The sequence below is a fragment of the Uloborus diversus genome, chromosome 4, assembly GCF_026930045.1.
Source record: "Uloborus diversus isolate 005 chromosome 4, Udiv.v.3.1, whole genome shotgun sequence".
NCBI lineage: Eukaryota > Metazoa > Arthropoda > Arachnida > Araneae > Uloboridae > Uloborus > Uloborus diversus.
In genome coordinates this window covers 128,061,624-128,133,712 of record NC_072734.1, presented here as the reverse complement: position 1 = coordinate 128,133,712, position 72,089 = coordinate 128,061,624, and the positions used below count along the sequence as shown (strand labels likewise).

At 32.3% G+C, this 72,089-nt stretch overlaps 1 protein-coding gene across 2 annotated transcripts; it reads right to left on the bottom strand.

Moving 5' to 3' along the window:
- Positions 1 to 20,683: 20,683 nt before the first annotated feature.
- On the bottom strand, positions 20,684 to 58,645 carry LOC129221387 (ribose-phosphate pyrophosphokinase 2). 2 transcript variants are annotated; one of them, XM_054855859.1, is made up of 7 exons: positions 58,417 to 58,645; positions 49,671 to 49,854; positions 47,799 to 47,897; positions 35,604 to 35,728; positions 33,000 to 33,173; positions 27,231 to 27,390; positions 20,684 to 23,467 (listed from the first exon to the last, which is right to left on the bottom strand). In XM_054855859.1, exons 1-7 carry the CDS (start codon positions 58,536 to 58,538, stop codon positions 23,375 to 23,377), a joined length of 957 nt encoding a protein of 318 aa, XP_054711834.1. In that variant the 5' UTR covers positions 58,539 to 58,645; the 3' UTR covers positions 20,684 to 23,374. The 2 variants fall into 2 exon arrangements, with proteins under 2 accessions (XP_054711834.1, XP_054711832.1); XM_054855857.1 differs by having other exon boundaries at positions 22,835 to 23,467; positions 49,656 to 49,854; positions 58,417 to 58,639.
- Positions 58,646 to 72,089: the final 13,444 nt, after the last annotated feature.

Below are 72,089 nucleotides of genomic sequence, written 5' to 3'. Positions count from 1 at the left end.
GTATATCTCCAATGCAAAGTAGGGTGTGTCATGGGATGACGTATCGCGGTCATAGAACGTATAAATAGGTTGATTGAAATATTTTCAGGGTATAACTTTGATATACACCCCCAAAAATTACGCGCCAAATCTGGCATTCCCTACGGACTTTTTAGGGTTGCTGTTCCTTATTTTGGTGTTGCCAATTTAGGTTTTTTCAGCTTTTAGGTTTTTGCTGTTGCCAAATTTAGTATTTTCATGTATTTTGAACCATTTTTTGAGTTTTTTTTAAAGTTTTGTGGCAAAAATTTTTGTGGCAACAAAGTTTTGTGTCAACAAAAACAAAAAAAGTCGCCAAATTTCCGATTTGGGGGGGTATATCAAAGTAGTTCCATTTTCAGTGCTCACTTTTTGTTTGTGTTTACTCCCCATTGGCATCTTGCCATTTTTTGTTGACCAATCAGGGATTGGTCTTTGAAGGTTTGGCAACCGCGCTAGGTTGTTGATTGAAGTTGCGGCGCGCTCGAGCCGTTGATGATGCAACGTTTTTGAATTCAAGCTGGGCTTGAGATAAGTTTGATTCAGTGTTAATTGTTGTTCAAGAATGTTCTAAATTACTCCAGTATATGGAGGGAAAAATGTCAACATTGCTGAAGAGGTTCGCAGGAGATGGAGTTCATTGCAATTAGGCCTAACACTTAAACTTGGCCAATACCTGGATTGATTTACCGGTGCTCCTGTGGTGGTGTGGGACTGTCATCAGTTTGAAATCATCGATGTCCTTCAGAGTGACCTTCATGATTGGATTTCCTAGACGTTCCTACCAGAGTTCCAGAAAGTTCCGGTGTGATTCCTGTGGATGCACAAGTTTGCTTTCCGGTATTTGAAGAGGTTCTTCTAGAACTAAGCAAGCCTATCGGCCGGTGCATGATGGAACAGTTTTCTTCGATTACACTTGGTCAAGAAGTCTTCAGCAATGTAAACATGCGCATTAGCGCAGGAAGGTGACATTTTACAATTTCTTCTAAAATGTTTTCGCGTTTTTTCTAAAAGTGTTTATTTAATAATTTAACTTTGAAATTTCTGTGATTATTGGGGGGTTTTGTACACTCTAAATTATTTTTGGTATTTAACAAATGTTTATTGTTGTATACTGTGATATTTTAATAAATGTTATTTATTTAAAATTACTTTGAGTATGTTTTATTTCTTACTGGCAGACTGCACGGCTTTTTGATGTTGGGGTTCTGTAAACCTTTTATTTAGTTCTATGAACTTAAGGTAAAGACACATTTCCCAACAAGTGGTAGCAGAGTGCGTGGTTTGGTCTGCCCGTGGGAAATAAAATATTTTTTGATAATGGATAAAAATTATAGAAATATAGAAAAGTTGGGATCCCATAATTGGGCCACCTGGTCCAGAGATATTAAGATGGTCCTTATTGAAAGAGACCTATGGGAAGTAACCCAAAAGAAATTAGAGGGGGAAAACATTCCTGCACTTGACCGGAAGAAATGTGGTCAAGCTTTGGCAATACTTTATTTAAACTTAGAAGGCGACGTAAAAAGGCTGATAGACGATATAGAAGACCCAAGCGAAGCTTGGAATACACTGAAAGGTAATTTTGAACCCCCATCTCTGGCCAGGATGGCGACATTGTGGGAGTCCTACTTTTCATGTAAACTAAATGAAAACGAATCAATTGGGTTATTCGCTGCCAGGTTGGGGGGAATCCATAAACAACTTGTTGATAATGGTTATGTAATGGAAGAAAAGATTCGGACTTTTCAATTGATTAGGTATCTGCCCTCCAACTTTGACAGTATTGTCCAGGCTATTTACCGGTGGGACGCAAGTATGTTTACCTTCTCCAAAGTAAAAGATGAGTTATTAGCCGAGGAGGGTAGAATCAAATATTTGACTAAAGAACCTGATACATCAAATTCGGCAATGAATGTTATTTCTAAACCCAACAGACACGGAGTGGCAAATGAAAGGAGTAAACCTTTTTTTAAAAACAAAATTTGTCATTATTGTAAGAAAAAGGGTCATATTGCCTCGCGGTGTTGGAGCAGGAATAAAGATAGTCAAAATAAAAATGTAAATAATAAATCTAAATCAGACGCTCAAGCTGCTGGCATGTTTTGTTCAGTGGAAGAATCTGACGAAATCTCGGCTAACTCTACTATTCCTAAATGTGAAAATTCCTGGCTTTTTGATTCAGGAAGTACGGCGCATTTTTGCCGGGACAAAAATTTGTTCACAGAATTAAAGCCTGTTCAAAATACCAAAATGGAGGTGGCAGTTGGTAATATTAAAAGTAAAGTAGAAGGAATAGGTAGGGTAATTTTCAAAATTGAGTCAGATAGGAAACTGATAACAATAACTTTAAATGATGTATTCTATGCTCCAACATTGCGCCGCAATTTACTTTCCGGATCATGTATTGACCGACAAGGTTTTAAAATAAGATGGTATCCGGGTAAAATTTGTGTCTTTAATAAAGAAAATGTTAAATTGTTTACTGCAGTATTAATTAATAAACTTTATTATGTTAAACCAAGTTTTTATGTAAATTGTGAAAATACCAATTATGTTGATACCCCTACTGTTAAGAATCACTTTGAAAGGGCCAATGCTGTGAATGTAGATATGGAGCTGTGGCATAAACGTTTTGCTCATACAAATATGGACACTATCAATTTAACAAGTAAGTTAGGAGCCACCCAAGGTCTTGAAATTAAAAGGGGGCCCAGATTTGAATGTGAACCTTGTAAATTGGGTAAAAAAAGAAAATGCTCTTTTAGGTCTGTTCCTGAGCGTCGGTCACAAGTTCCTCTTGATCTAATTCACATGGATCTGGCCTGTCCTTTTCAGACTGAATCCTTAGGGGGAAAAAGATACATTTATTGTTTAATTGATGATTTTTCTCGCAAATCTTTCGTATTTTTCTTAAAGAGTAAAGACGAGGCATTCAATGTTTTTTTTAATTTTCAGAAAAGAAATGAGAGGTTTCTTGATAGGAAAATTAAAGCTGTTCGTTCCGACAACGGGAGAGAATTCGTTAATGATAAATTTGAAAGTTATCTCACTAGCCAGGGGATAAAAATTGAGAGGACTAACACTTATACGCCTCAGCAAAATGGCGTTGTGGAGAGGTATAATCTCACGATTATGAATGGTGTTAGAGCAATGTTAAGAGATTCCGGGCTAGGAGAGGAATTTTGGGCAGAAGCAGCTATGTGCTTTAATTGCGTAAGAAACAGGACTGTAGTCGGAAATGAAAAGAAAACCCCTTTTGAGCTTTTTTGTGGGAATAAGCCTTCTGTTAGACATTTGAAAGTATTTGGCTGTTTAGCCTACATAGGATTACCAAAGTCTAAATTAAGGAAATTAGATATGAGAGCTAAAAAGGGGATAATGGTGGGATATGCCATTCGGACTCGAGGATACCGGATTTGGGATCCTAACACCAGAACTATAACAGAAACCATGAATGTTAACTTTAATGAGAATGTCAAATGGGGGGAATCGTTAAATAGATCCAAATCAGAAAGAAATTTTAATTTTATCAAACCTATAAGTGAAATTGAGCTGGATCAAAGAATTAAGGACAGTACTCAGGGAACTCCTTGTAATAAGGTTAAATGGATTAGGGAAGTGAAGAAGAGAAAAACGGGGAAGAAAAAAGATATCTATTATTACACAATTGCGGGGAATAAGAAAGTTCGATTGAGATCCCCAAAGGAAGTATTAAAATATTGTGATGACCACAAAATAGAATATGACCCCAAATTTTTTGACTTTTCTTCCAAAAATCCTGTAAGTGGGGAAGTTTCTAATGGGGATCAACCCCAGGAAGAAATTGTTACTTCTGATGAAAGTGAGGAAGAAGTCCCTGAGGCTAGTTTGGTTGAAGTATTAATTCCCAATTCCTATAAACAATGTTTATCCACCCCCGAGCTGAAGAACTGGAGACTTGCTATGGAAGATGAACTAGAAGTCATCAAACAGAGAGGTGTGTGGGAACTTGTACCTCCACCTAAGAATCAGCCCATTCTGGGGAACCGGTGGGTGTATGATTTGAAGAAAAATGATCGTGATGAGATTGTAAGATATAAGGCAAGACTTGTTGCAGGCGGAAATCGCCAGATCCCTGGCGAGTCCTATTCTGAGGTCTTCAGCCCGGTGGTGGAATTTTCTTTAGTAAGACTATTTTTCACAATTTTTGTATCTTTATTAAAATGGTGTCATTTTCAAATTGATATAAAGAATGCATATTTATATGCTGACCTGGAAGAAAATATTTTTATGAGGCAGCCAGAAGGTTTTATAAGTAAAATTCATCCTAACTATGTATGTAAACTTAAGAAATCCTTATATGGACTACACCAGTCCGGGAGAAATTGGTTTCATGAAATTGATGGTGTTCTCCAGCGATTCCAATTTAAAAGAATAATAGGATGTAATTGTGTTTACGTGAGGAACAGTGAAATTTTCCTGTTAATATATGTGGATGATATTTTGATTTTTGCCAAGAATAAAAATTTAGTTAAAAATGTAATTGATGAAATTAAAACTGTATATGATATTAAAGAACTGGGGAAAACAAGAAAATTGTTGGGAATTGAATTTATTGAGAATGATGGTAAAATTTTCATTCACCAGATTTCTTATATTTCCAAAATTTTAAACCTTTTTTCTGAGTATAATGTGCCTATATCTACCCTTCCAATTTCAAGAGGTACGGTTTTGTCCAAGGATGATTGTCCTAAGACTGAGTACGAAATCAAAGAGATGGAGAAACTCCCGTACCGGAATTTGCTAGGGTGCTTGGCATACATTGCCGGAAAAACTCGTCCTGATATTTCATATGCAGTTAATATATTTTCACAATTCCAGGCTAATCCTGGTAAGAAACACTGGGATTTTCTTTTAAGATTATTAGGCTATTTGAAATACACCTGTAACTATAAATTTAATTTAAGTGCTATTAACAGTATCAGAATTAGAGGTTTTTCAGATTCTGATTATGCTGCAAATCGTGAGGATAGAGTATCAATGGGGGGTTCAATAGTTTGTATTGATAAAGTTCCGATAAGTTGGAGAACCTTTAAACACAAATGTGTCTCATTATCAACCATGGAAGCCGAATACATCTCATTGGGAGAAACGGCTAAAGAAATAGTTTGGTTGAAAAGAATAATTGATGAGATCAACAACTTAGGAATTGAAGGTTTTCAACTAAAAGAAACTGTAATTTTTTGTGATAACATTGCAACTATTGATTTTTCGAAATCCCCAATTGAAAACTCGAGAACTAAACACATAGATGTCAGATATCATTTTCTGAGAAATTTAATTGAACAAAAATTGTTTTCTATTGAATATGTTAGGACGAATGTAAACATAGCTGACATTTTCACGAAGCCATTATCTAAATATAGTCTAAACTCCTTATGCAGAATTATTTTTAATTGGGGGGGAGGAATGTAAAAAATAACTTTTTTCAAATTGTAAGCTCATGTGTATGTTTATATTGTATATAGTATTTAAATTGTTTCATGTATGTAATTAATAAAAAGTCTCCAAGAGGGGGGAACATGTTGGGCTTAAAAGCCTTTATTCAGTATCTTGGAGCGCTTTTAATTTAATTACAAATGTTAAAGTATTTTTTTGAAACTTACCTCCGATATGTTTTTGCCACTCCGCGTCTTGTGTCCCAGCGGCGGATAACTGAAATTGATTCGGGCATGATCGTGCAACATCGGAATCATCCTATGACGTAACACCCGATGGTTGAGATGTTTTTGGCAACTTTGAGCCGAAAAAACGAATAGAAAGATTGTTAAATCACTCAATCAGGAATAGTTGAGATGTATATCTCCAATGCAAAGTAGGGTGTGTCATGGGATGACGTATCGCGGTCATAGAACGTATAAATAGGTTGATTGAAATATTTTCAGTGCTCACTTTTTGTTTGTGTTTACTCCCCATTGGCATCTTGCCATTTTTTGTTGACCAATCAGGGATTGGTCTTTGAAGGTTTGGCAACCGTGCTAGGTTGTTGATTGAAGTTGCGGCGCGCTCGAGCCGTTGATGATGCAACGTTTTTGAATTCAAGCTGGGCTTGAGATAAGTTTGATTCAGTGTTAATTGTTGTTCAAGAATGTTCTAAATTACTCCAGTATATGGAGGGAAAAATGTCAACATTGCTGAAGAGGTTCGCAGGAGATGGAGTTCATTGCAATTAGGCCTAACACTTAAACTTGGCCAATACCTGGATTGATTTACCGGTGCTCCTGTGGTGGTGTGGGACTGTCATCAGTTTGAAATCATCGATGTCCTTCAGAGTGACCTTCATGATTGGATTTCCTAGACGTTCCTACCAGAGTTCCAGAAAGTTCCGGTGTGATTCCTGTGGATGCACAAGTTTGCTTTCCGGTATTTGAAGAGGTTCTTCTAGAACTAAGCAAGCCTATCGGCCGGTGCATGATGGAACAGTTTTCTTCGATTACACTTGGTCAAGAAGTCTTCAGCAATGTAAACATGCGCATTAGCGCAGGAAGGTGACATTTTACAATTTCTTCTAAAATGTTTTCGCGTTTTTTCTAAAAGTGTTTATTTAATAATTTAACTTTGAAATTTCTGTGATTATTGGGGGGTTTTGTACACTCTAAATTATTTTTGGTATTTAACAAATGTTTATTGTTGTATACTGTGATATTTTAATAAATGTTATTTATTTAAAATTACTTTGAGTATGTTTTATTTCTTACTGGCAGACTGCACGGCTTTTTGATGTTGGGGTTCTGTAAACCTTTTATTTAGTTCTATGAACTTAAGGTAAAGACACATTTCCCAACAAAAACAAAGTTTAGCTTCAATAGTTGTTTTACAATTGCAAAACAAACAAATAATCGAAAAATTCGATTTTTGAAGAAATGAGACAAAACACTTTTCAAGACAATATGGAAGATCCTATTCTAAAAAAGGAGGGTAAAGAATGATATAGTAAGACTCTAATGTGTGCTTATATAAGTTATGTGTGCTGGCAAAACAGGGCAGTTATAAAAAAATTAAATGTGCCAACAGTTAACATCCCTATGCATAGGTAATGCAAACAATCCTTCTCCTACTTATCTATGCCATTCACATTGATGAATTTTCGGCCGTATTTCGTTTTTCGACTGGAAAGTTATCTACCGAGTTTGATTTTAAATAGATAATGTTTTTGAACAAAAGACTTTCAGTGCAAAACACTTCCCATGAGAATAAGAGAGATATCGTCAAAAGAAAAAACAGAATGATTTCAAAAGGGTAAAACTATTTACACGTTATCTTTATCATTAAAACATATCTTAAAAGTTATCTACAATTAATGTCTTCGTTTTTATAGTGTATTTGATGAGTACGATCATACTCCCGAACTGAAAAAAAGAAGGTAGTGATAGACGATTTTTTCCGCTCAGAATAGCAAAGATGTTGTGGGCAGTCCTTTCAAATGGCTGATTGCACAAAGCTGAGCAACAACAGCATGCTCCCATATATCAATTCTTGCACTAAAATGAGAGAAATCTAAAAAGAATGGGTGAGGCTGAATGGTTTAATGTAGTGATTGACTACACGAACCAATCTCGTAACTTATGTTGGTCTTCGACCAACTCCGCTCTGAGGCATACTTCTCCTCTGCCAACCTTTTGTTTACTTTTCGGTGCCTGCGATACGAATGGAATGAAGCTAACCTTTTGGTTGAAGACTAACAAAGATGGTGCACAGTTGCATTACATGCTGCTTTGAGGAACAGGTGGAACTAAATACTGTCGCAGGATATCGGCGGATGCCTCATTTCCATACAGAGTAACCAGCTCACATCTCAACAACTTCTGCTAAAACTTCGGAACTCACTTCAAAAAGGAAAGCTATGATGGCCTAGTCAACCTTATACCAGTTCGTTTGAAAATCAATGCACAATTTTGTTTTTCTTAGCCAGATATGGGAAGATGTGGTATCGCATCCACTAGCTCTGGGTGAAGCAAAAGTACGAATCCAAGAGTTATTCCACCTTTTATTGGTTGGAAAATAAATTATAAAGCTGAATACAAATCAACTGGACCTAGGCACTTTTCCGATAGTTGTTTGAGATAAAAACAGCAAAAAAAAAACTAGATTTACATCCTTTTTATCATTGATCACGATCTGTTAAGAGGTAAATTTTTTCGATGACTGTTTGAATAATGTTTCAATCAGTTTCTCTAGTTGTTTTCTTCAATGCCCTCAAGGCTAAGCCTAGTGAGCAACTCGTTATTGAGGTGTCATTTATTACACAATTTGGAAGAGCGTTTCCTCAGGAGCATTCTGATGTTGAGCAGTCGAAAGTAGTCATATTGCGCTAGCGTGCAGTCGTTCTGATGTATCTGAAGACTAAAAACGTCCCAGAGTCATTCCAGTTCTCCAGTAAAGTTTAACATGAACATAATTCATTTAACTCGCCGAAAAGCACACAGCGGAATTGTTTAATAAGTTACACTTAGGGATTAGTTCTTTCAGGCTCTCCTTTAGTTTTATTAGAAGCAGTTCATTCATTACACAAGTATGCTCAGGAACTGGGCAAAAATTTATTGATTCGAAAAGCCGTGAAGTTTCTTCCAGTGTACATAAAAATCCTTTGAATTCATTCCGTTTTTCACATCTCTTGTAAATAAAGGCGAGTATTTTTTTGCATAGAAATCAAGACTTACTAAGTAAAAAAATGGAAGCATTTTGGTTTATGTTTTAGGTGCATTCCTATTTTTCATACTTTCTGCTTGAATGATTTTTCAATAAGTATAAATCTTCGAAAATATTGCACCTAATGTGTACAGGGGGTACACTTTTCATTCTAGGTTTCCCGCTGAAGGTTTACGTTTCATATGATGAACCTGGACAGTTTCATTTGCTTTTGCAAAAAGAATGAATGAACTTTCTCATTTTAATTTTTTTTATTCTTTGTTTCTCTGCTCGTCGGTCTTCGGATAATTGAATCTCATTACAAATTCGTCTGACACCAAAATTATTCTCTATTCAAAATAAAATTTGGTAAGTAACTTTCCAGTCGAAAAATGAAATAATGCTGAAACTTTATCAATGTTAAAAGCATAGATAAGTAGGGGAAGGAATGTTTGCGGTACCTGCATAGGACTGTCAACTATTGGCCCATTTAATTTTTTTTTTATAACTGCTCTCGCCAGTACACATAACTTATGTAAGCAAACATTAGAGTCTTATTATATCATTCTTTGCCCCCTTTTTTTCGAATAGGATCGTCCATATTGTCTTGAAAAGTGTTTTGTCTCATTTCTTCTAAAATCGAATTTTCTGATTATTCGTCTGTTTTGTGATTGTGAAAGAACTATTGAAGCTACAGACTTTCTTTTTGGCTTAAATGAAAGCCAATTAAATTTTCTGTGACGGTATAGCCAGTTTTTTTTTTAATTAGAGTGAAAATTCATGTCCATATTTGGTGTGAAATGTGATCAAAGCAAATTTTTTTATTTTTCCCCAAAAATGGCCAATCTTTGAAGTACGATAGCTCCTAAACTATTGGTCGTACAGAACACCATTTGAGCTTAAATTGTTCAAAACGTAATGTGCTTTGAAATAGGTATGCACATTTACAGTCAAAAGTTGGATAGTTTGGGAGTTATAAAAGAAAAACTAAAAAAAGTCCGAAAATTTCGGAGTTTTTCGCTAATTATGCAGCGAGCACAGGTTTTTGAAAACTGCAAACTTAGATTTACACTACCCTAACTGACCCAAACAACCTATTAAAAAACTAGAACTACATTGTGCTTTGCGATTTTAGCCCTTTTTTTTTGTATAACTAGAGGACTCAACAAACGTTGTTCTGTTCAAACTTTGTAAATTGAAAAGTTGAAAAATTTCAGTGAACTATTATGTGTCTGAACCGTTTTGTTAAAAAAATTAAGTGAAAAGAAAATGTTTTAAGCTGCTTGATGTCAGAATGCGTATATTTATTACAACATGATTTATCTAATGTCCACTGAGCAGTTGTTTTATTAATTATTTTTTCTCCCGTACTTGATGGTTTGTTCCTTCAGCATTACTCAAAGGATAAAAATCTTTTTCAGATACTAAGTGTAAAAAACTAACTACCCATCAAGAACAAACAGGAAATCCAGCTGCAACATCCCCCTTATGAAAAAGAATAAAACAATCGAAAGAATATCTTTTCATAAAATTATAAAGGTAAAAACAGTTCTTTGAATAAATGAAAATCACTCACCCTCCCCCCCCCCCCCCATGTAAAATAAACACATTCTTCAACTTAAATGACTAAACACTCTTTAAAAACGAAAAATAATTCTTTGCAATTTGAAATATTTCGCCAAATAAACAAAAACAACAATAAATTACCTTAACGATAGCTTTAAAATAAAAAAATGATCACACAACTCGATTGTTTATAGCCAAAGTTGCCAAGCCACCAGGTTACTGTAACCCAGCCGATCCGTGAGCGAAGCTATTTCCGACCGATTAGAGGTCCTATCTTTTGAACGAAAACTTTTAAAACTTCATACACTCCTGTTAGTGAAAATTGCAACACAATGAGGGAAGCATCATAGTTGAATGAAATTTAATACACAGTTGAAAGGTAATGGTAAAAATAAATGATTACATTTTCAAACCAAACAAACAAAAAAAAGAGAAGTATTTTGTGTGGCCACTACGAGCTGCAATAAGAGCTGCTAGACAACTCGGCATTGAGTGAAACAAAGTTTGAATATCTGCCTGCAGAAGAATATTCCATATTGTTTGTATGTGCAACCAAAGTTCGTCTTTCGAAGCAACAGGACGAGGATCACGATCGAGATGCCGCCCAATGAAATCCCACACATGTTCAATCGGTGCCATGTCTGGGGAATATGCAGGCCAAGGAAGTTGTACCTGCTGCGAATCAAGGTAGGATTTGACAGTCCTGGTGACATGTGGACGGACATTATCCTGCTGGAATACAGCACCTGGCAATCGTTGCAGGAAAGGAATAGCTTGGGGCTGTAAAACTTCATTTGTGTATCGGGTACTGTTCAAATTGCCCACAATTCATAGCAATTGTTATCGTCCATGATATGCTATGGCACCCCAACCATACCTCCAGGTGTTCGTTAAGTGTGGCATTCGATAATGTACTCCGGAATGTGCCGTTCACTGGCATAGCACTTGACACGAAATCGGCCATCATGGTGCCACAAATTGAAGTGGGATTTGTCAGAAAAGACGACCTGCTGCCAATCAGCACGCCAGCTCCTATGCACATTGGCCCATAGTAGCCGCAGGCGGCGATGGTTTTGCGTGAGAGGCATCCTGTATAAAGGAATCCTTGCATGCAGTCCACACTGCAGCAGACGTCTCCGAATTGATAAAGCACACAATGAAACACCTGTAGCTGTTGACCACTGTGCTGCCATCTGTTTAGAAGAAGCTGTGCGGTCCGTCAGCGCCATACGCACCAGGTGTCTGTCATCGCTAGCTGACATCACATTTCGGGATCCACTCCCAGGTTTACAAGCTGCCCAACCCTCGTCTGTTCACTGCTTCCAAACACGCATGATTGTGTTGCTGTTACGCTGCACACGAGCCGCTACTGCAGGATAAGACAATCCAGCTTCACGAAGGGCGACAATTCTGCCTCGTTCAAACTCCGAAATTTGCTCAAATTTCGCTTTCTTTCGTCGAAGAGGCATAGTAAAGATCAATTAACGTTTACTCTAGCATATAACCACCGATAATCATACACACCTCGCTACAGCCGTCTATTTATATTCAGTTCGATCCGCCGTTCAGAGGCCGCTGCTCAGCATACACATGCGCAACTGGTCTGCAATTCTAATCATTTGCATATCATGCCCTACTTTACATTTCCTGCAATTTTCAGCTCACTCGCGTACGTCCTTCGTGGCGTTGCAATTTTCACAATCAGGATTGTATATTGCTTAGTTTCTTCTTTTCAAAAAAAGATAACGATCTGCCACTGCACTGATCTTTTGTGCACAGAACTACTCAGTTGTAATTCATCTGGACAAAAATAAATTTTGTTTCGTCTTTAAATTCCATCATCTTTTCCTTTAATAATGTACTGATTAGTTTCATAATCCCTAAAATATTCTTGACATTGGTGCCAAAACTCGGATGAATTTGAGCCAAAAAACCAATGTTGCTAAGTATGGTACTTTCTGATCATTTGGTTAGGAAAACCTAAAGCACCGATCCGGTCACATGGTTCTACTACGACGACAGAACACACATTTTGCGTGAACTTTCCAGTACCTACTATACTTTAAAATATATCATGGGACCTAAAATCGTTGCTTTTAAGAGAAATGAAGGATTCAATGAATGATTCACACTCTCTCTCTATGTTTTATCCATTCTCAATTGACATATCACAGTAGGAAATTTCATTACAAAAAAATAGAGCTGGCTTTCTTATTGTCCTTTGGCTACGAGTTAAATATTTATTTCAGTTCTCGCTCAACAATAGGTTTAAATAAATATTAATCATTTGGGAGATATAACCATCCAAAGCTTAAATTAATTAATTAACAAAATCATTTCCAATTCAATTCATCGTGCTTCTAAACCATTCTCTACACAACTTAATTACACATAAAAAAAATTTGACAAAAATCGCTCCAGCTGTTTAAAAGCCTTATGGTTACAAACGTCCGCACAGAAAAAATATATATATTAACTTACCGGCGGTTTTGCACGTCTTATCACGCCGTAGCAAGATCACGTCGCTAGCGTTTTACACGTATTTTTCTGACACTAAATTTTCATTGTCAAACGGTCCAAGGCGTAGAATCCTGCGTTTCCTTTCCCCTCTCCTGAGAGCGGCACCCCGGAGCGCAGGGGCCCACCTTCTGTATTCACACATGCAAACAATACCCTTTCATCAGGTTGGGGGTTTCAAGGTTCAGTGCATCCTTCTTATCAACGCAAAGATTTCTAAGCAAACCTCCTTGATATTTATTGTAAGCATCTGCTAAAAGCAAAACTTGATTCCAAGAATGAAATATCCACTTCTCTTTCTTCTAAGCTTAAAATTTACATTTAATTAATGATTGTGATGTAAATGGATGCAACATAATTTAATCGACGACAATGACATTCAATTACATTTCAAATAAATTAATAAATAAAAGCCGTGAGATTTTAAATTGAAAGAAAACAAACTAAGTATCCTTTTGGAAATAAATTTATAGCTACGGCTTTATTCGCTACTAACATATAATTTAGGAACTTTAAGTGTTATAAAATCACAATGCTGTAAAGAAAACCAAAGAGTACACGTAAAAGATCAATTTTCAACTTTTATGTGCACTTACGTCGCGTTTTACGCACATTTAGGCAGATGTTGTACTCAAAACACATTATAAAAAATATAAAAAAAGGGATATTTTTTCAAATTTATTTACTCTAACTGATTGGCCTTGGGTTTTGGTCGCAAATTTCAATCATTAATATCAGAAACATTTTAAATTCACCGATTCTGTCTCATACTTCAGCTTATAATTATTTTAATCACAAAGAAAAACAAACATTTATCTCTTAGCATACAATTTCAATTCTGTATAAGTAAAAAAAAAAACTAAATAAACAATATATAGTAAGAGCAAAAATTTTGCACAAAACCAGGCAGCTATTGTGTTAACATTTATACAAAAAAAAAAAAAAAAAAAAAAATCAGTTGTTAGCAAAGAACAATAATAATATTTTTTTTATTGTTATTAAAAATGGAAAAGTATATGAAAATGAATAGTTTTCAAAAAAAAAAAAAAAAAATCAAAAATTGAATCGTTTGTAGCTTTTTCTTTTCAATAAAAAATAAAGAGCCTCGGAATTTTTTTCATTGAGAGGGGGAAGAAATTCAGAAGAATGGGACCTGACTCTTAGTAAAGGAAATTTCTATGGAGTTGCTTAAGATCTACAGTATTTTGTAGGAAGATGGAACTGGGGAAATGGTTAAGTGAGAATTTATAACTATTCTTTTATGTAAAAAAAGGAATAATAATAAATAGAGAAAAATAAATAGAAGTTTAAACCGTTTTATAATTAAAATAAAACTTCAGCAGAGCTTAACTATTTGTACTTTATTAAGCAACAAATCCAGAATTTTCATTGATCTCAATTTGCCCAAAGTCTGATATTTATCTCAAATCACTATTTAATCTGTGCGTTTGCTTGATACAAGTCATATGATCTTTCAATTCTTTGGAACAACTTAAGCAAAAATAATTATAAAACCTTGATTTTTATAGAAAAATCATCATAATTCATGCCTCATACTAATTAATAAACCTTTTACGGGGATGAAAATTCGTAAAATTATTTTAACAACTTTTTTGCTGCGACTTTTTTTTTACCACTATAATTTAAAAGTATTTCGTTTTTTACTATTTTTTGCTTTAATTGTGTTTTTATAACTTTGATTTGATACCTAGCTCGGTCACTTAGGTCTTAACTACTAGCAGGGGCACTCCGAAATAAAATGAGGGGGGGGGGGGAGGTGGATTCTCAAATTTTCGAATGAAGTTCTACTTTTTCCAAATGATAAACATGAGCATGCACATTATATCATACTTACATAACATCTAATGAGAAGCAACATTATGCATCATTAAAAACAATTTTTAAAATTTGAAAGAAGAATCTCAATGTTGTAATAGTGTTTCCACATTTTTCAAATGAGAATTTTTTGGGGAGGTTACACTGTCCTTCTGAGACCTCTCATCGAGGCGCCCCATACTAGATCCCATGTGATTATCAGTGTTTCTTTAATAATAGCTTTGTTAAATACGCCATAATTCAGTGAATGTTGGATATAGTATTTGTTTTCCGATTTTCAAACGGGATCCTAGACAGTCCCGATTTTCATTCAAAAATCCAGTGTCCCGGCCAGTTTACTTCACGTCTCGGTAAAATATAAGTTTCATTACAGATGACCAAAAAATATAAAAATAATTAACCGTGAAGGATTATTTAAAATAATAAATTTTTCATTTCTGTACCTCGTAGCCAGACTGACGTAAGTCCAAAAATTTGAATTTTCTGTTTATTACTGCTAGGGTTCGCCGATATATATCCGATATTTGTTCTGAAAATATCATGATATTTTGATGTTTTCGATATTTATTTTTCCAACTACGGTATTTTCAGTATAAAAATTATATTAATCATAGTAATATAGCTCATTTATTATTAAAAATACCCAAAAAGTTATGCACTATAGTTTTATGATGTATTATTACACATTAATATAACAAAATAATGTATTTTTTTATTCATAAAATTATTAGTAATGTAACAATTTTAATGCATATTAAAAGTACCTAATTAAATGTTAACCATTGGTTGGAACAAAAGAAAATGTCTTATGACTGTGCCCCTGACTGTTGCATATTGTTTTTTTTCTGAATCATATAACTGTGTAAAAGTAGCTAACAGAAGACGAGTAGAACAGCTAACGCTATATTAACTCTATTAAAATTGACTAAAATGTAAAATGGAATATTAGATATGAATAATTAAAGAAACCTTAATTTTAAGTCTGTATATTATAATAATAAATAAAGAGTGATTTGAGGATGTATTTACTATTTTGAAGACATTAGTTTGCGTTGATTGAAAATATCGGATATTTTACATATTTTCGAAAATTGCACTCACATGACATATTTTTTTCTCTCCTGTAAAGTAGCGTATGTGAATCACGTTAGTTTAGCTCTGAGGTACAGATTTGTAATTTATGACCTGTAAAATTACTATCGGATTAGCTTGTAAGGAATTTTACAAAAAGATTTAAAACAAAAAAGACTTTCTAAAAAAGTCCTAGCCAATGCAATAAACAAGTAAATATTGTTCAAAATTCAATTCCTCATTTCTTGCTGAAGTAACTTCAAAAGATTAACGTTTACAAAATAAATTGTTTAAATGTATCTGCTTGCGTCATGTATCATTTATTATTCCTGGTTTAGGCTGATAATTAGTAATCATTTATCCATAGCATTGAGAATAAACTACCTTCTAAAACACTCTGAAAACCAGACACTTTGAAATACCCACGGTGGGGGGGGGGGGGGTCCTGGTTGAACATTTCGGAAATAAAGCAAGCCTAGGTATACCGCTATTACGATCACTTAGTCTCAAATATGGCGAGATTCGAAACATAAAAATGCACAAATAAAGAAAAAAATATACATATACAAACATAGTATGTAAAAAGTATGCATAGATGTATAAATTTGCCGTGATTTTTCCCCCAGCGTTAAAAGAGAAACAACGAATTGCTATTGCGCGGAAGGGGGGAGGGAATTCCTTTATTGCTTTTTATTATTACGTATCATTTCAGGTTATGCAAAACATTACAATCATAACTAAATGCATTTAGCTATTTCATATTGAAATAACTTGTTCCAAATATTGTTTTATAAATGTTGAATATGAGTAGTTAAATTCAATAATAAAATATGTGAATAGTAATTTAGAGCAGTAGTAGGAGATAGCAATTCCAGAGATTTAAAATCTAGATTATTACTTCATAAATATTACAGAAAGTTGTGATTAGTAAAACACGACTGGCTGAAAGGAATTCAACTCGTTTGCTACACGTGTTGAGGGGAGAAATGGGCAGGACGGACCTTGGCAGCATGTCTGGAGGAGTTCCACTCTTCCCTGCGACACGTGTTGAAAAGAAAGGGGTTGAGCTTTGACAGCACGTCCTGGTCAAAAGGGATTAAGTGCTTTTTATCTCCTTCCGAAAGGGGGAGGAAATTTCAAGATAAAAAGTATTGACCATTTCGAGCAGATAGCCATGTTCCCAAGGTGACATTTTCCAGGTGAAATTCCGCTCGTATGTCAAACCGCCAGTGAGTTAAGATATGACTGGACTACCAATATTTATTTTAAAACTGAATGTTTACATACACATATCGCTCCACCTTACCACACTAATTAATGAAAATCCTTTTATCTTTTGTAGTTTAAAACCAAACAGTATAAAATAGCATTAATTTGAAAACTGGTTAGTACGCTCCGGGAAAACCTGGAATTGTCAGGGAAAATGAAACAGCTAAAAATGTCAGGGAATTTTCCAAATTTGCCCCCAATTTTTCTTTTTTTTTTCCAATTTTTTCCCAGAGAATTTTGTTTCATGAGATCTAATCTTCCTTTTTATCTATTTTTCCTAAATTGTAAAAATTTTGAGGTAAAATGAAACTGACAATTAAAAAAGTGCCGACCCAAAAAAACTTTCGCAGCCGCCATTTTTGACTCTCAATAGTTCTCAAGAAAATAATTCCTCGGTGGAATAGGAATTATGCACAAACTCAACAGGGAAGAGGACAAGTTACTGCTTCGGAAGCACAAGCCTGAAAATTGGGGGTGGGGGATCTGGGAAAATCGTTTTTTTTTTAATCGGAAAGTATTTTAAGATACGTGTGAAACGTAGTCGCCATTTTTGGTCACTCACAAGATAGAAGTTGACACGATCCTTAAATGCCTAAGTTTTCAAAAGCAAAGCATAATTGGATGTTTTCTTTAATTGCAAATTAATGAAAGTATCACAAAATGTGCTGAAAATTGTTTTATTATTATTATTATTTTAAATAATTTTCTTGAGAAATGAAAAATTTTGTTCTTAAAACTTAATCTTATCTTCATTGCATTGGATGCAATTTGTGCCAAAAACTTTTCAACTGCATTGTAGTTCCATGAAGATTTATTATTTTTAAATTGCTTTTATGCTATAAATTCAAAAAATTACTTCTTTTTTTTTGGGGGGGGGGGGGCGCAGCCGCCATATTTAGTTATTCCCAAGATGGAAGTACACAAGACTTTTTAAGTGCCCAAGTTCCCGAAAACGGCATTGGATGTTTATTGCTATGCAAAGTATTGAAAACAACGCAAAATGTGCCTTTTTTTTTTCGAATAATTTATTATTATTTTCTTGAAAAATGCAAAAATTTATCTTCAGAACATTTTTTTAATTCTAATTAGACCCTTATCTGCTAAAAACTGACTATTTCGTCTTAACTGTAGTTTTTTAAGGATTATTAATTATTTATAACTACTTTTATGCTACAAATTCAAAAATCTACTTATTATCTTAAGTTTTTATTTAGTCGCCATATTTGGTCGTTTGCATGATGGAAGTAGACGTAAACTTCCAAAAACAGAATTGGATGTTTATCTCTATGTAAACTATTGAAAGTAACATAAAATGTGCAACAAGTTATGAATTTTTAAAAATTAATTATTTTCTAGAAAAGAAAAATTTTAATGGAAGCATTCTTTAATAAGCGAAAGAAAAAAAAAGAATTATTGACATTGGCCTATAATTGGCGGATGTTGATTTTTGTTATTATGCATTTTCTGGTATGGCGAACGATGCAACAAGTTAATCATATTTATACTGAAAAATAGCTTTGTATTTTGCTCAATATGTTTTGTGTTACATACTAATATTGTGAATCAAAAGACCAAAAGCAGATGCTAAAAGTTTGCTGCACGACTACAGCAAAAGGCTAATATTACGCATGACACATGACATCGAAAAAAACGCTAAAATAAGTTGAAAGCACTTTGTTTTCAACAATTAGTAAACCAATTAAAACAATTTTGAACAAAGTGTTTAAAAAAACTTAAAATTTGGGAAAGAAAAAAAAATTCAAGATTTTTTTTTTAATCTAAGGAGAAAAGTTTCAGTTCTTCCACATTGCTACTTTAAACAATTTTAATTATTTTGAAAATATTGCTATTTAAACTAAATTTTGGATGAAGCGAGTAACCTGGAATTTTCTAAAAAAACAACCTGGAAAAGTCAGGGAATTTTTTTTAAACCACAAGTGTATGAACCCTGATATAAGTTTTTACCATTTTTCACACAGAAATGTCCTACATTGGCAATGATTGTATGGTTATGGAAGGATATTTAAATTATTATTTATTTATTTACTTGCTTTACCTAACAAGTTCTTAAATTTGAATACCTTGGCAGAAACCAAGATTAATTGAGGCAGTGAGAAGCAAAGGGAAAGCAAATTTTGGATAGTACAAATAATAAGGGAACCTCTCCTTTGCTTTGGTCCAGAGATGATGTTAGATCTGGTGGGTACTGTTAAACAGCACGATTAAAAAAAAAATCAATGAAATCCTACCGTAAAATGGTCCTACTACGGGCCACTTTTAGATGTTTTCAATGAAAATTCCGCATACATCTTTGATTTAGAAATGTGAGGACTTTAGGAATGTTTTTCGAATGAAACGTTTGAAAAAAATCTAAGTTGGAAAGAAGAGGAAGGGGAATTTTTCCCCCCGGGCCCATAGTTGTACCCTTATGGGGTACAACTATGAGCTACCTCATTATAACCTAGAAAACACATTGAAAACTTGATCTGCCCTATTGTTGTCTGAGACTACACGTTGTCCTATGATTGAAACTATGAAGAAGTTTTTTAGTCCATCATTTACCTTTTTTTTTTCAACTTTTTAAGACTTAATCATCACTTGTCTTCTGAAGTGATTCATAAAGTTCAACATGGTGAATATAGGTAATGTTCTATATTATCTGCCTTGGTTTTGACATAGAAACATTTGAAAACTAGAAAAATCTCACCAACTAAACGCTAGGTACCTATACCCAAACCTAAGGCTGATAGCTAAGAGGTGGGGTGTGTGCTCAGAAAAGGTACCTATACTTAGGTCTCAGACAATATGTAGATCTGACAAATTTTAAATAAGATCAAAAAAAAATTTTGAAAACTGAAATGCGAAATCACATTTCTTATTCCAAATCTCATCAAAATAAATTATTTTTTAAAATTATCTCAGTTTTTATTTGGTCCGGATTTCAGTCAGCGCCTTCTTCAAAAATTCCTATGAGTACGGCGATAGGGCGACCCCCAAAGTTTCTTCTGTTTTTTCTTGCCATTATTTACAATAAATAACACAAAATATGATGAAAGCATCCTCACAGAGAATAAAATGAAGCTCCAAGATACCAAAAGTCGTGAAAAATAGGTGTCCCATTGTTGTACCCCAACATTCCCATTTTCGATAAATGTTGAGAGCTTATGAAAACTATGAAACATTTTAAGTCAACAAGTGGCTTAATTCATAACTGACAAATTGGTAAAGCAAATCTGAACTTACCAGATTTTGAAAAACAGTTGAAGTGGTCTGCCCAAAGGAGACTTTTGGCTCTTCCATGAGTGAGTCGAATCAGGCACTAAGAACGACTAAGTTATCTAAGGTATACAAAAACAATGGCAATCTCTGATAAAGCGTCTTAAACTAATTAAATAGTTATACTACCTGGTGATTTTTTTTGGGGATCGTAAGTTGAAAAAAGAGGCCACTAGGAGAGCAAAATCATCACCACGGCAACAGTGGCCCATTGTTGCCCCCTTGGCACAAAGTTGTACCTTTTTACGGTACCTAGGATCTGAACTTAAAATGTGTTTTATAAGAAACTAAAAATTCCACTTTACATCCATTTGCTCCTCACTGCCTCAATTATTCATGCAATTTGCTGATTATTTTAAACACAGCTTTTATTTTATTTTTGGCAGGAATATTCCTTTAAAAAAAATTCTACTGAATGCAATTAATGTTTGTGTTGAGAATTACAACAAAAGAGTGTTAAAAAATGCAAAAGTTCATTTTTTATTTCAAATGTCAAGTATTTACATGATATACATTTTATAAGGAGTTGATAAAACTGCTGTAAAACATACCATTATTTAAAGATGCATTATCATACCAAGTTTTTCTGATTTTATATAAATCTTGTTATGTGACTATAAAACATATCAAACCATCAGGTTTTAATACCTGCTTTACAGACATTCCACTTGTCAATTTTACTTTTGAAAGAGAAAAATAAATTAGATTGTGTATGAACAAGACCTGATTTGCAGGCAGAGTATCTTTTTAGTACAGGCTAACTAGGCCCAGGTCAGGGGCCCCCAAATTTTTGCTCATTTAAAATCTAACTTATCTGAATGTACAAAAAGTGGTTGTTTCAACCATAAAATATTTTTTACAACTATTTAAGACTAAATAGAAATGTTATTTAAATAAAACTTCTTTTTTTAGTATTTTTTTTTCTGTTGTTTAGAATTGTATGAAAATACTGGGGGTCCAAAAATTTTACCCCGTTACTTTTTAATCCGGTCCTGTGTGTGAACATTGTAAAACGTGTTACATTCAAGTAAACTATTTAGTTCCATGTAAAGCTTAAACAAATCAGGGAATACTTTTAAGATAAAATTTGCTAAGAAACATCAATTGATTTTTGATGTTTACTAATAGAATTTGGGTTCAAAATTTTCTGCAAATGTGAGATGATTAAGTAGATAAATATGAGTATAATTTTTTTGTATGTGCATTGATATAAAATCAAAACGCAAATATCGGAATTTTTGGTAGTATTCTTCGGAGTGAAACGAGAATTAACTAATTTCTTCACAGCAAACCCAACATATTCTATATTTTTTTTTGTTGCAAAACAAAATAAAATACATTAAATTCACTTCTGTGAAATATACTGAACGTATTAATAAAAACATTTGGGGATTTGATATGTTTGTTACTGATGAAAAAAAAGCATAATTATGCAGAAAATAAAACTAAATGGTGTGCAAACATAAATTTTGATCTAGTAAAAGCTCATATATTGAAAGTGCAAAACACTAATGATCTGTCAATAATTTATAGTAACTCATAATGCATTAATTTATTTGATTTATTGTAGGACAAATTATAACATTCTAAGTGTAATTGAAAATTACCATTCATGATTAATTAGCAAACTTTGATTTTGTTTACAGAACCAATAATGTCAGCAAGTAGTGGAAATCCAATATTAAGCTAATCAAGAAAGAAAAGAAAAGAAAAAAAAAAAAAAGAAGTTTCTAAAATTAAAGAATGGTTCTTTGTTTAAAACTATTAATCAGACAAAAAAAAAAAAAAAAATTGAAATAGTGTTCAAGATTTTACAGTGTTTTCAAATAATGTGAAGTAAAAAAAAAAAGCATACAGAATATAAACTCTTAAAATCTAACTGTAAAATATAGCTCTATTATGACTTACATTATTTCCTATATAAATGAAATAATTATGAAGTTTCAGCACACAGTTTTCAGACACAATAATCAGCATATTCCGCACATTTCATTTGAATGTATCCAAAGTATTTCCAACTTCTATGGAACAAATGTTTTTCTTTTTTTTTTTCAGTGCCATACTTTTCATTTTCAATATTAATATGGCACATCACTAAGAATAGGTCCCAATGGTTCACAATTGTGTATTCTACGGATAGCTTCACTATAAAATTGAGAAACGTCCCCAAGCACTACAATTGAGGACAAAGAAAACATTTTTTTTATAAAAGAAGTTTTAAAAAATTATCAAAAAGGAGCCACATATAAAACATTGATAGTTAAATACTTTTAAAACAAAGATAACACAACTTCAAGGAGAATTATCACATAAAATCAGTTTGTTCTTGTGTAACTATTATCAAGAAGATTATATATATATATATATATGTATATAAAGTTAGGTTACAAAGCTTGCTAAATAATTATTTGTATTTAATTGTGTGTATCACTATTTTTGATTAATATACAGGTATTATTTTAAACAAAACAGAAATCAAATCACTTTTAACATTAATGCTTGAAAAACGAATAATTATATAATACAAAATTAAATTATTACAACCGGCTTTGTAAAAAATATAAAATTATATCTTAATTCTTAAAAAGTAGATAGGATTAAAATTGAAAATGGTCTCAGTTTCAAAAAAGCTTAGATTTAGCAGCATATCTGAAACAGATTTTTGAAGATTGGGAAAAACTTTTTCTTTAAAAAAATATTTCTATACAATCTATTTACTAACTGGAAACATAAATAAAGAAAAGGAAAAAAAAAACTGTTTTTAATAACTTCTTTTAAAAAATATTAACAAAAAAGAATTATTTATTTGAAAACAAAATCTACTTTTAATGTTTATTTAACGTTTTGTGTAGAAAAGCCAAGTTTATTAAGACAGTATAGATACATTTCCCCCCCTTTTGTGAACCCTGTATTAAAATATATATTATGCAAGAGGGAGAAAATCAACTCTAAAAATAGCCATGCTTCCCACTGGTGCATGCAGTTATTACATGCATGTTCTAGAGCTAAGAAAACACTCTCATCTTGACAAAATATAGATCATTGCAAATTTACACATCATAGAAAAGATATCTAGTAAATTTATGGCACATGTTGCAACATGCGAAGTGGAATGGAGAGCCTTGGTTAGTAGGGATGGAATGCCAAGTGTCTACATGGGGACGTTACTGAAGAGGTACGAGACAGATTCTCCGTTGTGAGTGCGGCGAATGGCTTCTGCCAGGATCATCGAGACATCGATGCACTGAAAAAAACACAAGATACCAGGATAGCACTAAGAATGAAATGCACTCCAAGATGCAGGAGCGAGAAAAATAAAACAAAAAAGTAAAAAGAAAAACAGGCAACCAAAAAGGCTAAAAATTCAAAACTTATTCAAAAAATATCAACTAGCATGCTATAAATTGCAAATAAAACCTTTTTTTCTCCTCTCTAGATTAAATAATCGAAATACTTCACAATTATTCATTTTGCAACATTCAACAACTCCTTTGCATTGATGTATCCAGCAATTTTGTATGAAAACTCTCACAATGGTTTAGTTTTAAATGTTCCAGAAGTGGTCATAATTACAGTCAAAGTAATGAGTAGAGTCAGGAAAGGCTGATATAGCCTAAACTCAAAGGCAAGAGTTTGGAGAAGTAGGTTTAAAAAACAATGGGGAAAAAACCTCTAAGTTGTGGGGAAAACCTAATAAGTTACCTCACAGTTGAATCAATATGGAAGGTACCGGTAGTTAAACTAAAATGTTGAACAAATTTATAAAATTGACATTCTTTTGTGAAAATAGATATTTCTTTTGTGAAATGAGCTGATTTTTATCAGTGAAAAAAAACTGAAGGCAGTAAAAATTACTGGTTACTTTCATCTATAAACTATACTTAGACAGGTATGGGTGAAGTAAGAAAAACAACGTTAAAAAAACACAATAAATTTAAAACAAATATGTTAACAAAAATTAAATCGATTTTTCAGTGCCAAAAAAGGATAATATGTAGTACAACTTTTGTTCCCCATTTTGGTGTGAGTCCCCCATCAGTTTCCTAATGCATGTAATTACAAATATACAGATAATTGGTGTTGTTATTACTAGTAAGCAAAAATAATTCCGTTTGATTATTTCAATTTATTTTTCACGCATCAAACTATTCAAAAAATTAAGTATGAGTATGTAAGCCACTACAGAAGCAAATAAAGATGGGAATAGCGCTATTAAAAATATCAATACAAAAAGAAAGATATATTTACATTCAAAATTTGGTTTCTAGTTAATACTAAGCTAAGTTTTGCGTGGGAATAGTAATGCAATTTTCCCATTTGATTACTATTTGTCTATCATTTACACTGTAATTGTTGAATAGTTACAGAAGCCATTTTTCTTTGGCTAATGTGATAAAAACATCAGAAAATAGTTGTTTTCCTTCATTGAAACAGCACATTTTAAGTGATACTGGCATACGCTTTCATAATTTCACCATCACAACACTCAAATTTATTTATTTATTTTATATAAACATTTTTAAAAACTGCATTTATTTATAACAGGGTGGCGACAGGAACTGTGAAAAAAAGTTCCCTGACTTTTCCCTGATTAAGTTCACCAAATTTCCCTGATTTACGTTACCAATAATAATTTTTTTCTTTCTTTGCTCTACTTGAAATCCATTGTATGTTTGTATAAAATGCAGTATTTTAAACGTTTTAAGTTTTGTAAAGTTATTGAACTAAAGATATATTTTAAAAAGATGCTACTTTTCTTAATAAAATGTTTAAAAAAACATATCAAGTCAATTTTTTTGGGTAAAAAACCCTACAAAACAGGATATTAAATTTTTCTACACGGAAAGATTAGAGATAATTAAAAAAAAAAAAAACTTTACTTCCAGAAACCACTTAGCATCAGAATTAAACTATTAAAATTACTCTTAAAAACATATGTGTATTTATGATAGAACTAAAGAGTAATTGAAATTATTTTGAACTAAGTTTTCAAACAGTATAATAATTGTTGCAAGAATAACAAGTAATAGTGAAAGAATAGAAGTAATGTAGTTATTCTTATATAACTAATTGAAATATTTATGCAAAACAGATGAAACCATTTGACGTGCATTCATAGGGAGTTTTTCTCTAATCAAGAACATAGGTTTTAATGAATGAATACAGCATTTTAACAATAAAAAAATTAAGATATTTTCTTAAGTACACAAGTTAACTCTATTTCAAATGATTTCAGTATGTAACGAAAAAAATCTTAGATTGCTTTTGTAATAAACAACTTTGAAATGCAAGAAAAAAAGAAGAAAAAAGCAATTAGTTAATTTTAAAATATATAAAAGAATACAACTTGGTTATAAAATTAAAGAATTACTTAAGTTTGAAGAAAAGAAAACCTTTATAATCTGCGGTGACAACAAATAGTATAACGGCAAAAACAAAGTTTTTTTTATTGAAAGTTCAATTTTAGCAATTAAATGAAAAACGCAAAGAAGTAATAACTTTTAAGCTTTTATAGTATTAATTCAAAAACCAAAGATTTCTTCTTGAAATCGTGATCACAGTAGGCTAATTACTTCGAGACAATTGAATAAAGGCAAAGGAGCTAAGGCATTAATGAAGGCTTCCTCTTTGCCTGTATGGTTGTTTATTTTATGTAGCATTGAAAGCGTAAAGGGAAGTTTCAAGCTAGGTAAAATAAACAACCTAACAGACACAGAAGCAATCTTAGGAAGTTCATACTGTAGTTAATAAGTAAGATTCAATACTTTAGACCTTGAGGAAAAAAGATGCACAAATATGCGGCAGTGTATAATCGCACCTCATTTTTATTTTACTTTTTTTTTTGAACAGATAATTGGCGGAAAGTGCGTAGGGAGTTAGAGCACTTAATTTTTTAAAGCAAAAAAAAATTTTTTTTTCTTCTTAAAATCAATTTTCCCTGATTTTTTGTAATTTTTTCAAAATTCCCTGATATTTCCCTGACTTTTCCCTGATTAATAAAGTTCCCTGACTTTTCCCTGATCTCCCTGATTTCCCTGATCTGTCGCCACCCTGTATAAATTTATTCATAAATTTATAATTAATAATTTTTAGTTTAGTCCCTACTTGTTAGCAGAAAATTATTATTCTTTGAGCAAAACATTATACCTATTTTATGACACAACAATTAATAGATTTTCAAATTAAATTTGCTTAGCTAAAAAGGTATTTTAAAGTAGTGCCTACTTTTCAAATCAAAATTTCTAATTAGAAAAACTTTTTTTTTATCCTTAGAAAAGTTAAGCAGTACTTCTTAGTTAAATTCAGTGATGTTGGTAAAATTTCTCATAATTGTTTTTGTAAAGCTAAGGATCAATAGTATTGCAAATAATCAGAAATTTAAATATTTCACGTATTTCTTCTTTCAGAATTCCCACATTGTTTTTTAATTACACCTAGAAATTGTTTTCACACAAATGATAAAAAACCAATAAACAGTTAAATAACAGAGATTTTAGAAATATGAATATTAGAATTAAATAAAATATTCTTGAAATTTACAGCAGGGAATATAATATAATTGTGTAACAATGACAAACAATATAGCAGTAATTGGAAAAAGAGAAGAATAAAAACTTAAAAAATAACCAGCTTATTGAAAATAGCATGCACAATAATTAAGAGCAGACCCATAAAATTCAAATATACAACCAGGTGAAAATTGTGCAAAACTTTGATATGCCATGTGTGTGATAAATAAAATACAACCAATAATGAGTAATCAATGTTCCAAAAAAATATTATGAAACAGTGAGCATTAAATAAGCACATTATTTTGCCATTAAATTAAACTAAAACTGCCCAAATGGATCATGCACATAAATGGTTGCTCATGGGAGAGCTCTAAAGGAATCAGTAAAAATATTCAAAGTAAATCTTTTAAAATGATTTTTTTTTCAGTAAGCCTTTAATATGAGCTTTAATTTACAAATATAAAGCAGAAATGACAGGAGCCAAAGCACACTAACCTGTATTTTGGGACACTCTTTCATATGTTGTTCTTGGGGAATAGTATTGGTGACCACAACTGCTTCAAAGCAGGCATTGTTTATTCGAGATATTGCAGGGCCAGAAAAAATACCATGAGTTAATATAGCATATACCTTGCATGCACCAGCTTCCATCAGTCTATAAAGTTAGACAAAAGTATACATTCACATTAGTTTTGAGAATTGCAAAACTAAACTACATAAAAAGTGAAAAAATGAAACTCAAACATTGAAGCAGATGTATGCAATACACCAGACAGCCCGGTCAGCACATCCAGAGACTGCAATTTCATTCTTATTAGAGCTCATCAGTCTGGATTACTGAATAACCGAGTTGGAGGCAGTATCATCAATTGAAACTAAGAGTACCTACAAGCTGATAGATAAACTGCTAAATAACCATGCTTTGCCTTCAATTCAAAAGTGAAAATCTCATTGAAGCTTAGAGCGCTACCAAACTAGCAGATAAAGTAAACTTATCTCACTAGGGAGTACCATAGTACAGTCCCGGTAGCAGAATCTGCGAGACATGCGTCGCAGATTTTTCAGCGGCCTGCAGACAATTTTACATAAGAACAAAAAGAAAGAAAGAATAAATAAGTTGACCGGAAAGTCGATGGATGCTTTCTGCATATCAGCTAGAAACATAGTCGCCATATTTGATCATTCACAAGATCAAAGTAGATAAGATGCTTAAGTGCCTAAGTTTTCAAAAACGAAGCAGTATTGGATGTTTTATTTAACAGCAAACTAATGAAAATAACCTAAAATGTGCAGCAAATTGTTTTTTTTTTCACGAGCATAAGCAATCACGATTGCTTATTGCTTTCATTTGACTGTCCTTGACATTACGGTTCCTTTTTCAGCTTGGACCAGGGCTGCAGCACCACCGTCCACCGGCGGCGGCGCGGCTGGTCCTGAGCACTGTCCCCCGGAATCCACTTTTGCTGGGCGGGTGGCGTCCATGTCCTACACACGCATGCTCATATACACTCCCCTACGTGCGCACGCCTTTACACACATACACACGCCTACATGCACACACATAACCACCCAGGAGGAGGGACATGCTTGGGGGGGGGGGGGGAGCCGTTTCTAGAAACAATAACTCTAATCAGTAGGGTCTTGTCGCAACTCGTGATTGCGAAAAACATAATTTGAACTCAAAGTTTTGGAATTCAAATTAGAATTTTTTTTTTTTCAATTTTTATTTTTTAAAGTAATTTTCTTGAGAAATGAAAAGTTTTAGATTTTAAATATCACCTTATCCTCATTGCTTTGGACGCAAAAGCGCTAAAAACTTTTCAACTAAAGTGTAATCTCATGAAGATTTTTATTTTCAAATTATTTTTTTCCAACAAATTCAAAAATTTATATCTTAATTTTCGGCGTAGTCGCCATGTTTGGTCATTCCCAAGATGTTGGTACTCAAGACTTGGTAAGTGCCTACATTTTCATAAGCATAATTGGATGTTTATTGCAATGCAAACTGCTGAAAATTATGCAAAATGCGCCATTTTTTCGGATAATTCTTAATTATTGTTTTAAAAAATGAAAAATTTTATCTTCAGAATGTTATCTTATCTTCATTGCTTTAGCGGCTAATGTGCTAAAAACTGACTATTGGATCTAAGTTGTAATTTTTTAAGGATTTCGAATTTTTTTCTACTTGTATGTTACAAATTCAAAAATGTATTTAGAATCATGTATTTTTCGCGTTGACGCCATGTTTGGTCATTTGCAAGATGGATATAAACGAGACTATTACTTTCTTAAGTTTCCAGAAACAGAATTTGATGTTTACCTCAATACAAACTATTGAAGATTACATATAATTAACAGTAAATCATGTTTCTTTTTAAATGATTTTCATAAAAAAAATGTGAATTATTACCTGCACAATTGTATTTGCTTTGGAAATTTTGCTACAAACTGAAACATTCATCTAAAATGCAGTTTCCTGCCAACTTCTCATTTACTAATTTTTTTATTGATTCATTTTCTGGAAAAAAAATTCAAAAAACCTATTTTAACTTAAATTTTCCACATTTAAATAAATATGTATATTGAATAATTGCTTTTCATAGTGCGCAGAGTTTTATTTATTTAAATGAAAATAGTGAAAACTGCCCCCCCCCCCATTTTTTTTTATACTTTGGCGACAGTGGTGACCACTAAGTTTTTCAGGTCTAGCGGCCACTGGCCAGTTGGAAAATTTCTGAGTCTTGACCCTTACTTGTGTATTTTATGAAAACTTCAAATGATTAAAATTGATAATAATGATGCAGGTTATTTTCAACTGCCCAAAATAGTGTCGCAGACTGGCTAGAAAGTTTCTGCTACTGGGAGTACAGTTCAGATTGTGCATTGAAGGCAAAGCTTGGGTATTTAGCAGTAAGTTTCCACCCATAGGTTAGGGCTAAGGCCAGCACTGCATGCAATATACCAGACAGCCTAGTCATCACATCCAGAGACTGCAGTTTCATTCTTATTAGAACTTATCAGTCTGGATTAGTGCAAAACCGAGCTGAAGGTAGAAACTATTAATCCAAACTGATGAGATCTAATAAGAACAAAACTGCAGTCTCTGGATGGGGATAACCGGGCTGTCTGCTATATTGCATGTAGTTCTGCCTTAGCCCTGGCTTAGCGGCAGTAACTTACTGCTAAACTGAAGCAAATATTTTCTAATTTAACAAGATGTGCAAGAATATTTTCTCAATTAAATTGATGGGTTGTGATTGTATGGAAAAATAGTGCAATTGTGAAGAGAATCAAATGCAGAAACATAAACCTGGTCACTTTAAAAGTATTTAGAATCTTAATGTTTTTCAATCTATCTAATTAATTAGCTTGGATAACATGTGATTGAGTTTAGTCAGAGATACAAGAGCCACTTTGATTTTAGTTGCATAAAAAATGTGGTTGCTCTAATCACATTATGATGAAAATCAACTGCATATAAATGTGTTTTTTATGCCAGATTTTTCCATCCAAACATGTGTGTTTTGATCATTCAAATTTCAACAAACATTTTAAAAATTGAAAAGTAGATCAAATAAGGCAAATTTAATTTTAACAGAATTTTCATGAAAAATCATCTTGTTCAGTAGGACTGGGGTTCTCAAACTTCTTTGATTCGTGACAAATGATGAATTAGAATTACCCCCCCCCCCCCCCTTGATGAATTAGAATTTCGATCTTCGAACCTTAGTCTATGTCTATTATTTAGGTAAGTGTGCTAAATTAGGCTACGTTAAGGTTCAAAACCTACAATCTTTCTCCTTTATGATTGAATTGCTTCAGTTTTTGCCTTTTTGCATATTTATCAGACACAAAAAAAACAAACTAAGAACGAAATAAAACCAAGTGAGTATTTAAGTTTCAATAGTTATTCTTTGCAGTTTTAGCAAAGAAAAGCAAGTTAGTCTTATTGGGAACTTAGGCCCTAATAAGAAAGACTCCGGACAAAAATAACTTCATGCAAAGTTGAAGACAATAATGCCAGAAAGTGATATCAAAATAAAACAAATTGAAGAGCCTGAAAAGTCAATATATTAAAACACATTTGATAATCTCAAAAACATTAACGAAAATTCCAAGGAAAGAAGAAAGATCAACTGTAATAAGCGAATAATCAATAGCTGATTATTCGCTATTTTCTGCTTTTCGTCACTCATGAGCACAGCTCCTGCATATCATGTGCTGTGCAGCATATGCAGCACATGATCATATCCCCACTTGATATCCCGTATCATATTATAAGAACATCGGATTGATAATAAGGATAACAATGGCCTTAACGATTTACAATATACTTTTTCTTGGTATGCAGCAATATTTATCTTTGCGTGAGTTTGTCAACTACATAAATTAGTCTACAATAACAATAAACAACTTTTTTTTTGTAATAGTAACCTACAGCAAACCATGTAGAAGCAAAACTTGCAGCAAAATGAGATCAGGAAGTTTTTACATCACTCTTCTTCAATAACTTTTGCTACACTTTTGCCTGGTAATTAAAAACTGCTTGCAGATAATGCTTCATCATGGTTGGGCTTTGATGGAGATGATATCACAATCCAGGGTATTTCACAAAATGCTACATTAAAAGGGGGTGAGGAAGGCCCTTATAGGTTTTTTTGACCTCATTTGGCTAACTCACCTAACATATACTATATTGATAATACAGACAATTCATGGTACCCCCGTTTGAGAAGCCCTGCATTATGAAAAAATAAAATACTAGCTGTACCCGCACGGTGATGCCTGAGCAAAAAATTTAAAGGAAGTTCTCTGAACAAATGAAAATTCCTCCACCCCCCTGAGATGTAAAATAACCATTCTTTAACCAAAATAAGTACACACCCTTTAAACGAAAGTTTTAAAAAACTTTGTAATTTCAAATACTTTGCCAAAAAATAAAACAGCTACTAAATTACATTTACAGTAACTCTAAAATAGAAAAATGATCCACCAACTATATTCTTTATCGCCAAACTCACAAGGGACCACACTGCTGTAACTCAGCTAATTAGAAAGCAAAGCAGATTTCTTTTTTTTTTTTTAATTTAATACATTTTGCCAAACAATTTTTAAATTTTATTAACAGTAGCATTCAAATGTAAAATATTCCCAAGAGCCTTTTGTTTATTGCCAAACTCATCAAGCGACCATGATATCGTAACCCAGTCAATTAGCACGAGAAGTGAACGTTAAACAATAATCCCCTCCCTCTTATCTTTCCCAAAGAAAAAAGAACATAATTAAAAAAAAAACACATTATATCTAGAGTAAAAGTAAAATCTTACTTCCCCATAGAAAAAAGAATTTAACTCAAATAAGTAGCACAATTTATATGAAATGATCATTCTGCGCACAATAGAAGAAAAAAGTTTCTAATTCAAATTCACATTCACGTGACAAATACAGCAAAGCAAAAAAAAAAAAAAAAAAAATTAAAATACACATATTTGATTTAACCTAAAAAAAAAAAAAAACAGTTAAATGTCCATAAACAAAAACGCTTGGAAAAAAGTAATATTTCAAGCAAAAAAATAAAAAAACATAGTAGCAAGAACAAGCTTTTCTAAATGCCAAAAAAAATAAAAAAAAAAAGTAAAGAACATATGCAGAAAAATATTTTTGGAGAAAAAGGGAAAAAAATCATGTGAGATGTTCGAAAATTGTTTTAAAATTTGTGGTCAGCATGGAAAAAAAAGGGGGGGGGGAGAAAAAAATCATATCTTTTATTGAATTAAAATGCACAAGAAACAAAACAAAAAGCGTCTCCGAGCTTTTTTTTTCTGAACACACACAATCTCTATGAATCCAATTTTTGCACTGGGTGCTTAACATAAAACAATGTGATAACATCAATTGAAAGAAATGGAACAAACTTCTTCTTGCACAGAAAGGCTCTTTATAAGGACATATAATGTAAAGTGGTGGGGAGATTTTCATGCCCCCTCCCCCCCCCCCCCCCAATAAGATGAATTACCTGAAATTTCAGCTCAAAAAAAAAAAAAAAAAAACTAATCCAAAATTTAGAAAAAGGGCTTCCCAAGTGCAGAGTACGCTAAAATTTTGCACTAAGTTTCAAGGTTGTAGGTGCTATGGAGTCTCCTGAGCATCATGCACAAAGAAAAAAAAAACATCGACTCCAAGTTATATAAATATGCATACTTATCAACATTACATATATACATTATTCAAAAAACAAAACATTCAGAGAACAAGGATACATACTTCTCAGCAGCATGGCAGATGGTTCCACAAGTGTCAGCCATGTCATCCACCAATATTGCAACTCTGTCTTTCACATCCCCCACCAAAACCATGGAAGCGACTTCATTGGCTTTCTTCCTCTCTTTGTGGATCAGGGCGAATTCTACATTCAAACGATCAGCTATTGATGTAACTCTAAAAAGTACAATGTTTGACATAAATTGATTTCTTCTCATTCTAACAAACTAATGAAAACAAATATGCAATTTTCAATGTAATTGAATACATAATCTAAGACAGTGAATAAACTTCTTTAAGTGAAGGACGCTACTTGCATAAACATGTTTAACAAGTGGAAGGCTGCATGGCATGCAACTGAATTTATTTGAAATTTATGAGTTCGAAGCATTATACATTTTTTATTAATCAACTTATTAAATAAAATTACATCAAATTTAATGATAAATATACAAACACATTAATGATGCTATAAAAACTTGGAACGAAATTGCAAACGATATGAAACAGCAAAAAAAAAAAAAAAAAACATTTAAACAATTTTTTTTATAAATCAATAAGATAGCTAAGACTGAATCTTAGCTATTTATACATTGGGCTCACCATAGCATGTTGCTATTCTAAATACTGGTCATTTTTTCAGGATAATGACAAAACTGGGCAAATAATCTGGCAAAAAATTCAAAGTATGACTTTTTGAAATTTAAAACAAATTAACTAGTTACCTAATTTCACATCAAGAGAGAAAAGCTTATATTTACTTTTACGCTTTTTCAATATTGCTGATTTGTATACTTGAATTTAAGAGCAAAGCAAGTATAGCAGAAAAAAAAAAGCTTTTCAAAATGCCCACAAATATATGCACACTTAAGTTCAACCTTGAAATTAATTTGCTAAATTCATTAATAACTAGCTGCATTGGCGAACTTTACACAGACTATCTTGAAAATAAAAGTTTTGCCAAGTGACGCATGCTCAACAATCATATTGACTTCTCTTTCAATATACAATGTACAGCACATCAAGAAAGAACAGCTTATATTTACATTTAAGCTTTTTCAATACTGCTGATTTGTATGCTTGAATTTAAAAGCATTTTTAAGCAAGTATAGCAGAAAAAAAAAAAAAGCTTTTCAAAATGCCCACAAATATATTTTTGCTTAAGTTCAACTTTGAAATTAATTTGCTAAATTTATTAATAACTAGCAGCATTGGCGGGCTTTGCACAGTCTATCTCGAAAATAAAAGTTATGCCAAGTGATGCATGCTCAATAATCAAGCTTCAATTAGAGAAAAAAAAACTGTAAAGTTTCACATCAAAATAATCTTTCTTAAAGAAAGAAAACAGCAATTCAAAAACTCTGAAATAAATTAAACACAACCCTCTTGATTACCTTCTGCTGGCAGTAGAAAAAAATAAAGATGAAAAAGGGGGATTTTTTTTACCTCAAAACAAAAACAAGATTTTATTTAGTCACAGTTGAGAAAAAACGATGGCAAACTTCTGAATGGTTTTCTTGCTAATTTAAAATACAATCACGCGAATGATAATTTTTCTGATGTGAAATTTGGTTCCATTAGGCTTAAAAATGCTTTTAAATTCCCCCCCCCCCCCCGGTGATTTTACAGCAGGGTCTGTGATTTATTTAATTTTATTTTTAATCAAAAAATTTGGATTTTTTTCATCTTAAATCGAATTTTTTTGATTTAAATCAGTTTTTAAATTTTTTTTTTAAAAATGTTCAAAATGTGTAGATATTAATTACTTTACATTTATAAACATAATATATTTCATACAACAGTTAAATCAATTCAGCTTACTTTTAAAATTAAGACAAGTTCTCTAACTATTCAATAATATTTCAAGATTTATAAACATGTTATAATGCTTAGATAAGATGTGATTTTGTTTTATGCTTTGCTTAAAGATAAGGTTTCCATTATTATGTACATTTTTATTGTAAAATAATACGTTGAACAATGACTTTTCTGAACTATATTAGTCATGGTGTATAAGAAAAACTTCAAGTTTTTATTTTGTTCTAAACTGTAATTTTGGTGTAAAAGCAATATTGCAAAAAGTGAAAATCTCAGAAATCACAGAAAGATGGATCTACGTAGTTTTGCCGGTTGAAATTAAGATAGTATAAAATGCAGTGTAGTTAAATTTAGAGCAATACATTCCAAAAATAAAAAATATTTAAAAATAAAATCTCAACTGATTTTGAATACTGATTTTGTTAAAAAAATCACTTGATTCACATCAATTGATTTAAATCAAGCTAATTTAAATCAACAAACCCTGTTTTACAGCCTTGTTTTTTTTTTTTTTCTTGTTTTTTTTTAATTATTTGGGGTAGAAAGAGCCATTTAATTCCATTTTCGGGCCCCGAAAATTAAAACAGTTAGGTACTTTTTTGGTGTTTGAAATGTTATGTCTATATTCCTTCTTGGGTGTCCAAGTACCTCCCTGCCAAATTTGGTCCAGATCTGACGAAAAACTATGGATTTGTATTGGAACATACACATACACATATAAATAAATGTACACATATATTCTGTTTTATTTATATAGATTAATTTTTTCCATGCGTTGTTTCCAATTACCTTTTTGCTCCACCAGCATCTGGGGAAACAATGCAACTATTGCGCCACTCTGGTATGTTCTCACGAATCCATTTCAAAACAGCTGGCTCAGCATACAAGTTATCTACAGGGATATCAAAAAATCCCTAGAAAAAAAATTTAAACAGTTAGAGGGGGTACAAATCACAAAAACTTGTTGAGCATATTATTTATTTATTTATTTATTAAAAAGTATTGCACACTACACAGAGAATCCAGTTACACTGGCAACAATAATGTAAAAATAGCAATTAAAACAAATTATACATTAAAAATATTAAAACATAAAAACTTAAAAATTTAAAATGACAAGTTAAAAATTCCTAAATCATGACAATAAATGTTAAAAAGTTTGTAAAATTTAAAAAGACAAAAATTATTAACATAGTTCCGTCTGATAAAAAAAAAAAAATTTAAAAGAAGAACGACTCCTAAGAGTCCTACTTGTGACAGCAAGTTGTATCAAATTGACGATATCTGAGCAGTCAATTAAATTATGTAGAACCTTATAGAAAAAAAGAAGACACAAAAGTTCATGGCGTGATTTAAGAGTGAGAACATTATAAATATTACATAAATGAGAGTAAGAATAAATCTTGATTATTAGTTCTGTAATATAAGTAATAAACAAATTTAGATTGAATCTGCTCAAGAGTTTTAGCTTTATTGTTGTAATAGGGATACCAAAAAAGCCTGCAGTACAAGAGTTTGGAGCACACAAGACAAAAAAAAAAGCATTTTAAGTTGCTCATTAGAAAAATCTTTAGTCTTGCGTTTAAAAAAACCCAGAACCTTATATGCCCTTGAAACATTGTTGTTAATATGTTGCATAAAAAGAAGCTTAGTATTAAAAGTGATGCCCAAATCAGTAGCAAAGTCAGAAAGGGATAAACACTGTTTGTCAATTTTATAAAGATGCAAGAATGGCTCAGATCTATGAATGTAACTCAAAACACTGCATTTACTATTATTTAAATAAAGCCTGTTTACCATGCACCACCGGCAAAGCCCAATTTCCCAATAGGGAGAGTAGGCAGCTGCCTAAGGTGGCAAATTTTTTAGGGACAGTAAATTTTGCTTCAATCTCATTTTTTAAATTATCATTCTTGAAAATAAAACATCAGTTCTTTCTCATTTTCCCCCAAAACAGCAACATAACTGATCCTAACTTCTCAGCGGACTTGACCGTAATTGTCAAAATCACAGAAAATGCGGGGGGGTGACAGACTTCCAGTAATAGGTAATCAGTTTCAGTTTAGCTTGCGGCAGGGACGGAAAACATCTTCTACAGAAAACATGCACTTTGATCTATACCTTCCAAGAATTTTTTTCCCTTAACTCAAAGGAGGTCCTTAAAGAGCGCATCAAGAAGAGAGTCTCAGGTAAAACAGACATAACATCTGATTTCTCTTAAAAAGATAATGTGCAGCACGGCTGAGTGACCATTATCTCCTGCGTTTAAAAAGAGCATTTTATTCCTTTATACCTGTAGGAATGTTCGTCACGAAACATTACTTGAATGTAAAAGAATTGGAAAGTAATTTGGGATTATTACTTCTGCTCAGTAGGTTAGTTAAAACCTACCCCTTTCGGAAAAGCTTAAATACTGTTTTTTTTCATTTGTAGAAACCACTTATTTGCAGAACAAATCAAAATATCTTTTTAATTTTTAATATGTATTTTTTATTTAAAACACCACAATTTGATAGTTTTAGTACATGTATTTGAATATTGAAAAAAAAGTAAGTGAACAGAATGATTTTGAAATTACCGTGTTTTTTATTGCTCAGTTAATTTTGTGCGGTTACTTTGTAAACGAAAAAAATGAACTAAATTCTGTTTTTGTCAATTTAAATGCTGTTGTCACTGTCTTATGAAAGGGTTTAAAATCAAATGGAAAATTTCAGATACCCAAATATTAAAAGGCAGAATATAATTGTAATAAATAGTTTTAGAAATCGTCAGGCTTTCGAAACGAACTAAAAAGAATTTAAAAAAAAAAAAAAAACTCTCTAAGCCTTGTGTAGATTTAAAGCCCCATAGAGATTCAGATTGCCTGAAAAGTTTGTGATTGCAAATTTTAAAAGCATCAAAATACTTGCAATATTTAAAAGGAAAATATGGAGTGCATGCACTACATGACTATAAGAAGTATAAAAGAGTACATACACATATATATTTTCATGAAAATAAAGCTATCGGCGATTTCTCGTTTTGAATATTTTGTGTATTTACTATTAACAGAATGAAAGTTTGACTATGATATATACAGTTGAAATATTTCGAGGTCTTAAATTTTCTCTATTACATCTTGCTCATGAAAATTAAAGCCCAGTAAAAATAAGTGCTTTTCAGTATTTCAATTGACCTTGGATAAATCACTTAAGTGGAGGGGCAGCAGATTTCAAATCTGCGTAGGGGTGGCATGAAGCTAAATTCGGCCCTGACCCCTAGTGCAGCTTATCCAAATCAATCTGTAAAAGGGTAGCGTCAGAGATAGTGCGAATGTTTCAAAATAGTTTAAGATCAGGGAACAAAAGATAGTCACAATATTGAAAAATTTTACAAATATCATCTTTACTAATAATAAAACAGAAAGTCCCTCTGTCTGGAGGTCTGTGATGTGCATATCGCTTAGACCGTTCGGCCAATTTTTATGAAATTTTGCACAAAGTTAGTTTGTAGCATGGGTGTGTGCATCTCGAAGCAATTTTTTGAAAATTCGATTTTATTCTTTGCCTATTTCAATTTTAAGAACATTTTCCGGAGCAAAATTATGATAAGATGGACGAGTAAATTCCGAAATTATCATGACGTGGAATGGGAGAGCGAATGAACCTAGCCAATTGGGGAGAAATTTGTCATATATTATTTGTAAATATACAGGCAAACCAAATGACCTTTTAATTTTCAACCACGGGCAAAGCCGTGCGGGCACCACTAGTTCATGAATAAAATAAAAAGCAACAGCCCTAAATTAGAACCTTGCGGCACACCAGAAGTATTAGAAAAATCATTAGAAATAGCACCATTGAAATGAACATATATCATACAACCACTTAAATGAACTAGTCTGTGGGACTGATGTGAAAGCCACTGTAATTCAATTTCACCAAAAGAATACCGAAATTATAATATTAAATTTCATATTTCTTCCCTTCTTTGAACAAAGTTACAGAAATATTGCAATAACAAAAAAAAAAAAAAAAAAGCATGCAAATTACAACTTTAATTTCCATTTTATTCAATCTTGAAATGGTGTTGACTATAGTTGGGACAAACCCAACCTGGTTGTGTCGTAATGCTCTGATTGAGATCTGCCTAGCTTCACAATGCCACCAAGTAGTTGCCCCATCTACAGTTCTTTTTGGTATGTCATAACAAGTAGTTTTGCCTACAAAAGTATAGAGACATGAAATATCTATATTTTTTAAAATCCCTGCATTAAGTATCACAAGTTTTCTTTTGATGTTTGTATGTGTATGCATATGAGACAGACTGTATGTATATATCCCTCATAAATCAGAAACAGTGAACCAGGATTTGTCGCAATATTGTATTTAGAGTATGTTTGGGTGCAGGCCCCACTACAGGGGTAGGGGAACTAGGTGGCCACCTAGGGCGGCAGCTTTTGAGGGCTGAAAATGTCAAAGTTGTTTTTTAAGTATGAATATTTGTTTCAGCGCCATAAGATTTACTGCTTCAATGCTGAAAAAGAGAATGTACCAGTGCTTGGATGGATATGTAAAACATTGTTCATAATTTAACTAGAAATTCAATTTAATTTTAGAGGCGGCAAAATTGTGTGATTTAAAAATTTTTTGAAAATCTTAATATGTTTCAGTGTCATAAGATTCACTACTTTAATGCTAAAGAAGATAATTTAAAGTGGGAACCAGTGCTTTTATTTGCAAAACCCAGTTTGGTATTTAACTAGAATTTAATTTTAAGCACTTTACTATTTTTATTTATTAACATATTATTATTTTATGTCATTATTATCATTTAATAGGGGGGGGGGCTTCACTTGCCAATACCGCCTAGGGTGGCAGAACTGCTAGAGCCAGCCCTGTATGAGTGCCTCCACTTTTGGTTCAATTCAGTGCTCAAAAAGTCTTGATATTTTTTTATTGTGACAAATCAATGCTCATTTCGCTACAGATTGAGTAATGTCATGAATCGGCAAACCATTTGGTAATACAGACAAACCTCCATATATTGAACTTCCACATATCGAAATTTTCTATATATCGAAATCCCAGCAAATTTCTATGTTCATTACATAGAAAAATTGCTTCTATCTATCAAAAAAATCTCTATATATCGAATTTTTTTTCGAGACATTCGTACATTTTTTATCCATTTTAGACTGTTTGTCTCATGAAAAATAAAGGTTAGGAGATAAAATTATGTTTATTTAATGTTGCTACGAAACTCATAAGGAATCTGGGAAAGAGGAGTGTAGAAAAGTCGTTTTGTTCTGGAGTTCTTAAATTCCCTCAAGTTTATTTCAAATCTTAGTTGTAACTAGTAGCATTGTAAAATCAGTTTCAAGTTCTCCCTTTTGTCTGTTGATTATCATTCCTAGTCTTTTTAGCTGCAGTAAAAATCATTCAAGTTAAGTAGATTGACTTTTTACTTCTCTTTCGATTACATTCTCAAAATGAAAATCCCTAATGTTGCGGATCAAGCGTCAAGAATGAAGATGTATGAAGGCGCAAAAATGTAATTTCTGTTTTATTTTTATTATTAACTTTTATTTAATCTGATGCTCGTATTAATTAGAAATTGGGTTTCATGCACCTAAATTAACTTTAATTTTAATGTTTTAGGAGACTTTTAGGATAAAATAAGATCGCTTCTATAGATCAAATTTTTTTCCGACAATTTGCTACTTCGATATACGGAGGTCAGACTGTATATTAGGGTGGAACGAAAAAAATAAAGTTTTTATTTTCGAATCGTAATAGTGCGGAAAAGTTGCGATTGGTGAAGACTTACAAAACAAAACAAAGATTTTTAAAATCGGATAATATCTTCCGATCCCGCAACGAGCCTGAATATTTGAAAAAATGGAAAATTTCGTGTTTTCTTAGTGATTTTTCAAAAATTTTGTTTTATGTTTCTTTTTAAGTTTCTAATATGGAAAAGTTACAATTGGTGAAACCTTCAGAAAAAAAAAAAAAATGAAATCGAATAATACCTTCTGATCCAGAACCAAGCCTAAAAAATCGAAAAAGATGAGAATTTCCGGATTTTTCCGAATTTTTAACATTTTTTGATCAATGTACTTTTTCAGGCTACAGAACGGAGAAGTTACGTTTAGTAAAGACTTCAAAGCGAAAAAAAAATATCTTTTTGAAATAAAACAATATCTTCCGATCGCGCAACGAACCTACATGTTTGAAAAAATGTAAACTTTAAGCCCTTTTTCAGCTTTTTTTTTTCTTTTAGTTTAACGATCCTCATAAGTTCGGTATGAAATACTAATGGAAGAACGTTTGTTTATAAAACAAATATGATATTTTAGTACTAGAGCCTTCCTGTAAATTGTTCACATGGCCCTTTAATCCCGCGATACTCATACTTGTTTATGCCGCTTAGTACAGTGTATGCATCTAATACGCCCCATTAGCGAAATAAAGAACCGCAAAAATTTCACAGACGGTGCCATTCATGTTTACAGAACAACTCAAACCTGTCGATACTTACCTGACAATCTAAAACAAGTAATTTACCCTGTCATTGAAAGAAACTCTTTCTTTGCGCATCCCGAAAAATTATTAATGGCAATGGTGTTTGGTGAAAGGAGGCACATAAGAGAACTTTAAAAACGTCTTAAAAGCCAGAGAATCTGTTTCTAAAGGCAAAAGAATTAGAAACTTTGTCATTCCATCTCTAAATTTCGAAGCAGAAGGTTACACAGAGATTATTAATTGGAACACGACAAAGATATCTTCTCCACCTTTTCTTCGAAAAGTTCCTAACAAAGACATTGAAAATCTTATTGCAACAGGCACTATACCCGACTGGGATATGAAACTATTCCCCTGCCATACGCAAGCTGTCGAAAGATGTGTGAAGCTAGTGACGGAGGCTTCACTCAAAGTGTGTGGATCTAAATCAAGAGATGGCTACTTAAGAGCAACATTGAAATCCAGATCAATTATGCCAGAATTTTCCAAAAAATCTGATTATAAATTAACTTCAACAACTAATACTTAAAACAATAAGACTTGTATACTGGATTGTAAATTTGGTAAATATTTTATAACGTTTTATTATTTGAAAATGTTTCATTGTTGTAAAGAATGGTAGTTTTGCATAGTCAAGAAATAAATTAACGTTTATGTGTAATATAGGGTTTTTAAAAAGGCTTTTCCCTGTAACACCGGGGAAAAAAACAACAAGAACAATTTTATTTTTAATCACTAAGAAAAGATGAAATTCTCCCTTTTTTTACTTTTCATGCTTGTTCCTGGATCAGAAGGTATTATTTGATTTCAATATGTTTTTTTAAATTTATGAAGGCTTCCCCAATCGTAACTTTTCCGTCTTAGAGTATTAAAAAGAAACGTTGGAGAAAATTTTTTAAAAAATCTCTAAGAACACATGAAATTTTCCATTTTTTTCAAATTTTTAGGCTCGTTGCGGGATCGGAAGATATTATCCGATTTTAAAAAAATTTGTTTTGTTTTGTAAGTCTTCACCAATCGCAACTTTTCTGCACTATTACAATTCGAAAATAAAAACTTTGTTTTTTTCGTTCCACCCTACTGTATATGGTTAAGCTTTTTGCTATCCACTTGGCATCAAAAAAGAAAGAAAAAAAAAGATGCAAAATCAGGTGTCAGTTTGGCAATACCGGCAATATGCAGTGGGATTTAAACAAAGAATCAGCATTAAAATTGTTGATATTTGTAATGCCTCTGCAATGATATTTGTAATCTCAGTTAAAGACCCTTTTTCTGCACTGGTTTCAAACCAATGCAGATTAGATGCATAAGATTATAAAAGGTTTTTCAGTGCACTTGTTTCCTTAACCCGTTCTATTTTGTTTTTACAATTTCACATCTTAGATGCCCAAAGCACGAAATTTCTTTAAATTCAAAAGTGTCATTCTCTGCATTTAAGATAGTTTTAAAGGTGCAAGAAAAAGTAATAAAAATATACATTTGAGAAGTTTTACTTTTTACACACATATATAAGCACACATACCCAATTTTTTGAATTATTAAAATAAATTAATTAGGTAAGGCTGTTGCATGCTTCCCACAGAAACTCGATGGCAGGCATGGAAGTGCTTGTGATCTCCCAAAAATATTCACTATTCAGAGAATTTTGTTTGACAACTTGGCCAATTTTCCCCACATATATTTGATGCCTTTTGTCTTTAGATACATATAATAGGCTTGTTTTTATTTTATCATTTGATAAAGGTCAAGATTTACGGTCGCCTCAGTTTTCAAAATTTGGCGACCCCAAAAAATCTCTACAGTCGCCAACTTTTTTGGGGGGTTATTTTTATTTTAGATCCCAAGAAAAGAATTCCACACCACAGATGCCTCAGTACAATAAGGATTCACCGATAGAGACCATACTCCGACTGAATGTTGTTTACTCCGACTGAATGTTGTTTATTTTACGTTGCTTGAATGTTCCTCTTACGCGATTCAGGCAATGTAAAATAAGCAAAAATACAGTGAATTAGGAAGCGATTTGCACAAGATCAGAGCGTTTGCTCCTTTGTCTTGACTCTGTTTTTCAAGTAATTAGCGTACTATAATCATGATTTCAAGAAGAAATCATTATATTTTAGATAAATTTTGATTATGCCTTCAAAGTAATTACCTTTTCACGTTTTTAGTTTAGTTGCTCAAATGGTATATTAAATTCAAACTTTATTTTTTTACATCGTATTATACACTTGGGATTATACGAAGCTTTTTTTTCTTCAGGCCCATTTTAGAACCTGCAGATTATAGGCCGCCCGCCGATAATACACAGGAAAATATGGTTATTAAATTACAGAGTTCGTACGCTCCAGGAAAACCTGGAATTGTCTGGAAAAAATCAGTAAAATCTCAAATTTTGCCCCCAAAAAAATTTTTTCCAGGGAATTTTGAACCTTGAGTTCTAATCTTCGTTTTTATCGATGTTTCCTGAAAAAAAAAGTAAAAAGTTTTGAGGCGAAATGACGCTGGCAATAAAATAAAAAAGGCGAACAAAAAAAAAACTTCCGCGGACGCCATTTTTGCCCCTCAATAGTTCCAAAGAAAAAATTTCCTAGGGTGAACAGGAATTGTGCACACATTTAACGGGAGAAGAACATTTTCCTTCTTCTAAAGCACAAGCCTGCGGACGGTAGGGTCAATTGATAAAATCGTTTTTTAATCGAAAAGTCTTTTCAGCTACGAATGAAACGTAGTCGCCATGTTCGGTCATTCATAAGATGGAAGTAGACACGATGCTTAAATGCCTAAGATTCCAAAAACAAAGCAGAATTGGATGTTTTCTTTAACTGTAAACTAATGAAAACAATGCAAAATGTGCTGCAAGTTGTTGTTTTTTATTTTTATATTTTATTTTAAATATGTAATTTTCTTGAGAAATGAAAATTTTTGTTCTTAAAACTTAATCTTATCCTCATTGCCTTGGACGCAAATGTGCTAAAAACTTTTCAACTGAAGTGTAGTTTCATGAAGATTTATTATTTTTAAATTGTTTTCATGCTACAAATTCAAAAAATTATTTCTTAATTTTTGTCGTAGCTGCCATATTTGGTCATTCCAAAGATGGCAGTACACAAAACCTTTTAAGTGCCTAAGTTTCCGAAAATAGCATTGGATATTTATTGCAATGCAAACTATTGATAACAACGCAAAATATGCCCTTTTTTCTGGGCAATTCGTAATTATTTTCTGGAAAAATGCAAAATTTTATCTCCAGAATTTTTTTTTATTCTAATTGATTTAGATGCTTATGTGCTAAAAACTGACTATTTTGTCTTATAATTGTAGTTTTTTAAGGATAAATTATTATTTGTAACTACTTTTATGCTACAAATTCAAAAATCTACTCATTATCTTAAATTTTTTACTTAGTCACCATATTTGGTCATTTGCGAGATGGAAATAGACAAAAATTTACAAAAACATAATTAGATGTTTATCTCAATGTCTATTGAAAGCAATGTTTATTGAAAGTAAATGTGCGAAAAAGAAAATTTTTAATTTTAATGCAAGCATCCTTTATATGCAAAAGGAAAAAAAAAACTGATTATTGGCATTGGCTTATGATTGACGGATGTTGACTTTTGATAGAATGCATTGTATGGTATGCCCATCGATGCAACAAGTTAATCATATTTATACTGAAAAATAGCTTTGTACATTGCTCAATATGTTTTGTGTTACATACTAATAGGAAAATAAAAAGAATCGTAAACCAAAAGCGGAGAAAGATTGCTGCTGATTACAGCAAAACGCTAATATGCATGACATGTGGCATCAGAGAAACGTTAAAATAAGTTGAAAGTACATTGTTTTTAACAAAAAGTTAACAAATGAAAACAATTTTTAACGAAATGTTTTTTTTTTTTTTTACAAGTGGAAAAATTTCAGTTCTTACACATTGCTACTTTGAACAATTTTGACTATTTTGAAAATATTGTTACTTAAATTTAATTTTGAGTGAAGCGAGTAACCTGGAATTTTCTAAAAAAATAACCTGGAAAAGTAAGGGAATTTTTTTAAACCAAAAGTGTATGAACCCTGTACTTTTTTCAAATTCTTTTTCTAAAACAGTTTTATGTTTTGCTTTAAATCTTGTTCTGAAAGTATGAAAATATTATGCAAATTTTGGCTCTTTAAAAAAACACACCATATGTATGTTTTTTTACATAAATCCTCGAAGGTCGTTCCGATCCTATTTGGTTCCCAATTAACTCAAACAGTCTTTATTCTGAAAATCGTCAAAATAGGAAAAAAAATTAATTAATTTAAAACTTAAAAAGGCAACTTGTTTTTGACTGCACAAAGCCCCCTGCACCCCGTTTTATCATTCCTTTGCCATAGTCAAAGTTCCATGTTTTCCCATAAATCCTGTATTTCATTATAAATCCAACATCATTAAAAAAAGAAATAAAAAAATATATTTATATAAACTATATCTTATATTTCTGCTGTGATGTGGACAGTAATACTCGCGATCGATTAGGAATACGTTCCATTGAAAATCGTTTAAACAACGGGGGCTAGTTTCTATTTATTCGAATAACAGTTGTAATTTTTTAATCTTCAATTGCATCACATTAAAATATAAGCCAAATAGCCAGTCCTTTGATTGTTTTCCCTTCATAGTCATCCTAACATGGCGACGCTGCGTATTGAACGCAGTCGCCATGTTTGGTCATACTCTTAGTTCAAATAATGCAAAATGATTTTTTTTTTTTGGAAATATATTCTTGGTAAATGCCAAATTGTATATTACTGGAGGAGGTCTGTAGTTAAATATTTTTATGGCAATTTTTTTTTCACTGTGGGACCATGGTACTGTGTACACTACTTTATTTTTGGCTTAATGATTTTTTTTTCTTATGAAACTTCAAAATGGGTGGAATGAACCATTTGCTTCACGAGCTCCCAACCTTCACCCTATGCCTCTTATGTTTCCATGATTAATATAATTTATATTTCTTGTTAGCATTCCTTTAGCATCACTTTCATAATATTTGTTTCAAAAAATACAAGTCGAAATCCCCCCTTCCCCCACCCCCATTCTTGTACTACAGCGCTGTTTTTGAAACCCGGTAAAACTGGTGGCCACCAAGCTTTTTGAGCCTAGTGGCAATTGGCCACTTGAAAATTTTCTGAACCTTGAGGTCTATCATTTGAGAATTCAGAAATTTATTCAGCAAATTGAAAATTTCCCTCCCAAATTCTGAAGTTTGAGGGTGGCCCTGAGTGGCCATGTCAGCTTTTGAAAATTTTTAACTGCAAATTTCAGAAAATTCGTTATGTACTTCACACAGTTTCACATTCCAAATTTTATTATTATTATTTTTATTTTTTTTTGTCAGGGTGGCCCCACAAAGAGAAAAAAAATCCTTTTCCCTGTCTAACTAAAATTTTCCCTGCTTTCTCTTATGACCCATCCTTTCTTCCCTTAAGGCCATATTTCTACTCCTTGATACAGTCAGACCCTGATTTAACAAACCTCTATTTAATGAATTTTGCGATTTAGCCAATTTTTCTCCCCCCCCCCCCGACTAAAATGAAAAATTAAAAATAAACCCCAAAATAATAAATTATTTTAAGACTTTTTTTTTTGTTTTGTTAATTTGAGCTAAGAAATATTGGATTGTTTTCATCACGTTAAATCCATATTGCCTGAAGCAGAAAAAGACTTTTCTTGGAATCAGCAATTTTTGAAGGGCAAGGGGGCAACCAACGAATAGCGATTCTGATGCAAAAAGTGATAGTGAAACTCCCATTAAAATTGTTACTTTTTCAAATGCTTTACATGGTCTGGAAACTAAAAACATATCTCATGCAGCAGGTTGTAAATGACACAGTATTTTCTTCTCTCCATATTGTCAAAAGAAAACTATTTTGAGTCAAGTATTGAGGAGATTGTCAAACATCTATAACTCAGTAGTTTAAGATTTCTAACAAGCTAGTGTGTAATAAGTTGCGGAATGCTGAATAAAAAGTGTACCCTTCTTAATTATGGATATTTTTGAGCAGTTGTTTGTTAGGGGTTTTAGATAAGGAAAGTGCATTTTTAAAGAAAATTTTCACATCCTGATATTACAAATAACCCCAATTTAACATATAAAAGTTTCGGTCCCGGTAAATTCGTTAAATAAGGGTCTGACTGTAGTTGGATACTTTGGATCTTTTACACTTCTAGGACTTTATTGTCGAAAGGACATTCCATCACAACAACATTTATATTTTTTTAATAAAATTCTAGTTGAACTTCTACTCGGAAATTTCAGCACATTTAACCTACTACTAGGCATAATTGCTCTTAGTTATCAAGTACTATAACAAGCATTAAGGACATTTGTTCATGGATTTAGTGTTTATTCTAATATTGTTAAGCTTTTAAAAAATATAAAGACAAAAATATAATAAGTTAAAGTAAAAGATTCAATTAAAATTTAAGAAAGACCTGTATTTGTGAAGCATGCAAATCCATTGTAATAATGTGGTCTGCACCGGACACCGAAAGCATGTTTGCAACAAGTTTGGCTGAAATTGGAGCTCGACTCTGAAAGCAAAAAATAATAAGAAAAAAATATGAGTGCATAGATCAAAAGAAAGACCATCATCAATCATATATTCCAAAATTAAAAGTACACATTGATAGCATTGATTCTGCCTAAGAGAATGCAGTGTCTAGCTTGAATGTTTAACAGCACAGTATATTGAACAAATTTTATTTCAGAAAATTTTATTACTTTTTTTCAGTACCGAGTAATTTCTATAAGTCTGCAGCTTAATTTTCTTAAATGGTTTTAATGGAAAATGGGGTAATAAATTGAACTCTGCTAAAGTTTGTTCTCTTAGTTTGTAATTATCTGTAGATACTTTATTTTTTTGTCATAAAGAAGAAAATCATGACAGCATTTCTTCAGATGAACACAATGGTCCACTTTTAGAAATCCCACACAAAATTATAACGTTTAGACAGATGAGAAAAGATCAACATCTCTCAAAATCCTCTGCACTCTCCCTGCCATTTATTACGAAGTAAATGTGATCAAACACTTCTGTCTCAGAAATAAAAAAAAAATCTTGGTATTAGGATTGATTGAACAGCAGTACAGAGTAAGTGGCGTAAAAAAAATATTTTCCAAAATATTTCTTTTAAGCATACCTTTAACAAGAAACTAGGATGAATAAAATTGTTAACAATAAGTGAATGCAATTTTCTGAAAACATTACCATTAACATGTAGTATAAAAGTGTATGGAGTAAGAACAAACAGATAGTTTACGAAGTGTGTAAAACTGAATGAAATATTAAACGAACATTCCCTGAGTTTATGTTATAACAGCATAACAGCATCACCCAACTTTTTGATGATGCATCTTTTTTTTTCCAGTTTTTTTTTTTTTTTTTAAATTCTTTACAACTATTTGTATGATTAAATCATATATTTTACACCTTACTCATTAAATTGTTAACTTTCAATTCAACAAAATATTAATTTTTTATAAATATCATTTGGTTTAAAAAAATTGTGTACATACTTTTTTTGTTTACAAGCTGATGGTTGAAGTAATACATATTTTATTTATGTTTTCTACTTCGAATAAATATATGTTGCGACATTTTTCATCTATTGATACTTTTCTCCTTTTACGTAACCTTACACTTTTTATAAAGAATAAAAGTCTGGGATTAAATTGCTACTAATAATTTAAAAATATATAAATTTAAATCCTAAATGCTCTTAAATTAGCCTGCTCACTACTGGCAACCTTTTTAATATTTTTGAATTTTCATATCTGGTTAACATAATATAATTAATAATAATAATAATATGAAAATTGGCTTAAAGAAATTGGATAAAATTTTGAAATTATTTTGGAAGAATTAGGAAAGTGGAAAAAAATAAATCTAAATTTAAAATAATAACAGAAAAATATAATGGAGAAATTGGTAGCATTAAAAATAATCATTATGATCATTAATCAGACCTGCCAATTAATCGGTAATCAGCCAATTTGCTTATCGGCAAAAAAATAGGACCATTTAGGTCAAGGTGAAATGTTTGCACTATTTTAAGTTGTTATCAGATTTTCAATTTTGTAAATATCAAAACAAGCGCTGGATGTTGATCAAGTTATATTTTTTTCCTTGGGCAAATTATATACACTAAAAACAAAAACAAACAAATAAAGTGAAAATTAAAAAGAAAATAATGCATCCACCACCTGTAGTAATCCCAAACTTTTTGCAAATGTCCGCATGCATTGATTTATTCTTTGTTTAGTCAGAAGAAGTCAAAAACATAACAAACCTTAAATTTCTTTACCTTATCTTTCTTGTCCTGTCTTGCATAAGGGAAACAAGGAATGACAGCAGTGACTCGTGAAGCAGAAGCAATTTTGCAAGCATTAATCATGATCAGCAACTCCATCAAGTTATCGTTGACTTCCCCGCACCCACTCTGAATGATATACACATCTTCACCACGAACAGACTCCCCGATTTCAACACTTAAATGAAAATGATAAGAACCTATAACCTTCATTATTCATTCTTAATTTCACATGCAATATTTTTTTTTGTTTAGCTATTAAAATTTAATAAACTAACTAAACTATTTCAAGTACATATTACCAGCAGCAAACCTAGCATGGGTGATATCCAGAGCATAAATTTGTGGTGTACCCCCCCCCCTCCACACACACAAACGCAAAAAAAAAAAGGTTTAATATTCTGTGTAAGCATGAAATTTATACAATTTTCAATCTAAGTGTTGACAATATGAACCTAATCCTGAGCATAGTATTTACTCCATGATGTGGGGTAGAAGACATGGGTGCAAGTTTGGTGATGTGTTCAAGACAGAAAATATTTTGAGCCCCCCCCCCCCCCCACATGCGTGCTTAAGTAAAAATTTACGATCATAAATGTTGTAGATTTTGAGTATGGCAGTTTTGGAATCTGTGTTTACTTTGAACCTTTCACTTTTGACTTTTCTAACAATATGGACCTAGTAGTTTTAATTGTAATATTTAAGACATTTGACATCGTAGTTTCAAAAACCATCAATAATAGGGGATCTGGGGCTTTCCCCGAATTCAAAAACTTCAATTTTTTTAAATTGAAGTCTAAAAAGCGCAATGATAGGCCATTTTGGTAAAGTTCAGGGAAAGGAGAGGTTCAGGGTCCCAAAAATCACAATATTGGGTGATCTTCAAAAATGTTATAGAAAGAGGGAGGGGGCACTGGCTCTCCCCAAAATTGAAGCTTTAAAAACAAAATTGTACTCCCTCTTTCATAACATTTACACGCTTTTTGAATGCATTATCGAAGGGACGGAGTTAAAGAACTCTCCTTCGGCAATATTTCGAAATTGAAGTTCCAAAAACGCAATTTTAGACGATGTTGGATGATGTTAGGAGTAAAAGCAATTGGGGCTCCAAGCCATTAGTTTTTTTGCCAATCTGAAATCTTTTTATTGCAGCAATAAAATCACTTGGGACAAAAGATTTTCACTTTTGCAACATAAATTAGTTTTGATTGGAAAGTCTCCCCAAGATAGCGCGAACAAACCAGAAAAGAAAGCAATGTGGGGGAAGGGTATAGGCGATTAATGAACTGGCAAATGAGAAAAAAAACGAAAGGACACACACCTCCAAAAGCACGTTGCAAACAAAACAAGCTCATGGCGGAAAATCAAGAGAATGTCCATGCAAATTCGTGGTTATGGAAAGGTCCAGCAATTAAAGCATATTTTTCGAACACTCAATTTTTCTTTTTTTAGTAAAAACTGAAGGAAAGTAATCGAATTCTTTCTGTCCCGACCTCCGTCTCGGAAATTTTGTCCAAGACGGAAGGTCTTGCACCCATGGTGGAAGAAAAGGGAGTCCCAAGGGGTTTCCCCCCAAAAAATTTTCAAATTTGTACCCTTAAAAATACATTTTAATTTCATATTTTTCAGAAACTTGCAATTTCACTTTGGGTGTCACCCCCCCAGATGGGAGACACCTGTGGCGGACCCCCCTCTCCCCTTAGTGACGCCACTGATATTACAATATTAAGTTATTTGTTGCTCAAAGTGCTTCCTTGTGATACAAATATCTTTTACTTTTGTTGCTCTTGAAATATCTCTTTAATAATGCTGGTTGTCAAAGTATTCTTACTTCCCTAAATTTTAAAGCAGAACAAGACCATCTATGTATATCTCAAAAGAATCTTATCTGCAAAACCAATAAAGTCTAACTGCAAGGAGATGGTACTTGGCCCTGTTTTGTTTCAGATGCAGCCTATTTCATGAAGGTGTCAATTGTAAAGGAAAAAATGAAACACGGAACAGTGATAAAGTTTGTAGTTTTAACTTTCTGGTCATGAAAAGTATGAATTTTTTTTTCATTCAATTAATTCAAACTAATCATCAAAATTACATCAACAAACTTTCATCTGCAAACGATGAAAATCTAAGAATTAAATTATCTCACTTAAGATATTTGCATCAATTTCAATTGAAATAAATTAATAATTATTGAAAAAATGTTGTACCAGTGTCACATGCCCATGGTCTACACTAATCCCTTGCAGCTTTGAGTGGGAAAAAAACCCAAGTTAGTTCAATTATCAATAAGTTAGTTCGATAAGTTAGAAGAAATAACACTATTGAAGCCTGTTATTGATACAATACCCTAAATTTTACGAGTACCTTTTTTTCTCCACATAGACATCATAGGCTTGAATGACTTTGTGTTGGTCAAGTTTATGGGGGGAAAAATTGTTTTGCACTATGTTGGACAAGTGGAAGCCATACACGGATCAACTGATTTCAATATATGCAATTCTTAAGGAAAAAAAGATGGACAAAGTAGTTCTTTGAAGGACAGCAAGTAAAAGATATACATATCACAAATATAGCAAAATGAAATTGTAGCTAATAGTAGATTTTGCTTGGCATCTCACATAAACTAATGTTAATAATTTAAAGTAGAAGAAAAATTTCTCTTATGAATTATAATAGTCACTTTTCAACTAAATAAAAGTGAATAGTTTTCAAACAAGTTGATTTGTCTTTGGAATAGTTTTTTTATTATTAGACATTTCATAGCTAAAAATTAATATCTTAATCTTTTGTTATTAATTAAAATATAAGGTTAACATTGGTTTAGGAATCCGCTATTTAGGATAAAATTGATTTAGTTACGTTTTAAAATCCACTCTGCTTAATTAATATAATAATCTAGCTTTCCCACTCTAACCTCATGTTATAGGTGTGGACAAAAACAACATTTTTTACAAAATATATTATTAAATAACTATACTGCCAAATGTTTTTATTTCTCGATTAAAACAAGTGTAAGAGTGCAAATTACTTCAAAAAAAAAAAAAAAAAAAAACAGATGAGTTGAAAATAGCATTTATATATTTTTTTAATCAAAAATGTTAAAAATTTGTCCACACTAGCCCTAAAACAAAATTTCAAATGATTCACTACAATGTCACCTCTTTTCTGACCCAACTCCCTTCTCATATAGTTGAAAATCCCCTAAATTTGCCAAGTGCATTTTTTTTCACACTATAACACACACTATTTTTACCTAAAAAACCCATAGAATCTCCTCTTTATTAGCCTTTGGAGCCTGGGCAGTATGACTGTCATAACGTAGGTCTTTCTTCATTAGCGGATGGGGTACCCTGTCCCATCATTCCGATTGAACAAAGCATGACAACGTCGGTTTTGTTCATCAATTTGTCATTCTTTAAATTTCAAAAAGGAATATATTAGAGACGTACCGAGTAGCACTTTCGCCGAGTACCGAGTACTCGGCCTTTCACTACTCGGCCGAGTTACCAAGTACCAATTACGTTTTAAGAAGAACCACCGACACACATGTGATGAATTTTGAACTTATTAGAATAGTAGTATAGACCTCCTTGTCCATATAATAGTTTTTAAAACTAAATTCCTGCTGAAATTCAATTACGCATTATATAAATAATTTTGTTTGTGTCAAAAATTTTACAAAAAAATAATTTTTAAAATTAAAAATTAATAAATAAAAGGTATGATTAATCAAGTTGGAATTAAAACAAATTACAGTAAAATCCCTCTAATGCGGACACTAACAGAACAATTTTTTTGTCCGCAACAGAGAGGTGTTCGCAGGATAGGGGTTTAATAATGTTATTTGCATTGGAACTGGGGAATTAAAAATTGTCAGCATAAGAGGGGTGTCCGTTAGGAGGGGTTTCACTGTATACCAATCATTTATAGCTTTAGTCTGCCAAACATAAATAATTTTTTTAATACAACAAATGTGCAGGAACACTTCAGACACGTGTTTCTGCCCCCCCCCCCTCCCCGTTACAAGGAACGTCTTTTTCAGTGCATAACATGTGAGCTAAAGAATGTAAAGACATTCCACAAAAAAATCCGACTTTTGTCGGATGCCTTTAAATCCACGAGCTCCCATTTTGTGCATTGTAAAAGGAATTCCTTGTAATGCCAAAACACGTGTCTGCAGTGTTCCTGCATTGTACTTTTAACGTTGTTTTATTTCCTTTTATTTTTTAAGCAAAGATATTTTTATATTTTTTATAACTAATTTTTGTTTGTAGCAAAAATTTCATTTTTAATATAAAAATTCCATATTTTCTATACTTACCTTTTTTGCATAATTTTTAAAAAATAAGTTTTATTAACTTTGGGGACATTAAAATAAAGAGTTATTCCATTAAAGCATTACAAACTTCATTATTCTCAAAATTTAAATTTGACTTATAAATTTTAATTGTAAATGATTGCAGAATATAACGCTTGCTCTTTTTTTTCATAAATTTTACTCTGCCTTGGAGAATATTCAATTTTTTGCAACTACTCGGTATTGGCCGAGTATCTGATCAGAATTTGGCCGAGTACCGAGTAGTTACCGAGTACTCGGTACGTCTCTAGAATATATATATATATATATATATATATATATATATATTGCCCTGTAGTCAAATACAAAAAGACTTAGCAATACAGCACTGAGTACATCTGAATGGAGAATGCCTCTAAAAAATCTGAAGCATATGGGGTTCCCCCCCCCCCCCCTTTAATGTGCATTCCTTATTCCTTTAAAGTTTATCAACACTTGATCATACATAAAAGCAAATTTTCTTGCTCAAAAGGTAAAAATTCACTCCAACATGGCTTTGAAATGTAACTCTCTTAATCTCCTTGTCTATTAAAATGGGTATGGAGAGTTTATACTACAAAACGTAATGTACTTTTTTGTTTTCTACAAAAAAAATTCTTTTGAGAAAGTGCCCTTCTTTTAATTGAAGGGGTGCGCTTTTATCAGGAAGCACCCTGCCCCTTTTAAAATATATAGGGGAAACACTTTTTTTTTTCTTTTAAATTCATCCTAAAAAATTAAATTTCTACTCCTTCATTTTGTAAAGAGATATATCAACCTCCATATGTTATGAATGAAATCAATAATGCAAAAGGTATTAAACTTTTTTTTTTTTCGTTAACCAAAATAATACTTTCTTTATTTCTGGCACTGCAGCATGTTAAAAACATGAATTGTTTTTTTTTATCTTGATGACAAGAAAACTTATCCCACATGGGGGTAATGGTGACCCTTAAACTTGAATTTTATTTCCAACACTGCTTTGCACCAAAAATTGAATTGCAGTATCTTGGCTTATAAAATTTGGAAAAATAAGAAAAGAAACCCCCGAAATACACATTTGAATTTTGGTAAAAGAATAATTTCTGACTAGTAATAGCACAATGTATCTTATATTATTATCCCCCCCCCTAAGCCAAGCTTTTCATTCTAGGACCTCATTATATAAATCTCCACTCCATCTCTGAAGCCTAATCTCAAAATCATCTAATTAGTGAAAAACAATACCTCATTTTTTTAGACTTTTATGATTTAGGAGTCATTTATACCAATTTCAATTTTGTAAAAATTAGTTGGAAAATATATTTAAACAGACCCAGGGCCATCAATTCAATCTTTTCCAAGGCATGGGCAAAGGGTATATAGGACACTCAATACACTTTTTAAAGCAACAAAAAGCATGCCAACATATATTTAAGTTGATTTCTCAAATGCCACTTTCTGACACCCTTAAATGATGGGCTGTATTCAAAGCTCTTAATTTTGAAAAGCATGAAGAAACAGGGAGCTTAAAGATAAAATCAACAGGCATATTTTCTCAGCCTGACTGCCATGGAGTCTAGATAAGAAAAAAAGGGAATGTTGTTATCTTCAGAAGGGGAACTGCTTATCAAGGCAAAGATAGAACTAAGAATGTTTTGCTTTTCTTGAAGGAGAAGAATAAATAAAGTCCATATATTCAAAACACCTCATGTGCTTTCTGAAGACTTATGATAAGAAAAATTATAGCATGTGATAAACTAGATAAAATTTTGATTCTAATAGACAGCACAGTAGAATCAAAAAACAGCACAACTTGGGACCATAGATTGTAAGAATTTTACAATTTGGCTGATTTTGGGATTAACCCTTAACAGGGGAGATTCGGTCTTACAGACTGCTTAAAAGTTCATCTGATCATTCCTATTTCATTTTCAGGCTGATCGAATGGTTTTTCCCAATAGCTTTTTGTTTTGTGACCTAGAACACCTCCCCCCCATAGCTTATCAGTATCTTTAGGCAAACTGGTTTAAATTTCATTGAATTCTTCAGAAACGGTCTGTGAACCAGCATCTCCTCTTCAGTGTTATAATTTTCAGGCAAGTAGACATGGCTCTTAACGTTAGAACCGCGGATATAGGTTTATAACTTATCCGCGTTATGCGGAAGCGATGTACAAGATTCTAGATGAGGTTGAGAATTGTTTGAAACATTCACAAACATTACGCAATGACGTTCTCGGGACAATAAAGGCTGAATTAATCCTCGAAACATGATGTGAACTACTATTAGTCAAAGTGCTGCCAAAACTTTTTTGTTCCCGAATAATCAACTTTCTGCTACTGTATATATTAAAGAACTAAAATGAAATCATTAATAAATAATAGATTCATTTTTATTACAAGTAGTTAGCGATTTACTGCAGCATATAATTTTCTCGAAAAATTTTAGACTCTAGCAAAACATATTTCGATTCAAAAATATTTTCTCCCCGTGCTAATAAAAGCTCAAAGAACATCTAAGAGACATTACATGTATGTATCTTAATTGCAAGATTTTTAAAAAAATTGTAAATAGAGCGGTCTCTGAGACCTCATGTCCCCTGTTACGTCCTGCTTTTCACCTCCCCTATTACAGGTTAATAAAAAAAGATCATTCAAGAGCTATTAAAGATAACTAGGAAAAAAAAAGCACATAACAGCAGATTTTGACTTGCAAATTACATTGATGGAGGGGGGGGGGATTCTGAAAAATAAAAATATACACCTTGAAAACAAAAAACAGGGTTTATACCAGAGGAAAATCTAAGACAGAATCAAAAGTTTCAGTAGGACTTTTGCAGGACTACCTTCAAATGGATCTTTGTTGAGGGAGATTTTAGAAAATATTGAGAGAATTGCGCAACTCTGAGTCGTGGTGTAATGTTTGCTTCAGACCCATTTTCAAATCTCTTTATCATTTAAATCTTTATTTTAATTTCAAAGAAGAGGGATAAATGAAACAAGGCAAAAATATTTATATTATACTTAGTGTGGACCTACTTTCAATTTCAGTCAGTCATGGAACATATTGTATATTATATACATTTAACTTAAACACAAGGCGAGCATGAGCACTTTACTTGTGTAGGCCATATGGCTCAAACCCCTGATCTAAAGCTGCGTTCTATCTTTCGCAGTCAGGTGGGGTTGGCTTTTTGCCAGCAGAAACTGAATTTCGCCCTACCAATGTCAGAAACTGGTTTTATAACCGGTAAAAACTGAAAAACTCTCTAACAGTTCTGGTTATTTGTTTGAGTAAACTAAAAGTGTAACTGTATTTCTATCATTGTAAAACATAAAACCAATTGCTAAATGCCTTAGAAGCTAGATAAAGAATCGCTCAACTGCAGATGCTTATTGTGTTTAATGTAGCCTACAGATTTAAGGCAGTTCCTGATCATCATTTACTAGCTTTTAAGCTTCATCTTAAGCTCCAAACCTGCAAGTTTTTGGGGTGGAAATTATCCTACACTTAAGAAAAAGTGCCAGATTATTTCTAGAGAATATGAACCCTGATTTTGTACCTTATTTCATAGTTTTGTAAAACCAAACAGGCCAATTTTCTGAAAAGTATTTTTCTAGTCAAGTTTTAAAAACTACCCACTAGTGGTAGTTTAATAAAATGTGCAATAGGTGAGTTTCCCAAATCTTACTCCTGTCTTAATAGCAATGCTTGGAGGTGCATTTGAGAGAATTTTCTCAAAATTCTCATTTGTGCATAGTAAATTTTAAAAATGCTTCGGGATTAAAACTGTATAAAAACTTACTATTGATTATGGACTTCTAGAATGCAAACAATGTAATATTTCACTTTGAATGGCAAGGATATATTGTAAGTAATTTGTTTTGCGATGCTAGTTTCCACGAATGATTTTAACCACCTTGGTAGAAACCTGCAAACCTTGGAGTCGGAGCAAAAAATATGGCACCAGTACTCTTCCTGCAAGTGTAAACATAGAGTTTCCACGAAAAAAAACATAGAAATAGGTTGAATATGCCAACCCCTAGAAGGTGTTTGCTTCCTCCTAGGTCCAGCCCTGTGTTACAGTGCACAAAAATCACCAAAATTTAACTACTACATCAATGTGCACTTTAGGTTTCAACAGTACTACATCATCAGAAAAGGTTTTAACGCATTTTTTTTAACATGAATAAACAGGTTTAAGGGTAAAGATCTGGCGAAAATAAAATGAATTTGATTTTGCTGGCGTTACCAAAATATAAACTTTAAAAACCCTAATTGCATTGGCTTCTCTAAACAGTTTAAGTAATAAAGCGACGCAAAAACCTCATAACAAATACACAGAAAGTTACGAAAGAGAGAAAAATGTTCTTGTCAGCTTGTAGGAAAAGTAAATAGAATCAAAAAGACACCACATGTTACCTTGTCTCTTGGTTGCTAAATTTCTTAAGCACAACCTTTCCCAAATCAATTCCCAAGCGATCAACAACCTTTTGCGCGAGATCCACATGAGAAGACCCGCTGAATACCTTGATATTCGGCATGTTTAAAAGATTTCAAATAATTTTGAACGTCCGAGTCAGACGCAAGGTCAATTTTATCTGCGGTATGTTATCACTAATCAGCTTGCCTTTAAACAGTCGGTATCTTCTTCGTATCAGGTTGTTTACGTTAAGGGAGAAAGCAACTCAACTCTTTCGGAATGGCAAGAATGCCAAAAAAAAAATGTTAAAAAAAAAGTTTTTAACCGAGTTGGTTTTTTTTAAAAAAAAGTTGAACCTCTCTAGTAAAACTTAATTTCAGGGTTTGTATTTGTTACAAAATGCTAACAAAAAATTTTACACAACATCGACCGGTAGATGATAGAACGCTGCGGATTCGACCAGTCGAGGTATGCGAACGCACCCTATGCAATATCAGCATAGTTGCAACTAATATATTTTACGACAAAAACAAAACCTATTAAAAATCACACGTCGGTCAATGCAGGAACGATCCTGGGTCCATGGTTACCATATTGGCAACTTCATCTATTTCAAGGCGAGTTCTTATCAACATGACGAACATGATGCCAAAAAAAAGTGCGATACCATAAGCAATACAGTTGCAGTTTATTTCTCCTTTTTGGAAACACTTCCTGAAGGAGTATGTTCTTTCGGATTTTAAGTGTACTTTTTTTCATGTATTGGTATTTTCAAGAATGGTAAACATCATTAAATGCAAATTAGTTTAAGAAAATAAACTGGTTCGTTCTGTATTCTAAAGTTATATATTTTGAATTGTAATAAAACAAACTAAATGACGTTACAGTTTTTTCGCATTTTTTATAAAATTCCATTTGCACCAAAAAAAATCTTTCCTAAATCAGAGATGCTCCTCTTCCCCCTCAAGAACAATGACGTCCCCTCCCCTCAAATGCATCCCCAAAATGAGATCCCCTAAAAACGACAAAGACAACTTTTAGCAAACCCTCCTCTCCCTAAAAATTTCAATCATGCTGTATGCTCTGAAGTCCCACTCGTTGCACTTTATTTATCTATTTATTTAGAAGCTAGACAGCTTCACATAGATAGAGGACTGCGTGCCAAGCGCCTTGGCTCCGGACACACACAGGAAAGATTTACAACACTAGAAAAGGAAATAACACTCAAGGCACAGGCGGGATTTGAACCCACGATCTTCGGCTTGGAAGACGAAGTTTCTACCACAGAGCTACGGAGGACCCCTCGTTGTACTAACTACCTTAATTTTGATAACATATTAATTGACCCCCTTGAGTGCCCACTCAAGCCATAGAAATTTTAAGGGGTATCCTGGGTGTTGCTCACGATTGGGGGGAGGGGAAAACTACGAAACACATAAGATGCAGAGGGGTACCCAGTACCCACCTTGGGGAGGTCATGGCGCGCTGCACCATCGAAATTGTTATGGGGGGGAAGTATTTCGTGTTGGTATTTTCCCTGTTATGGGGTCTTATTTTGGAGGGGGTGCATCCTTGCTCTTAAGCGGAGGGGGGAACCCCTAGATGCAGTAATTTTGCAAACTTTTTCTGCAAAATAATTGTTGTAACATTTTTCATTAGAAATGATTCATTAAAAATTTTAATATTTTCTCTCTTTTCTTTTTTTGTAACATAGATAGATACAGCATACGCAACTTTCAAGAGAAACAATATTAACTTTTGTGTCAAAATGAACTGTATATCGCTTTTCCAACCCCATGCCGTTATGCATAAGCTTTGGAAAAAGTAGCAATAAATAGTTGGATACTGTGGCAATAAATATTGAGAGTTCAGAGATTGGTAATAAAATGATATGTATGACTTATTAAGAACGTGAGTAAATAGCCCAAGCAGTGTACTTCCTTGCAAATGAAGAAATTCACAGGACATCAGTGAACGCCCAAAAGCAGAAGCACAACCTTGGATATTGGGGTTTGGGAGGGGGGGGGAGCACCTTCATTGAGTCTCAAGCAATTCTCACTAATCCTTGAGTGCTTATGAAAACACGAAGATTGCTAATGAGCCACAAGTAAGTCCGTCGTCATTTAGGGGGTTCGGGGCATGGGCGCGCATAAGCAAAATTTTAAGGGGGGAGGGGGTCAGATATTTTTTCCATGGTTTAGTAAGATACTTTCCGCATAGAAACCAATTTCAGTACAGTTTAGAGTTATTAAAATTTGACATTTTTAATGATTTATTCATTAATGGCTGGAAAAATGTTTTTACTTTCTTGCTAGAAAAAAAGTACTAAAAGCAAGGAAGTTCTAATTTCCAAGGTGGGGCTTGAGCCCCCACTTGCCACCCCCCCCCCCCTCCATGTGGACGAAAGGGAGGAAGGTCGAAAGTCCCCCTTGCTTTGGAAAAATAATGCTTTTTATTAGTTATAAGTGGATAGCGGGCGTGTTTTTCGTTGTTTTCCCCAAGTCAATTCCCATTGAGTGCACACCCCCCTCCCTCCATGTCAAATTTCGAAATGAAGGACCGCAGAAAAATATTTCTGATTGTGCGGCCCCCTAATAGAGAATATGTTAGAATCCCCCCCCCCCCCTTCCACTTCAAAGAAAACGCAAACCTACCTGGACTTAAGGCTACCCACCGATTTGTTACGTTAAACTATTATTTATTAATTTATTGCAGCGAAAAGGCAAGGAGCAAGTCACTACTTCATTAAGTTATTTACTTAGCCCAATTTATATAATATGTGCATATAAGTATACAAAGGGCAAATGTATGTTCAAACTGACAAACTAAAAAAATTCCTCTCCTCTCCTACTCCATGAGTAACAGACATTAAATTAACGTGACTAGGGGTGCACCCTCCCCCCCCCCTGCCCGTTTAATACAGAAAAATGTTCATATAGCAAACGGATTAAGGAGAAAAAAAAAAAAAAACGATAACACTTGTTTAAAATAGAAAAGAATTTTTCAAGTAATGTGTTTCATATGATACATGATAGAATTCAGAATAGATTAAAATTTGACAAACTCTTAATAAAATTCTATGTGAAACATAAAGTTAAATAACAATTCTTAATAAAACTATTTAATATATAAAGCTGAATAATTTTCTTGTAAATATACAGGCGTCTCTCGTATTCGTCCCGTGTAGTATCGAAATCGTGCTATACGAGACTTTTTTAAACTTATTAACATATTTTTTTTACACTAATTAATCATGTACATAGTAAAAATCATGTCAATATGTATCGTGTTGTATCGAAACCGTGTTATACGAGACTTAGAAATAATGTAAATCAAAGCATGTCTATCGTGTTATATCGAAACCAAGTTTCATGAAAAACAAAGTAAAACCTCATTAGAGTTATCAAACATTAACAGAATGTATTAAACAAAAAAGAAATGTCTTCTTTATTAGTGATAACTTTCGTGTTATATCAAAACCATGAAGTATTAAATTGAAGTTTCGTACTGTGTAATATCGAAACCGTGTTGTGCAAGTATCATGTTATACCAGGGACGAATGTACTACAGTAAATTTGTTAAAATCGAACGTCAATTACATTGATTGTATTATAAAATAAAACCTGCTAAGTGTGAAGCATAATGCAAAATATAATGCTGTGGTTTTATTTTAATTTAGAAGCAAAATTACCCTCTTATAATTGTAATGTGTGTTGTTTAAATGCTAACACTGAAAAACACAATTACAGCATATAACCAAATCCAGAATAAAACATTCTTAAAAATTGGATGGTATGATAAATTGAGGAATGTCTCCACATGCTTCTCAGCACTTATTCAACATGGTGCGAATATTTTTAATGCTCTTGCTCAAATGTTCTTGACATTGAAACATGAATATAGCTTAAAATTACTCCTCTGTTAATTTGAAAGGATGATCTTTTTAAAATCCCCACGGAAAATACATGACTAATGACTATCATGCTAAACTTGTTACCAAACTACTACATTATTTTTACCATTAACTACTAATATAGTGCTTTTGTAGAAAACAATAAATTAAAGTAGAAGCAAAATATATTTGACCCAAAGAAGGACAATCATTTTCTCTTTTAACTATATAGCTTTGAAATTTAATATTTAAATACATAATTGAAAAAACTATATATGTCATTGCTTTGACGGGATTTTTGAAACATATCAATAACATAAAGCATATATACCACTACTATTATACACTTAAGTTTTGCTGATACCTTTTACTTGAAATGCAATGTTGATTTAATGTTCATTTTCTTCACTCACTAGAATACTTGGCTTAATTTCTACTTTCCTCATACCCCTAATTTCTTACACCATAAAATTACAGATAGTGATCTCCAAGTTTTAATGCCAGCATGCCAAAGAAGTTTTGTAAATGCTTTTCTTTTGACATTTATGAAACTTTTGCACCAGGAAAAACTAGAGTAGAGCTAACTACAGGAATAACTTAGAGAAGCATATTCATTCTTGGTATGATAACAGCAAGAATTTGTTTTAAACTAGAATAATACACAGATTTTTTTTAAGCCGGCTGTGTTACAATTCTAAGCAAAATAATTGTACCAGAAATAAAATATATCTGTGACCAAGTAAAAATATTCAAACCAAACTTTTTATCTCGAGGAAAATTAGCCAAAAAAATGCTAGCATTTATAAAGAGGGTTTTAGTCATAAATTAAGTGACAACATCCCTTTATATTAATTCTGTAAATGCTTTTTATTACATCAGACACAAGAATCATATATTTAGACTGACACTATATGACTGATGTTGAATGCACTTGAATTTTAACAAGTCGGTTTTAAAGCATTATTGCCAGCAAAATTAGTACTTCAAAGCAGACTTAAATAAAGTAACTGTTGTGCAAGTTCTAAATTCAACTAGTGTGCTTTAAGTTTCTATAACCTCATCCATCTTCTCATTATTCAGGATCAAACAATTGACATCTTGGTAAACTATGGAACCCTTCTGAAAAATAAATATATTAATAAACAAAAATGTATTCATAATTCACAATACAAATTGAACATTCAACTTTGGGCCACATTGAAATAATTATTTTTATACTTATATTCACAGGAAGTTTGTGCATCAGATGAACTTAAAACTGATTTCTGGCTGCAAAGCATAGACCCACTATTTCAAAGATTATATTGGTTGTTCTTCCTCATTGAAAGGTCCAGTTAAAGCATTATTACCAGCAAAATTAGGACTTTGCAGCAGACTTTAATAAAGTAACTGTCATGCAAAGTCTAAATTCAACTAGTGTCATGCTTTAAGTTTCCATGAAATCATCCATCTTCTCGCTATTCAGGATCAAACAATTGCCATCTTAATAAACTAACATGGAGGAACCCTTCTGAAAAATATACAATAAGCAAAAAATGTATTCATAGTTTACAATACAAATTGAACATTCAACTTTGGGCACATTGAAATAATTATTTTTGTACTTATCCCACAGGAAGTTTGTGCATCAGATGAACTTAATACTGGTTTCTGACTGCAAAGCATAGACCCAGCATTTCAAAGATTCTAATGGTTGTTCTTGCTCATTGAAAGGTCCAGTTAAAGCATTATTACCAGCAAAATTAAGACTTTGCAGCAGACTTTAATAAAGTAACTGTCATGCAAAGCCTAAATTCAACTAGTGTTGTGCTTTAAGTTTCCATGAAATCATTCATCTTCTCGCTATTCAGGATCAAACAATTGACATCTTGGTAAACTAACATGGAGGAACCCTTCTGAAAAATAAACAATAAGTGAAAAATGTATTCATAATACAAATAGAACATTAAACTTTGGGCACACTGAAATAAAGCATTTTTATACACATGTCCGCAGGAAATTTGTGCATCAGATGAACTTGGAACTGATGACTGACCAGTGAAAAACCCACAATCTCAAAGATTTCAATCATTGCTGTAACAATGACTGCTCACTGAAAGGTGAACTTATACTTCAGGTGCTATTGACAAATGTACCAGGTGCCCTACTAATATAATAGAATAGTGTTTCATGCTTAAATAATTTGGCTCTTAGCAAACTACAAAAATCTTTCATTTGTTGCTAGACAAAGTTAAAGTTCAGTAGTAGAGATTAAAAATTTGGCATATAATTTTAAGTAATGAATTAAACAGCTAAATAATTTCAATTATGTAAGGATTAGGAAATAAGTATTTTACTCATGATAAACATTGTTACACATCACACTATTTGTTACACATGTGTTACATCACACTATTTATTACACATCTATAATGCTGGATAAGAATAATACCTAAAATTCATGAATTTTGACAGTAAATTTAACAGCATACTTACTGATTTGTGACACCAAGAATATGAAAATTAATAAATGTTCATTTTTGGCGCACCCGGGAAGGCTAATAGGGAGAATATTCAACAAGAAGAAAAGATATGATAGTTGATGGGAAGGGGACTTAACAGGAAGAACCTTTACAGAGTTAATTTTTGAAGAAAATATTTTGACGGGAAATTGAACAGTTAAAGGGCTATTCCACGGAAAACGGTAATTTTTCCCCGCATGTGACGCTTCGTATATTTCATAAAAAATAATAATTAAAAAGGATAATGAACAAAATTTTGTTGCTTAAGACATCACAAATGCATGTGTGACTTCTTTAGCCAAAACTTTCTTCTAAAATTATTTCTCTTTTATGAAATACAGAAACCGTCACGTGCGGGACAAAATGACCATTTTCAATGGAATAGGCATAGATATATTTTTTTTTTCAATGGTTTAAATAATTTATTTCTAAACTTATGAGATATGTTTCCTTTACATTGAAACCATAGCTTTCAAAATCTGCAATTTGTTTCGTCATTGCTGTATTAATAGAGCAAAAATATTAGCTTATCCACAAGCAAATTACCAGAGGTTGACTTTAGATGTTCTGCACGTGACGCATGTAAATAAATTTTAATTTAAATAACAAAATTGTTTCAGAAGCATCTTTGTATCAAATTTAAAGATTAAAATAATTGCTTACCCCAGTGTCATTAAAATATTAAGAGATATGATGAAATGTTAATGAAATTTAAGCGTATTTTTGTCCCACATGTGACGGAGGAATGGCCCTAAATAGTTTCAACTATGCAACAGGAAAAGAAAATAAATGTCAGAATGAAGTCATTTGATGCTCAACTACACAGGAGACAGAAAGCATCCTTACTTAAGACTTGATATCTGAAAGAAAGTCAATTTTGGCAGAAAATTAAATTTGCTGCTAAATATTCCTAATTGTTTAAGGAACAAAAATGCTTTACAGTACAATTTTCAATAGCGTTCATTTGAAACACATCTTTGCACGCTAATGGCTAACAGGAGGAATCTGCCCTTAAGAATAGATGACAGGAATAAATTTAATTCTGGCAGTAATTAAATTAATTATACATCAAAATGGTTTTACTAAATGAAGGAAATTAAATAATTTACTCACGATAACAGATTTCCAGCTGACGAAGATCTACGAACGCTAAAGGCTGACAGGAACAATTCTGACAAAAGTCAACACGTTTGAGAAAAATTATTGTTAATTTTGGATAATTAAGCAACTCAGTAGCTTTAATTATGCAAGGAAAAGGAAACATCTACATGTTTCACAAAGGATAAATGTTTAATGATGTGAATACATGCACGCTTACAGGAAGAATCCTTAAGGACGTCTTAAAGAAATGTACGTTAATTTAGGCGGGAAATTAAAAGAAGCCTAACAGTTTCAACAACCTAAGGCCTAGCCATAATAAATCTTAATACATGCTTTTAATTTCATGACCGTTGTACTGTCCAACCACAGATTGCATGGAATTTTCAAACGTCCAGATCAACGAATCTATGTGAATAAGGGGGAAAAGTAAAAATTTGATGCGCGTATTCCGCTAATTTGGATGAGACTCTGCTTCTGCAAAAGCTGTGAGACATCGGTAAAAAATAATAAATTTATCCATTTCCGGCTCTAAAACGGTGTTTGTTATTCCATACAATCCGTGGTCAGACAGTAAGCATAAATAAAGGAACACGCGCTTTTTCAAAATAAAAAAAAAAAACAAAAAGATACAACTTAATATAGTCACATCCAAGAAAATGTTTCACTTACTTTCATGCATATCTAATTGTAAAAATCTCATCATAATAAATACATCAACACATTACTCATTACTATATTCTTCGAGCCATTTTGTAAACCACGCACGAGGTACAGGAAGAATCCTTGTCGCCAAGTCTGAGAATGATATCATTTAGCGCCAAAATATAGGGTTGCCTCCCGTTTATCTGTCAGGATCGTTCCTGCATTGACCGATTTCCTTAAAAATCTTTCGCGCGTAAATAAAATTGCTCTTATATTATAAATCCAAACTTTTATAATATTTTTATTATTATTGTTTTGTGTAACACTATTATTAATCCATAAATTGTATAATTAAGTATTTTCGAATGTAGTGTGGATGGTTGAATCAATTTCATGTTACGAAATTCAAGATGACGATAATATTACCGTGTATGCAATCTAATATTTCATCCAGAAGTTAGTAGTCAAGGGGTAGCTCGAAACAGCGCATATCAAGTAATTATTTATTAGCTGTTGCTTTCAGAACTACTTCATTTGACAAATTAATTTACTTCCTAAATTCAAGTTCGATAGGTATTTTTTAAAGATGTAAATATCTTCGAGTTGTTGTATGTATTGTCAACAAGAGGGTTTTTTTTTTTTTTTTTTTAATAAAGAAAACGAACTGTTCTCTGAATATTTGCTGTTGATTTTTTTCTCCTGAAATTATTAATGCTTATGTTTTAGATAATGTTAGGAACAAATAATTTCGTACAGTAGCCCCTCGTTATATCGCGCTTGTGGCTGTGGGAGACAGTAAAAAAGTGCGATACATCCGAAAACGCGATATAATCGAGGTCGTTAAAACTAACATTCTAGTAACTGATATGTGCATCAACAATAAATACAGTTTAATCTTATACAAGGACGACTTTCTGTATAAAAGCACCAAAAAAAAAAAAAAAATACCTTACCATTTACTTCTTTCTTAATATAAAATAAAATACGAAATATTCTAATGGTTTCTCGTTGAAATAAGAGCTTAAACCATTATAAGTAATGATGTAGCAAATTCAGAAGAAGGAAATACATCCTTGTCTATACTAATAATATAAAAGCAGTGTAGAGTTTTTGTTTGAATGCGCTTATCTCAGGAACTACTGGTTCGAATGAAAAAACTTTTTCTGTTGAATAGTCCATTCATTGAGGAAAGCTTTCGGCTATATAACTAATATATATTCGGCTATGTGTTTGTGGAGGTAGCAGGGGTTCTGCTGGGTGCTCACAAATTTCAAGTGAATATGCCAACTACTTCTTGAATTTTGTGATTGCTAACATACGAACACCACATTTTTATGTATAAGATTGCAGTTGTTCACTTCTAATTGCAAGTGTTCCAAATCATTAACATTTCTTTTTCTTTTTTATTATAACAAATTTAGTGTGGTATGTTGGCAGAACTATTTAGAAGCATGGAGTAATTAACTATAAAGCGTAGAAATTTGAAATGAGAAAAATTAAATTGCTGTATAACTTGGATTTAACAATTTCCTCAATTTAATGATACACTGCATTGAATATATATGCTCTTTGACTTAACAATAACTTTTTCCAGTCTCTTGACAATCGTTAAATCGGGGCCATACTGTATTTAAAAAGTAGTTAAGTAATGTTTCAAAACTACAATCTTTAAGCACAAAATCTTAACTTTGTTTTTTATCATTTTTCTTTTAAATATTATATTACAAATTAATAGTTAGTATTTTGCCTTGAATGTGGTCTCAAATATTGATCTAATTGTGAATGAGCTGTGTGGATCATTTGTTAAGTTTCTCAAATCAAACACTTGTCTCTTTAAAACATAAGGCTGTAGATGTTTTCAAGAGTAAGTGCTAAGTGTCAAAGGCATCCTATCAAAATATTAGAAATGGGAGCTTTTGTATTATTCTCTCGGAGTTTTCTGAAAAATGAAAAATCTTTGGCAAACATACAATAGACAACCAGTGATAACCGGAAAATTTGCTCAATTCATTTTTGAAAACCTTTAAGTGGAAAAAAAGTTTCAAAATTTTATGATCTTCATTTTCAGTTGTCGATAGAATTGGTTTTGACGAAAATGGTTGTTGAAAAATATGCAAGTAATAATTAAGTATAACGTGTAAGTTTGGAATGATGTGTTGTCTTCGTTAAACATACAATAGACTACCAATGATAGCCGGCAAATTTGCTGGACTCATTTTTGAAAAGTTTAGGGTGGAAATTTTTTTTCAAAATTTTATGATCTTGATTTTCAGTTGTTGATAGAATCAGTTTTGACGAAAATGGTTGTCGAAAAATATGCAAGTAATAAGTAAGTATAATGTGTAAGTTCGGAATAATGTGTTGTAGCAGAAATATCAGTGATTTATTTGTTGTTATTAATTTTTGTCAAAAATTCAAGTAGATTACCCATAATGCAGTGGAGTGTTTTTTAATATTTGTTCGGTTATTTGGATGTAGTTTTGTTTATGTACTTCATTTGAGATTTAATAAAAAAAAATTTTTTCATCTTCCAGGAATAAAGTATGGCATATAATTATTCCAGTTCTGACGAAGATATCTATGGGGATCTAGAAGATTTTCATTTTAATCTGGATGCCTTACATCCTAATATGGAAGAAGATTGTCATTCGGTCCGGACAGAAATTCCTACTGATCCTTGGCTAGATGATCATGACATTTTGACCATAAATGATTCGGAGTACTGGAGAAATGATTGTGCATCTGTCTTTACCATCCAAGAATCTAAACTTAGAGAAGAAGAACTTGATTTGTTTAATGAACTCATGGTTGTGGAAGCAGAAGAAAAAAAGGCAGAAATAGAAGTATGTTTTTAGATTGATTTATTTAGAGTAACTCAAAAGTTGCACTTTTATGAACTGTATGTTTATCTACAGATGATGAATTAATAATCCGGAAACGCCAAAAATGACGAGAGAAATTCTGCATTTTTTAGGAAGATTCTATCTAGAATAAAATATTTAATCAGATCTAGATAAACTGTCAAACTGTCTGCAAACTTGAACAATGTCTTTAAAAATCAGTGAGATTTTCATTTTTTGTGTCGCCAATGTCAAAAATGTTAAATTGTATGCAAGTGGTGTGCCACTATGAGACCAACATGGTTGCTAAAATGTCATAATTGATAAATGTCTTAGTTTCATGTGTAACAAAAGTTATGGCTACACAATCAAAAAATTCAAAGGATGTCATTGAAAGAAAACTGAGCAAATGACGGACGAAATTTCTTAAATATCAAACTTGTCTGTAAACTTTGGTAGTGTTTATGTGTTTGTCTATATTATCTAGTTCTTTATGTTACCAGAAATTCATATGATGCTTTTGTACTTTACATATTTTTTTATGTTTAGTATCCGACACAAAAATACTAATACACATAATGCAATCTGTTAGATAATTTAGTAAAATTTCATTTGTCCTTTTCTCTCTAAAATCACTGTCACTAAGCAGCATGATAACCTTGTGGTCATATGGTGTTTCTAGAAATATTTACAGTAATATTTTGTTCAAATAAGTTTTTTTATATGCATTAATATTAACATTAGTAATCATTTTTGCTTTATTTTCAAAATTAATGGATAGTGATAAAAATTTGAATAATCAATAAAAACTCTTCTGTATAAAGTTCTAAATTTCTGATTTTCTCTCAACTAATTGTCAGGGTTTGTACCAGCAATCGGCAACTGGCAGACCACAGTTGAGGGTCGGGCCGTGAAAGGTCAAAATTGGACCGCCAGCCTAAACAAGGTGGTAACAAAAAGCTAAAGAACAATTGATGCTAAATGTTTTATTATAAAACTAGCAAGTGTCACCCGACTTTGCATGGCCTACCACAAAAGTAAAAGTTATGTCAAATGATGCATGTCCAACAATCAGGCTTGAGCAAAAAAGAAAAAAAAAATACTGTAAAATATCCGGTAGGAATAATGACCATAGTCCTTAAAACCCACCATTAAAATTTCAGCATTAGTCTCTAAAAATTCTCATTCCAACAAGAAAACTTCATAAGTAAAGTTAACACTACCATAAAAATCCTAAATCCGGAATGAATACCGTGATTTATATTTAAAGAGCCTACAGAATAAGGGCAAGAATCCTGAAGTAGCACACCGACCTTATAAATCCTCATTAGAATTTGGACAACAGTCTCAGAATATCCCCAGTAGTCTTGACGTTAATCTCTAAAAGATTCTTACTTGAGTGAGGGAAACAGTCCTTAAAAATTCCCGTCAGAGTGAGGACAATAGTTCTCCAAACTCTCCAGTAGAAAAAGAAATATTCAGTAGCAGACTGGGAGATCAACATTTCTGGGAGAGGGGGGGGTGCCCTATCCCCCAAAAGGATGAATTTATTTAACTATTTTATTCTTTATTTTATAATTGACTTTTCTATATAGCATTTTTTAAATAGTTAATTAAAAAGAACACAAAACACACAGTATATTTTAAATAAAAGCATTTTTGTTTGCAAAAGAAGTAATACTGGAATCAGAGGCCCAGAGTGACAGAATGCATTTGACTTGCTGGTTTCGAATTCAAGGAAACGCAATATCATGATTCTTTCATTAATTCTTCTTTGATGGAATCAATAATTAACATTCTTCAAAATATGTATGTGTAGGCGTTCCTGAGAGAGCTATTTTGATCTAGGAAGCTATTTGCCAAATAATAGATTTATTTTTCAGCTTATAAAAAATGCAGAAGGAAAGAAATCATATAGTAGTTTCTTCTGAAAACCATGATATTAATGGAAACAGCATGTAATATCACTATGTTATCTCAACTGTATCATGGCTTCAAGAACAAATCAGTAACCAGCAACTACTTTGAAAATCACACAGAAAGTGTCCTGAATTCTTCAACAAAAACTTATACGCTTAATAGCTATGATTTTCTTAGTTAAATAATATTTTATAGTTAAAATATAAAATAACTAGCAAAAATACAAGGCGTTGCCTTGGTCAGTAGTAATTGTGAGAAACAATCGCTACTTTCATTCGTTTTCTGTTTTAACTGAAAAAACTTAAAACACACCGCTTTGACATGATTAAAAATCGAACTTCTTCCTTACCCATAAAAGTAAAATAGCAATAAGTGTAAAGAACAAAATAATATTCAGTTAGAAAAGAAAGCACAACATTTAAGCATATAAAAATTTGAAGAATTTCCAAAACATGAACTTACAAAAACAGAGATCCCTAAAAAAACCATGTGCTTTATTTATTTAATTAAACAGTACACACATAAAAAAGCTCTCTACAATGTTTCCCTAAGTGTGCAAAAAGTAGAGTTTCCAAATATTTAATTGACGTTCATGTTTGCTCTGGAGAAGCCTTGATTCAAAATTTTCATTATGATTAATATTACTGTTGTAAGTCAACAAATTTTTGTAACAGTGGGTTTTATATCTAATCATTTAAAGGAGAAATTACATGAAATTTACTGTTTTCCATCATAACCTTTTTAAACTCAGTTTTTTAGAAATAAATTATAGCCTA

Bases quoted from the DNA above. Each gene is read 5' to 3' on its own strand.
- LOC129221387 (XM_054855857.1), bottom strand. From the start codon at position 58,538: ATGCCGAATATCAAGGTATTCAGCGGGTCTTCTCATGTGGATCTCGCG. The intron at 49,855-58,416 runs GTAACATGTGGT...TTTTCATTTAAG, and splicing joins TTTAGCAACCAAGAGACAAG to TGTTGAAATCGGGGAGTCTG. The intron at 33,174-35,603 runs GTAATTGGAAAC...TGTACTTTTTAG, and splicing joins GATGCTGGTGGAGCAAAAAG to AGTTACATCAATAGCTGATC.